Source organism: Trichomycterus rosablanca, chromosome 8, assembly GCF_030014385.1.
Source record: "Trichomycterus rosablanca isolate fTriRos1 chromosome 8, fTriRos1.hap1, whole genome shotgun sequence".
Taxonomy (NCBI): Eukaryota; Metazoa; Chordata; class Actinopteri; order Siluriformes; family Trichomycteridae; genus Trichomycterus; species Trichomycterus rosablanca.
In genome coordinates this window covers 21796591-21863623 of record NC_085995.1, presented here as the reverse complement: position 1 = coordinate 21863623, position 67033 = coordinate 21796591, and the positions used below count along the sequence as shown (strand labels likewise).

At 36.4% G+C, this 67033-nt stretch overlaps 3 protein-coding genes and 2 long non-coding RNA genes across 7 annotated transcripts; all 5 read left to right on the top strand.

Moving 5' to 3' along the window:
- The first annotated feature begins 14644 nt into the window (after positions 1-14644).
- LOC134318696 (uncharacterized) lies at positions 14645-19800 on the top strand. Its single transcript, XM_062999632.1, has 6 exons — positions 14645-14690; positions 14932-15279; positions 16653-16976; positions 18443-18559; positions 19105-19139; positions 19675-19800. Exons 1-6 carry the CDS (start codon positions 14645-14647, stop codon positions 19798-19800), a joined length of 996 nt encoding a protein of 331 aa, XP_062855702.1.
- Positions 19801-26386: 6586 nt separating this feature from the next.
- Positions 26387-29930, top strand: LOC134318695 (uncharacterized). Its single transcript, XM_062999631.1, has 6 exons — positions 26387-26432; positions 26526-26882; positions 28492-28827; positions 28911-29021; positions 29562-29596; positions 29805-29930. The coding sequence occupies exons 1-6, from the start codon at positions 26387-26389 to the stop codon at positions 29928-29930; spliced, it is 1011 nt and encodes a 336-aa protein (XP_062855701.1).
- A 5904-nt stretch (positions 29931-35834) lies between these two features.
- LOC134318694 (uncharacterized) lies at positions 35835-39699 on the top strand. Its single transcript, XM_062999630.1, has 6 exons — positions 35835-35880; positions 35981-36334; positions 37931-38266; positions 38352-38462; positions 39333-39367; positions 39574-39699. The coding sequence occupies exons 1-6, from the start codon at positions 35835-35837 to the stop codon at positions 39697-39699; spliced, it is 1008 nt and encodes a 335-aa protein (XP_062855700.1).
- A 5705-nt stretch (positions 39700-45404) lies between these two features.
- LOC134318971 (uncharacterized) lies at positions 45405-47957 on the top strand. Of its 3 annotated transcripts, XR_010013453.1 has the most exons (6): positions 45405-45488; positions 45917-45964; positions 46396-46479; positions 46578-46600; positions 46698-46735; positions 46851-47957. It is a non-coding gene; the product is annotated as an uncharacterized LOC134318971 (long non-coding RNA). The 3 variants fall into 3 exon arrangements; XR_010013452.1 differs by lacking the exon at positions 46698-46735; XR_010013454.1 differs by lacking the exons at positions 46578-46600; positions 46698-46735.
- Positions 47958-56037: 8080 nt separating this feature from the next.
- Positions 56038-57796, top strand: LOC134318970 (uncharacterized). The gene is made up of 3 exons (XR_010013451.1): positions 56038-56093; positions 57400-57443; positions 57749-57796. It is a non-coding gene; the product is annotated as an uncharacterized LOC134318970 (long non-coding RNA).
- Positions 57797-67033: the final 9237 nt, after the last annotated feature.

The following is a 67033-nucleotide window of genomic DNA, read 5'->3' as shown; positions in this document are numbered from 1 at the left end:
ACTGTATTATGCTAAGAAGAAACCACATTAATTTCACACAGTAACACCAGCGAGTTCTCTGGGCCCAAAGTCATCTGAGATGGACCAAAAGAGGTGGAAATGTATTCTGTGGTCAGACGAGTCCACGTCTCAGCTTGTTGTTGGGACCAATAATCATTTACAGTGTTAAATAACTCAAGGTTTGTGTATAATGTAAAATTATTAGTTTCTACACATATGGTGTATTTTTCCTACACACACCATTAAAGTGGATATGAAACATTCTAATTTTAGAATTCATTAATGTTAGAATTAGTTAATTAATTCAGTATATCACTGAATGTTTTACCAATGCTTTATCCAATTCAAGGTCACAGTGGGTGCAATTTACTGGCCAAAAGGAAAGGAAAAACCCTGCACAGATCACAAGTCCATCACAGGGCAAACACACACACACACACACACACACACACACACACATTTATACCTAAAGCAATTTTATACCTACAATTAACCTAAACATGTTTTAAGGAGATTCAAAGAAACCCAATGGCTTTTGCCTTCGAACCAGTCAAGAAGAGAGTAACTATGAACTCAGGTTTGTGCAGAGAAGCAGCCATCAATTCCCTGAGGTGTGGAGAGGGTGTGCAACACAAGCTGGTGCAAGTATGGTAACTGCACTGAAATGCCAACCGCAAGTGAGTCAATCTGCTGTCAGGAGTCATTTTAGTTACCAGATGCTCTGCTGTGAGCGGACGGTCTTGTAGGTGTCCTTGGTGGTGGTTGCTATTTAGCATATAAACGGGCACAGTGTAATGTTTAAAACATCAATGTGAATTAAACCTTTGTCTGCTTCACTAGTCACTAAGTTAAGTTGACATTAATCTCCATTGTTGTTGTTTGGCTAGTAAAAGTAGTTCATAAGTTTGTTAGTTCATGATATCCACATTTGCTTGTGGGCAGATAAGGGTTAAAACAAGGGTTACACACCAGAGTTAAAACAATGTAACTTTAGTGAAACATACAGTTTGAACCATTATTAGGATTTTAACGTCATGTTTTACACACTTTAGTTACATTCATGACTGAAACGGTAGTTACTCATTACACAAGATTCATCAGTTTACAAGGTTATATCGAACACAGTCATGGACAATTTTGTATATCCAATTTACCTCACTTGCATGACTTTGGACTGTGGGAGAAAACTGGAGCACCCGGAGGAAACCAACGCAGACACGGGGAGAACATGCAAACTCCACACAGAAAGGACCCGGACCGCCCCACCTGGGGATCAAACCCAGGACCTTCTTGCTGTGAGGCGACAGTGCTACCCCTTCAGTTTAAAATGGCATAATATAAGAGCCATTAGAACATAGACACCAAAGCTACTTTTTCAGTCTGTTCAGGTTAACTGCATACAGACAATTTACATATACATCATATAGTCCGCATGTACATGTGCTTGCTACAAACCCTAGCATTGTGGCTAAGTTGGTGATTCTAACATTTCAGCACAGCTAGTTAACGACAAAGCACTGTTTGCTATTTAAAATAGCAAAAATATTAAAGTGACCTACACCCACCTCTGTATCAATTTTTGGTTTGGCTTTTCTTATTTTCCATTGAGCTAACTAATGAGAGCTTGTAGTTAACATTAGAAGGACAGGCTACAGTCAGTAATAGAACTAAATCCTATGATTAATCAGTAGTCGACCTACGTGCTAACTGCACCCACATAGCAAGTGCATGACAGTGCATGATACATGCTTGTCTGACAGTACATATATAATTATTCTGTTGCTATATTGCAGCATAGAGTGCTTGGTCTCATGAGAAGCTTGTTACCACACAGTTTCACTAGTTGCAGAGTGCATAGAGTGGCCTGGAAAGTTAAACCGAGGTGTTAAGAGTGGAACATTCAGTGTGGTTTTTTGCAAACTGCCCCTTACCTTCCTGTTCAAACAATGTTCACTGAGATACACAAACAATCAAAAACCCACACTTACAGTAAACGGTAATACTGTAAGTAATACACAGCTAAAAATAAATAATAAAATATGATGCAAATAATGCGAATGCAAATAAAACAGCACAGTGTTTCTTACATTTATTTTTACCTTTTATTGCAATTTGAACACAAGATACAGTATTTCATGTTTAGTCTGGTCAGCTTCAGTTAAATTGTTATTATGCATCCATTCCTGCTTTTCAGGACTCAGGACTTCCAAAAAATGTTGGAATGGTACCACTTTATAATGGTGTCATTTCTTCTCACTACACATAAAAGACATTTTGGTACAGAAGATGCAGAAGATGTGATGAAATGTTTCAGGTTTTATTTTGTCCCTTTCTTTCTGCAAACACATCTTAAGAACAGTATTGGGTTGTCATTGTCACATTTTTCATTTCAAAACTCTCCACACATTCTCTACTGGGGACAGGTCAGGACTGCAGGCAAGCCAATCTAGTACCTGTACCCTAATCTTCCACAGCCATGCCTTTGTAATGTGTCTTTTTGAAAAATGCATCAAAGATGTCATCTTAAAGGCAGCATATGGTGCTCTAAAATCTCAACTTACATATCTGCATTAATGCTGCCATCACAGAGGTGTAAATCACCTTTGCCAAAGGCACTGAAGCCTATAGCATGACAGACCCTGACAAGAAAGACAAGAAATACTTTTTGTTTGACCACAATACATGTTTCCACGATGTGATGGTCCTTCCCAGATGCCTCTGAGCCCAGAGGACTTGATGCTGCTTCTAGACATGGTTAACATAAGGCTTCTTAGTTTAAAGTGGCATTTGTGCATGTAACTCGGTATTGTAGTGCTTGACAAAGGTTTGCCAAAGTAAGCCCTTACGGTACATAATGCAGTGTAGTGGCGCAGCAGCAGGGTATGCTAGACCACCACCACTGAGATCCAAATTCGAATCTCAGCTACGTTATTGACCGTTCGTGCTTCTACATGGACACACAATTGACTGAATGTCTGTAAGCGGGAGGGACAATGGTTGAGCAGGGATTCCTCATGGCTGCTACAATTATAGCCTCTGATGGCAAGTCAAGGCACCTGCACAACAAGTTGTTGTTTGTGGATGGCAGTGCATGACTCTCTGTACATGATAGTGTAGCCTGTGAGACCACACCTGTAGCAAGTGACAAGAAGTGGTCGCTGCCGGCAAGAGTGTCGGAGCATGACAGCGTACAGCCCTCCTTGGGTTGGGTGGGTTATTCACCACCAGCTCAGACTGAAGAAGTAACTTGGATGAGTAACGAAATGTATTTCCACACCAAACTTGTGTCCAGATGAACGGATACAACTTTGTTGATTTGTGTAGCTGGATTTCTGAGCATGCATCAAGATATAGAATGGTTAGGAAAAAAACTTTAATTCACTTTAACTTTAATCCAAAAAGACCCCCTAAAACACTTCCAAAACACATGCAGATTGGCTACTATAAATTTGCTTCTAAAAACAGGCTAGTAAGTGAATGGCTGAGTGTGTGGTGCCCTGCAATGAAAAAACCCACAGTGATCATAATCGGTCACTGTGGTACTGAAGATGAATGATAATGTACAAATAATTGAACAAAGGGACCACACAGAATGCACAGTAACCACTCCTGCAATGCAGTGATTCAGGGTGGATGTACTGTTAATTAGGAAATTAGTTATCAGTATTTTTGTGGCACCACAAAAATAATTCTGACAGTGCAAAGTCACATAGGTATTCTCAGTGTGCAGTCTCAGTCATGTTCTAGAGCATAAATGAATGTGGATTTACAGTTTTTGTCTTTCTTCTACACTTGGTTTATATAAAATATCTGATCATTTAAAATAGAAACACTGCTTTATCTATTTCAGGATAATGGTAAATACAAACTGTGGGTGAAATACAGGAAAAACCCTGGACAGGTTACCAGTCCATCTCAGGGTAAACACACACACACACACACACACACTAGGGCAATTAGAATGTCTTTGGACTGTAGGAGGAAACCCACGCAGACATGTGGAGAACTGAGCACAGAAAGGACCCAGACTGTTCCACCTGGGTTTGATTGAACCCAGGACCTTCTTGCTGTGAGGCGACAGTGTTACTCACCGATTGTACTGCCCTTATATAGATTAAGTAAAATTCAGCTGCAAGGTAAAAATGTGAATTAGTATTCTGCAATATAAAATAAATAATGTACAAGAAATGTATTGGCTCTGAAATATTAAACTGTAATGCAGTAATTCTGGGACCAAGACATACTTTGTTTTTATTGGTTAAATTACAGGGACACTAAACAGATACATAATTATTCTTTTTTTAACTGTAGTAGTTTTAAACAGTATAATAATAAACCAGTCTCTCAAATATGGTTGATAAAAAAACCAATTACCCAGACTGCTGAAAAGCAAATTAAATTGGGATTCACTAATCGTGCATGAGCTCCTGCTTACCTACAGTCCAATAATGGTATTGTAGTCACACTATACTACATCAGTTACATCAGATAAGCTGTTCTTAACTTTGTTAGTCCAGTTGAGTATTCATATTCATATAAGTATTCATATATATTTGAGATTTCATATCAACATTAGGGAATCTATATCACTTTTGCACAACTGGTTCACTTTACTTCTATTTCACTTTAAACTGCTTCTATTTTTTTAAATTATATTTTTAAGTTCTTTTCTTAGTTTCAATTTTAAATTTTTCTAATTTTCTACACTTTTTACATTAAAAAAAAAAACATTTCTATTTTTTGTATAAATATATATTTTGTCTATTTTGTAATTACTGTGGCCGAGCAGTCACTAAAGCATTTCACTGCCGGTTGTACTGTGTATGACTATGTACAGTGTATCACAAAAGTGAGTACACCCCTCACATTTCTGCAGATATTTAAGTATATCTTTTCATGGGACAACACTGACAAAATGACACTTTGACACAATGAAAAGTAGTCTGTGTGCAGCTTATATAACAGTGTAAATTTATTCTTCCCTCAAAATAACTCAATATACAGCCATTAATGTCTAAACCACCGGCAACAAAAGTGAGTACACCCCTAAGAGACTACACCCCTAAATGTCCAAATTGAGCACTGCTTGTCATTTTCCCTCCAAAATGTCATGTGACTCGCTAGTGTTACTAGGTCTCGGGTGTGCATAGGGAGCAGGTGTGTTCAATTTAGTAGTACAGCTCTCACACTCTCTCATACTGGTCACTGAAAGTTCCAACATGGCACCTCATGGCAAAGAACTCTCTGAGGATCTTAAAAGACGAATTGTTGCGCTACATGAAGATGGCCAAGGCTACAAGAAGATTGCCAACACCCTGAAACTGAGCTGCAGCACAGTGGCCAAGATCATCCAGCGTTTTAAAAGAGCAGGGTCCACTCAGAACAGACCTCGCGTTGGTCGTCCAAAGAAGCTGAGTGCACGTGCTCAGCGTCACATCCAACTGCTGTCTTTGAAAGATAGGCGCAGGAGTGCTGTCAGCATTGCTGCAGAGATTGAAAAGGTGGGTGGTCAGCCTGTCAGTGCTCAGACCATACGCCGCACACTACATCAAATTGGTCTGCATGGCTGTCACCCCAGAAGGAAGCCTCTTCTGAAGTCTCTACACAAGAAAGCCCGCAAACAGTTTGCTGAAGACATGTCAACAAAGGACATGGATTACTGGAACCATGTCCTATGGTCTGATGAGACCAAGATTAATTTGTTTGGTTCAGATGGTCTCAAGCATGTGTGGCGGCAATCAGGTGAGGAGTACAAAGATAAGTGTGTCATGCCTACAGTCAAGCATGGTGGTGGGAATGCCATGGTCTGGGGCTGCATGAGTGCAGCAGGTGTTGGGGAGTTACATTTCATTGAGGGACACATGAACTCCAATATGTACTGTGAAATACTGAAGCAGAGCATGATCCCCTCCCTCCGGAAACTGGGTCGCAGGGCAGTGTTCCAGCATGATAATGACCCCAAACACACCTCTAAGACGACCACTGCTTTATTGAAGAGGCTGAGGGTAAAGGTGATGGACTGGCCAAGCATGTCTCCAGACCTAAACCCAATAGAACATCTTTGGGGCATCCTCAAGCGGAAGGTGGAGGAGCGCAAAGTCTCGAATCCGCCAGCTCCGTGATGTCGTCATGGAGGAGTGGAAAAGCATTCCAGTGGCAACCTGTGAAGCTCTGGTAAACTCCATGCCCAGGAGAGTTAAGGCAGCTCTGGGAAATAATGGTGGCCACACAAAATATTGACACTTCAGGAACTTTCACTAAGGGGTGTACTCACTTTTGTTGCCGGTGGTTTAGACATTAATGGCTGTATATTGAGTTATTTTGAAGGAAGAATAAATTTACACTGTTATATAAGCTGCACACAGACTACTTTTCATTGTGTCAAAGTGTCATTTTGTCAGTGTTGTCCCATGAAAAGATATACTTAAATATCTGCAGAAATGTGAGGGGTGTACTCACTTTTGTGATACACTGTATGTGACAAATAAACCTTGATTTGATTTGAATAACAAGTAATCCCAAGATCTGTCTTTAGGTAATTTAGTTTAATGCAGCACCAATACCAATAAACCCTCAAGTTATAAAATCATTGTTTTAAACCATTACTTAACATAACAAAATCACAACCCCCAGTATGCTGTTAAGGTTTAATTTTAGCAGCGTAGAATTACATAAAGCACCTCTCCCACCACTGCTTAAATTAAAACTGACGTGTGGTGAGAGATAATTTTTTATCTGTTAAATAATAATAGATCTATAGGATCCCATTTACATGCTACAAAATACAAGCTAAATGTAATTTATTCAGGACTCACAAACTGTGCAAATAGTACAGAAGGTACATGAAAGCAAGATACAGTGCTGAATACATAATACACACACTAAATAAACATATTGGCATGGGAGGTACTAGACTAAAGGACATGTGATTTTGATCAGACTATTTACAATATTGCAGTTGTGTAAGTGGTCGTTAGATATTTTTATCTGTGCATGTTGGAAAAAAAAACCCTGACACCTTTAGACAAACAAAATAGCCTCATATCCTGTGGAAACTTTAAGAGGTGTGAACTTGAGGTGGTGTTCTGAGAAGCGCAACCTTGTGCGGTCAAAGTGGCCTGCAGAGACGAAGGTGTAAAAAAAAAAAAAAAAACGTCCATGTCAAAGCCTGTCACACATATGCACACACACACACACACACACACACACACACACACACACACACGCACACACACACACACACACACACACACACACACACACTCAAACTCAAAAGAAGCTTTATTGGCATGACAAATAAGGACATGGATATTGCCTCTCTCTCTCTCTCTCTCTCTCTCTCTCTCTCTCTCTCTCTCTCTCTCTCTCACACACACACACACACACACATTTACACCATATGGCCAAGGATACAGTCAAGCCGGAAAGTCTGCACACCCCTTTCACCTTCTCCACGTTTTGTTACGTTACAGACTCATTCTATAATAGGATGATAATAAACAGACTCATTACGTTTTTTTTTTGCCACACAATCGCCAATAATTACGAAGTGAAAACAGGGTTTAGAAAATATGCAATTTTATTTTACTGACAAAAATGGTTTATTTAGGGGTTACATATCTGTACACACCCCACCTGGCAGCAGTTACAGCTTCAAGGCATGGCACACTTGATTCTGGAAATTTTTGCCCATTCCTCTTGGCATATCCTTGCAAGCTCCGTCAGGTTGGATGGGGAGCGTTGGTACACAACCATTTTCAGCTCCTTCCACAGATGTTCGGTTGGATTCAGGTCTGGACTTTGGCTGGGCCACTCAAGGACATTCATAGACTTTCTCTGAAGCCACTCCTTTGTTCTCTTGGCTGTGTGCTTCGGGTCGTTGACATGTTGAAAGGTAAACCTTCACCCCAGTCTGAGGTCCAGAGCGCTCTGAAGCAGGTTTTCTTCAAGGATCTCTGTGTACTTAGCTGCATTCATCTTTCCCTCTACCAGGACTAGTCACCCTGGTCCCGCTACTGAAAAACATTCCCACATCATGATGCTGCCACCGCCATGCTTCACTGTAGGGATGGTTTTAGCCAGGTGATGAGCGACGCCTGGTTTTCTTCAGACGTGACGCTTGGTATTCAGGCCAAAAAGTTAAATTTTGGTTTCATCAGACCAGAGAATCTTGTTTCTCATGGTTTGAGAGTCCTCTAGGTGCCTTTTGACAAGGAGTGGCTTCTGTCTGGCCACTCTATCATAAAGGCGTGATTTGTGGAGTGCTGTTTGGATGGTTAATCTTCTGATAGGTTCTCCCATCTCCACAAGAATACACTGGAGCTCTGTCAGAGTGACCCTCGGGTTCCTGCTCATCTCTCTGGCCAAGACCCGGCCAGCTCTAAGAAGATTTTTGGTGGTCCCAAACTTCTTCCGTTTACAAATGATGGTGGCCACTGTGCTCTTTGGGACCTGTACAGCTACAGCAATTTTTCTGTAGCCTTTTCCAGATCTTTACCTTGACACAATCCTGTTTTTGAGGTCTTCATATAATTCCTTTCACCCCATGGCTTGGAGTGCTCTGATATGCACGATTAACTGTGGGACCTTATATAGGCAGGTGTTAGCAATCCTCAATCATGTCCAATCAATTGAATTTACCACAGGTGGACTCCAATTAAATTGTAGAAACATCTCAAGCAGTATCAGTGAAAACAAAATGCACCTCAGTAATACCTCTGTGAGAGCATTGACAGCATTACACAAGCATACACATAACATTCAGAGCACTCCAAGCCCCCAATATAACAGACTTACAAGAGATGGTAAGTTTCCAAGATGCACTGTAGTTATTTACATACCAGGTTCTTCTGCCCAATCGTGTCTGCCCGTCAACATCACATATTAATAATAATAATAATAATGATGATGGTCACTTGGGTGGCGCAGCAGCAAATTGTGCTAGCCAGCTACTGCTTGGATACAGGGTCTGAATTGGGGGCTATTGGCCAGTCCGGCATCCACAAACAGACACGATTGTCTCTGTCTGGGTGGGGGGCCTGTGATAAATTGGCATCCTCTCCGGGGTCTGTACTGCAGTTATTATTATTGTTATTATTTCTTTTTTATTTCTCGTGCATTATATATACAGTACATATATCCACACACACATATACACCGATCAGGCCTAATATTGTGTTGGTCCCCCTTCTGCTGCCAAAACAGCCCTGGCCCATCGAGGCATGGACTGAAGGTGTGCTGTGGTATCTGGCACCAAGATGTTAGCAGCAGATCCTTTAACTCCTGTAAGTTGCGAGGTGGGGCCTCCATGGATCGGACTTGTTTGTCCAGCACATCCCACAGATGCTCGATTGGATTGAGATCTGGGGAATTTGGACAACATCAAGTCAACACCTCAAACTCGTTGTTGTGCTCCTCAAACCATTCCTGAACCATTTTTGCTTTGTGGCAGGGTGCATTATCCTGCTGAATGAGGCCACAGCCATCAGGGAATACCGTTTCCATGAAAGGGTGTACATGGTCTGCAACAATGCTTAGGTAGGTGGTAGGTGTCAAAGTAACATCCACATTTCCCAGCAGAAAATTGTCCAAAGCATCACACTGCCTCCGCCGGCTTGCCCTGTTCCCCAGGTAAGCGACGCACACACACCCGGCCATCCACGTGATGTAAAAGAAAACGTGATTCATCAGACCAGGCCACCTTCTTCCATTACTCCGTGGTCCAGTTCCGATGCTCACGTGCCCATTGTTGGCGCTTTCGGTGGTGGACAGTGGTCAGCATGGGCACCCTGACTGGTCTGTGGCTATGCAGCCCCATGTTGTTGATCGGAGAGGCAAGTGTCAAGTGTTGTGATGGGTATCGCAGCAATGATGTGCCACATTGGAAGAGCTCACCCACCAGTAAAACAGTGGGCAAGCGCAACCATGACCTGCATCAACTCGGGTACAACAGCCATAGACCAACACGTGTGTCGCTGTTGACCACCTGTCATCGCAAGCAGTGCCTCGCATGGGCCAAGGTAATACATCAACGGACTTTGGACACATGGTATATGATTAACTGGAGTGATGAGTCCCATTTCCGGTTGACATGCCGATGGATGGGTCAGCATCTGGCAGGAACCACATAAAGGTGCATCTACTGATTGCAACGTTGAAGTGCTACATACTGGTGGTGGTGGTTTAATGGTCTGGGGAGCATTCTCTTGGTATGTCCTAGAACCATCATCATACATCAATCCTTGAATAGCGAACGCACCCATATCTTACTGATGTCTTTGCCGACAACAGCTCAGTTTTGCAACCAGTGCCCCAGGCTTTGTGCTGGGGGCTTGGATCACGCAGGAATGGTTGGAGAAACATGACAATTAATTCTCCACACTGCCTTCGCCCCCCAAACTTGTCTGACCTCAACCACATTGAACATGTTTGGGATATGCTGGAACGAGCTGTTAAATTTACTCCCACTCGCCTAGAAAATGTGCACCAACTAATGGAGCTGCTCCAGTGGGCATGGGTCGAGCTGCGTATGGAGGATGTTTGCCACCTTGTAGAGTCGGTTTCCCGATATCTGAACCAACCAGCCAGATGTTCCTAATCCAGTGATTGCTCAGTGAATAGTGCTTTTATTTGTTTATTTAATTATTCATTCATTATTCATTACTACTACTACTACTACTACTACTACTACTACTACTGGCAGCCCTAAGGTACATATAACTTTAAACAATAAAGATATTTTATATTTTTGTTTTTGCTTTACTTTAATGCATTGTACTTAACTGTGTATACTAAATTCCCCTTCTGCTTGTTGCACACCATCTTCCCAGGTAAGTGAGGCTAGCTTCCGTGGACACACGTGACTTGATTTTTAATGAGATCCTCAGCATGTAAAAGGACTACACAATTCATTTTGTAATCCTCCACCACCTCGACCACACAATAGATGTCACTGTTGCAGTGGCAAAAGTGTGAACACACACACACACACACACACACACACACACACAAATAAATAAATAAATTAATTAATTAATACATTTGAAGGAAAACAAGAATACACAATTGAATACATGATTGTTACACTTTGTACAGTTTGATTAATTAGAAATTAGACTCACTTGTCCCCACCGTGTCAGTGCTCACATGACTTTAATTAGCCTGTAAATGGTGGCTTTGATGTTTAGAAAAGCCAGTTTTATTCTCTGTTCATTGGTCACAGTGGCAAAGAAAATGGGCCTGTCTGAACATACCAGAAATGCTGTAATGTAACAGTCAAGAACCTTTAAGGACAAGGTCAAAGGAGAAAAACTGATGTGAGAACCCTATGACAGTTGGTTTGAAATAAGGCAAATAAACCACAATATCCAAAGAACTTTAGACTGAGCTGGAGTCAACCTGTACCTTACAGTGCAAAACAGGGTTCTATGGGTGAAGGCCAAGGAGGATCCCATGGCTTAAAGAAAGGCATACAAATTGACTGAACTTGCCGAATCGTACATGGACAAATCATAATCCTTATGAGAAAACATTCTATAAACAAATGAAACTTAACTAGAATGGAAATGCATAGCAACAGTAGGAAACATGACTGAGGACCCATAATGTTGTGTGGTTGTTTTGCTGCCACTGTGACTGGATGCCTTGAATGTGTTACAGGAACAATAAAATCAGAGAATTATCAGAGCATTTTAGAGCAAAATGTACTCCTAAATGTAAGAAAACTAGCTTTGAGCCAAACAACAATATAGCTGCTACTGTTGGATCAATCCATCTTAAAATCTGATCTGAAAACTGCTATTAAGAAAAGGAACCATACACACACTCATAAGCCTGAGAGAATGTCAGTGGAAGAAACTACCAGTAGACAGGGGCAATAAGTTCAGCGATGGCTAAAAAATTTTTGGAGGCTGCCATTGTTGCCAAAGGAAGTGCAACCAAGTATTAGGGAAGGGCATCTATGTAATATACTATGTCAAATGTATTTGGACATGTTATTCAAATAAAAGGAAGTTGGTAAACATTTAATAATAAACAATCAAGAGTCCAGTAATATTGACCACAACTGTATGTAAAGCAACACTTTACTGTGTGTGTGCATGTATGTTTGATGATATTTGTTGAGTTCTGTACACTCAACGAAAAACATAAACACACATTACAAGATGTTTTATGTGCAACATGTTTCTTGCTAGCTACCAGTACGGTAGCTGACACTTTGCTAGATTTGACTAGATTTACTTGAGACCCCCAGAAATGTAATGAAGCACTTACTGACAGAATGCACACAAACTGTGACAGAGAAAGCAACTTTTTTATTTTCACCAAATCAACCAATCACCTTCACAATGTCTAATGGGGATGAGGACATAAGACAGCTCTGGGACCTTGTGTGATACTGAGATTTTGGTGATGTGTTGCTGAAATTGCTACAAGCAGTACAATCACTTGCTGAGAATTCTTTGACATATATTATTATATTATTATATTATTATAATGCCACTAATTAACACTAATCACTAATCAGCAATGTCTTGTTTCTTTGGTTGGACCTTCCTTGTATCCAGATGTGTCAAGAGATAAGTTCTTAAGGTCAGCTAATCACATAGCCTGTCTACAAAGAAAACAGGTCCACCAGTACTCACAATACAAATCAATTAACCAGTCTGGGAGTAATTTTTGAGGTAAGTCATTTTTCCTACTCTACATTTTAGGTTTCCCCCACCTGCTTTACTTAACTACTTTAACCTCTGTAATTGTATACATTGTACAATTCTATAAACATTTAACGCATATATTGTTGTACATTTTACAGTAATACCTGTTATTCATATTACATTACACTCTTTTATACATCTTGCAGTAGGATCAGAGGATTTCCAGTTTGTCAACAAATGCGTGAGAAAATGATTAAAATGTTTACAAACAATGAACCTCAAAGAAATATTGGAAGGGATTTGCATATTTCTCCCTTTACAGTGCATAATATCATTAAAACCATTCAAGGAATCAGGAAGAATTTTAGTGCGTAAAGGCCAAGGGCACAAGCATAAGCTGAACACCTGTGATCTTCGATCCCTCAGACGGTACTGCATCAATAACCGCCACTCAACAATAGCTGATATAACCACATGGACAAAGGATTACTTTGGCAAAACTTTGTTAAGCACTACAGTACAGAGTTACATGCAAATACCACTTAAAACTTTACTGTGCAAAAAAGAAGCCTTATGTTAACCATGTCCAGAATGACGTTGACTTCTCTGGGCTCTGAGGCATCTAGGATGGACCATGACACAGTGGAAACATGTATTGTGGTCAGATGAATCAGCATTCCAGGGCTTTTTTTTTTTTTTTTTTTAAAAAAGGATGCTCTGGACCACAGACGAAAAGGACTATCCAGACTGTTATCAGCAATAAATCCAAAAGTCAGGGTCTGTTGTGGTATGAGGTCATTTTTGTTATTACACAATTTTTTAAGATGTAATCTACACAACTTTGAACAAATTTAATGAAATGTACCAATCACATTTGAAAATTCAAAAATCTCAAAAACCTTCAAAAACCTGTCTCAATAAAATCCACTGTCGCCTTGCACCAAGAAGAGACCATACATGAACATATGCTGGATGAGTAATGCAAATTATCAAAATGCAACTTTTAATCATATTTAGCATTCTAAATTTCAGATCTTTAAAGTTAAATTCATCTATATCATATTACATATTTTAAAATTAAAATAATTAAACACAACTTCCTAAGCAACATATTTTACAGGGAATTCTACCACAAAAAGCTGAAGTACATAAAATAATATCTAGATAAGACAGATCCATGTTGGAAACAAGTGCTGTTGAGAAATGAAACTCTGTGGCCTTATTTACAAAAGGTATGTGTAACGTAAAATATATTCATCCCCATGCTTGGCAAAGTGTCGTTTCCTAACAACATTTTTTTCTTTATAGTTGTGTGGCATCCAGTGATACAGGGAACATTGTTATAGGCAGATGGAGTAATGGACTTCACATAATATTAGCACATTTTTGAAGCCATGTGACCCATGTAGTTAAGAAACTAATGCAAGTCTTGAACAACAGAGCAGTGATTGAGAACAACATAAAATAAAAACTACCAGCATAAACTTATTTAAAAAAAGTTTTCAAATGGTCCTCACAGTTTGCTGATAATCTGTGGGTAGATCCTAAATATGCTTTTTAAGCAAGTTTGTCCAACAATAAATCGCAACTCATGTGTATTGTACAGGAATATTTTAGAAGTGGGTAAAAAACTCTGGCAGCTATTTGTATCTAGGCATTTTTCATAGTCAAAGGGAGTGTAACTCATTTAGTAAGATGTCAGAACAGTTGCAATGATTGTGTACCTGTGCACTGACATTTGCAAAACAATCTATTGACAAATAAATCAAAAGTGCTGGAGAAAATGTGTGTTAGAGAAGTTTGTTTTATATAAATTGAGATTATTTACCTTTAGTCATCCATTACCACTTTCATTGCCATGACTTTTTGGGAGGAAAAAATACACAGGAAGTCTGTGATGTCAGTGGTTCACATCAGACATTACTAAATAATGTCAGTTGTGCTCAGTTTGATCATTGGTCGCTTAACAAGAGGACCTCAGACTCAATATGTTGATGCTGATGTGGATTACAGTGGTGCTTTTTTACAAAACTGGTAAGTTTGTATGTTTCTAATTATATTAGTTTATCATTATGATATAAAACTAATAACAATTAATGTGATTGTGTTGTTTATTTAAACTGTATTTACAAAACTATCTTAATGTGGACTTATATTTTAATAGAAACATGTTAATAAAAAAGATGTACATCAATCTAATGCAAATACTAGATAACTACATTATTTATTATATTTAGTATGATTCAACATTATCTTGTTCTTTTTCTCTAAACAGTAGATCCAGCACAGACAAATGCTGTTAATCAGCCAGACTCAGTGATCACTGCTACTGTTGGTGATAATGTTACTCTGCTTTGCTTTCTGCTGAATAAGGATCGCACTGATCCCATCGTTTGGTACAAGCAAACAGCAGGACAAGAACTTTCTTTAATTGCCACAGTTCAAAATGATCCCAGCTATGAAAAAGATTTTAAATCTTCCAGGTTCAATATAACAAAAAAAGAAAAAGAGAGCTGCCATTTAAGTATTGCCAATGTTAAAATATCAGATGAAGCCAATTATTACTGTGGCTCTATTAACTATTTGACATATTTTGGAAAAGGAACATTTTTATCAGTGAGAGGTAAGCACTAATTCAATTATTTTATTAATATTTTGTTTTTCTATATCATTAAGTCAATTTAAAGCATGAATAGATAAACCTGATATACAGTAGTACATTGCATTATAAAATTGTCACCAAATACACTTTTTTAAATCTTGCTCTTATGCTCTATATTGTTAAACCCTCAAATTTATTACACATAAAAACTCCATACCGCTTAATCTGTTTTGGTGTTCGTAGAAAAATGTTGTACAAAATTAATTCGCAGACAAAAAAAAAGTATGTTGATGTCTAAACATTTCTGGGCATATAACAGCACCACCATAACTTTGAAATAACTTTGAACTGATTTTAATGGTAAGAAATAGAAATGTATGCATAAATATAGGGCTTAATATGTACAACCATATATATTTACATTTCTGATTAACATTCTCCCGGTCACCCAGGCACTTCCACAGCATCATACTACCACCAACATGTTTGACTGCTGGTATGATGTTCTTATTGTAAAAGTGTTTGCTTTACATTAGACATGTCTTTCAAAATGTCACACTTTTGACTCATCATTCACAGAACATTATCACAAATTGTGATAATTTTATTATGGAAGCAGAAAGCCATACATGAACCCTATGCAGACATGCCAACAAGTTCTCTGGGCCTAAACTCATATTAGACAGACTAAAAGACAGAGGAAACATGTGCTGTATTCAGATGAGTACATGATTTAGCTTGTTTCAGAAAAAAAGAAAGTTATCTGTGCAATAGACAAAAAGAGCCATCCAGAGTTATCAGCAAACGATGTAAAAGCCAACATTTTTCATGATATGGTGGTGCATTAGTGCCCACAGCATGGACTTGCCAATGTTTGAAAGTACTATTGATGCAGAGGGGTATATTAGGATTTTAAAGAGATATGCTGCCATCAAGGTGAATGATTTTAACAACAATCATTATTTTAACAAGACAATGCCAGGCCTTATTTTTTGTGCTCTACAGCAGTAAATAGGAGAGTTGTCTAGGCAAATGTAAGACAAGCCTTTAGGTTCCTTTTGGGTGTTAGTGATTTTTAATAGTAAATGGATAATGTTTTAGTCCGTCTGTAAAACAACTCTTGGGAAAATTTGCCACTGCTCCTACAAATGAAGACAGCAACTTCAAAAATGCTTTGTAATTCTGTCTAGGCTGTTTTATTTTCCGATAATATACTATAAATAATTTTTTTTTCTAAATTATAACTTTTTTCTATATTTTAATGACTTACTGTATGTTAATGACTGCATGTTTAGTATAGATTTAGGTATAGACAATATAGATGAGTATAAATTTTTTAGGTTGAAAAAATTAAAACATAAACAAAGATCTTACTTTTTTATTTTATTGACTAGATGTGCATGAGTTAAAAGTCTCAGTATCTCAGAATGCTGTAACTGCTGGAGAGTTGGTAAATCTGCAATGTTCGGTTATTTCTGAGAGCAGAACATCAGAACTTCGAGTGCTCTGGTTCAGATCTGCTGCACCACAATCACGTCCTCAAATCATTTACACTAATCACAACAGCAGCGACCAGTGTAAGAACAGCTCTTCTACATACACCTGTGTGTACAACTTCTCCAAGAACATCCTCACCCTCAGTGATACTGGTACCTACTACTGTGCTGCGGTCATGTGTGGAAAAATGATTATTGGGAATGGAACAACAGTACAGCTGGGTAAAAACAGATTCATTTATAAACATTTGACTAAGCAGTGTTTGATTATTTTTGTGCATTGAGTAATTAAGGAAATGTTTTGTATGTTTTTAAATTAGAATGTTTGCACCAAACCAATCTTTCAGACTTGCTCTAATTTTCCCCAGTTATCCAGAATTTCTGGGTGGTGATGGACCAACTGCAAACTATATATGAGTGAATAAATAAATAGAGTAAATTATATTGTTTAAGCTGGGAGCCAATAAACCAAAATTAAAAACAAAAAAATACAAAAACAAAAGTTAGAATTTACAAACCTCATTTCCTTAAATGTAAAAAAATAAAAAGAAATATGTGTTTATTATCATGAACCTTTATTTACTTGACAAATACTAAGAAATAACAGATTTTTTAGCTGAAGAACTTGACTATATTTTGTAAGTAAAAACAAATTCTGGATTTGATGCCTGCAAGACACTTTAAGATATGGGGGGAAATAGTGAAAGGTATAGAATATTGAAGTATATCATAGAATAGAATCATAGAATATATCATAGAAGTATCAATATCATAGAATATTAAAGTTTCCAGAGACATCTAGTCTTGTAGAGATTATTACACAAAGCCATACATGAATTAGTGCAGAAATGCCACCAAGTTCTCTGGCACAAAATTATCTAAGACAGAGGAAACATGTTCTGTGGTCAGATGAGTCCATGATTTAGCTTGTTTTAGGAAAAAACGTGTGCAGCAGATGAAAAGAATCATATAGAGTGTTATCATACCAGAACCATATAGAGTGTTATCAGCAAAAGATGCAAAAGCCAACATCTGTTTGGGGTGCATTAATGCCCACAGTATGGGTAACTAAGTGTGAAGGTACCATTAATACCACTGAAAGTGTGTATTGGCATTTAATACATTTTATTGGGATAAATACAAGTTAAGCAATTAAAGGTTAAGGTCCTTGATCAGGGGTCCAACATTATCAACTTGGCAGTGGTGGTGGAATCTGAATTGACAACTGTCTAATTACTAGTCTAGTACTTTAACCACTGAGCTACCACTGACAATGGTGACCCTCAGACTGTTGAGCAGCTTAAGGTTTAGTATCAAGCAAGAACAATTAGTGTCATCAGTTCCCAAACCATTAAAAACTGTACAGTATTTAATTAGGAGTGGCAATCTAGCACAGTTTCCACCCTGGAAACATGGAGAAATTTTTTATATTTATAAAATATAATTTTGTTGGTCCGAAATCTTTTTGCTTTTGGTAGTTAAATGAAGGTTCAAGAGAATGAACAAATAACAGATTATTGCATTTATGTTATGTCCCAACTTTTCTGCACTTGAGGTTTGTAAAATACATTCAGATAGTCCATATATATTTGTAAAATATTAATTCATTTTATATATAATTTATATATTATTTATATTTTAAATTCTGTCCACACACACATTAATAGTAAAAACTAATCTTCCCACAGAAAAATCGGTTGATCCCTTAATGATCTGCCTTGCTGTAGCACTGGGAGTATGTGTATGTGTGATTGCTGTTCAAGTTGTTTTAAACTGTAAAAGAAGAAACTATGAACAATGCAGGGGTAAGTTCACACTGGGGACAAGTAGCTTAATATACTGGATTACACTCCATTTCAGTTTACTCTTAAAGCAACTACTATTGAGTGGGGTGTTTTACTATATACATGAGACACAGATTATTTGTTCCATTCCAAGGCTACTTATTAGCTCAGTTGTATCCTGGGTGCTTTTATTTAGAGATGTCTTGCTTCTTTACATTTTTTTTTTGCAAAATTTTCCTTAAAAATTTGACACATCGATGTGTGGTGCATAGCTTTTGTGCTCCATGTTAAGACATTTTAATGGCAGCTACTATTGTATTTTATGTTGATTGTTTAAATAATGTGTGAGTTCTGATGATGGCTTGAAGATGTGTTTATTTTTAATGTTTATATATTTTTTTAAATACCTGTAAGAAAACATAGGCTAGGATAAATGTACATGCACACTATTTTCTTAAAAACTAAACAAACTGTTTCTAAACCTAAATAGGAGAAAAATAAAATAAAACTCAACATAGACTAAATGTATCCTGATTAAATAGTTAAAGTGTTTTATCTTTCTACAGAAACAATAACTGTGACAGAGAAGACATCTGATCAGGTAAACTGCATTTTTTGTTTTTGAACAATTGCATTAACAGGCCCTGAAATACTTAATAATTACAATAAAAAGGACCAATTTGTGATTGCACTGCATCTCATCAATATGCATTTAATTCCCTTTTATATATTTCTTCACCCTTGTTTTTGGGTGGTCACAGTTACCCTAAACCTTTGGGCCCTTGAGCAAGGCCCTTATTTCATGCCACAATACTTCAGCCATAGTGCATAACACAACAGAATGTGCATCAAACCAGTACTTGCCCTTTGATTGCATTATTCAACATCTTGAATTTCTTATATATAATTAAGAAATATATATAATTAAGTAATATATAAATAAGAAATTCAAATTTCCTTAATACACAAATTCTAAAAATGCCACGGTAGTAAATCATTTTACATTTTGTAAAATGGGTATTATGAAGTTAAAATGTTTTAATAACAAACTGCTAATAAATAAATTTGTGCTTTAATGTAATATTTTACACAGTTGTCATGTCATTGATGTTGAATGTTTATGTTCATTTTCACAGGGTCACAATGCTGCGGGGCTGAATTATGCTGCTTTACATTTTAGTAAAGCAAAAAACAAAAGTCAAAGAGTAAATCAACAGAAAGATACTGTGTATTCTGAAGTTAAACATTCCACTACTCCTTAAATATTATCTGAAAGCTGCTGTGTATATTATAAAAAAGAATTGGTTTTAATATTTTGAAGTAAAGATTTGCCAAATGTCATGAGGTATAATATCAATTGAATGTAAAGTAAGCTTTTCCAAACAGGCCTGTCATAATTTCATCTAATGTCTGTTTTACCACCACCTTTTCCTGGTCATGGTTGCGGTAGGTTCCATTTACAACCCCTGGCAAAAATTATGGAATCACCACTCTTGGAAGATGTTCTTTCAATTGTTTAATTTTGTAGAAAAAAAATAAATCACAGACATGCCACAAAACTATCATTTCTCAAACTGTCAACCCTCTGGCATTAAGAAACAATAAAAAAAGAAACAAATATAGTAGTTGCGGTCAGACACAATTGCTTTTTTTTAGATCAAGTAGAGGAAAAAAATATGGAATCACTCAAATCTGAGGAAAAAATTATGGAATCATTAGAAAACACTGCACCATTATTACTTTGTTGCACCACCTCTGGCTTTTATAATGGTTTAAACTCTCTGAGGCATGGAGTTAACTAATGACAAACAGTATTCTTCATCAATCTGCCTTCAACTGTCTCTTGCTGTTGCCAGATCAGCTTTGCAGGTTGGAACCTTGTCATTGACCATTTTCTTCAATTTCCACCAGAGATTTTCAAATGGATTGAGATCCGGACTATTTGCAGGCCATGGCATTGACAATATATGTTTTCTTGAAGGAAAGTTTTCACGTCCTTTGCCCTATGGCAAGATGCATTATCATCTTGAAAAATGAAGTCATCATCACCAAACATCCTTTCAACTGATGGAATAAGAAAAGCGCCCAAAATTTCAATGTGGACTTTGGCATTTATTGAAGACCATCTCCCCTGTGCCTTTACCCGACATGCAGGCCCATATCATCAACAACTGTGGAAATTAACATGTTTTCTTTAGGCAGTTATCTTCATAAATTTCATTGGACAGACACCAAACAAAAGTTCCAGCATCATCACCTTGCCCAATGCAGATTCGCGATTCATCACTGAAGATCACTTTTATCCAGTCACCCACAGTCCACGATTGCTTTTCTTTAGCCTACTTTAACCTTGTTCTTTTCTTTTTAGGTGTTAATGATGGCTTTTGTTTGGCTTCTCTGTATGTAAATCCCATTTCTTTTAGGTGATTTCTTACAGTTCAGTCACAGACATTGACTCCACTTTCCGGCCACTTGTTTCTCATTTGTTTTGTTGTGCATTTTCTGTTTTCAAGACATATTGCTTTAAGTTTTCTATCTTGATGCTTTGATGTCTTACTTGGTCTACCAGTATGCTTCCCTTTTACAACCTTCCCATTTTGTTTGTACTTGGTCCAGATTTTAAACACATCTTACTGGGAACAACCAACATCTTTTGCGACATTCCACAATGATTTATCTTCTTGAAGGAGTTTTATAATCCTCTCATTTGTTTCAACTGACATATCTTGTGTTGGAACCATGATTCATGACAATCTGCTTTGTGCAACAGCTCTCCGAGGTGTAAGCACTCTTTTTAAACTGAAAAATAATTAGCAAATCTAATCTGCTGCAGATGTTTTGTTTTTAAACTGCAAATTACAGAGTGATTTCATAATTTTTTCCTCAGATTTGAGTGATTCCATATTTTTTTCCTCTACTTGATCTAAAAAAAGCAATTGTGACTGACCACAACTATTATATTTGTTTCTTTTTTTATTGTTTCTTAATGCCAGAAGGTTGACATTTTGAAAAATGATAGTTTTGTGGCATGTCTGTGATTTATTTTTTTTCTACAAAATTAAACAATTGACAGAACATCTTCCAAGAGTGGTGATTCCATAATTTTTGCCAGGGGTTGTATATGCTGAAAGGCAGGAAAGTGGTTGCAGGTCCATTACAGGGCATACACACACAAAGCAATTTTCAGTAGCTTCAGTTGGCCTGACTACATGTTATTGGACTTGTGGGAGGAAACCAGTGCACCCAGAGACACAGACACAGAGAGAACCTGCAAAACTCCACACAGAAAGGACCCTGGCCATTTGGCCGGGGAATCGAGCCCATGCCCTTCTTCCTGGGAAACACCATGTCTCCTTGAATGTGATTTTAACAAATATTACTATTTAGCCTTTTTTCTGATGACTTTTAAAAAGTTAAATGAATAATATAAATTAATTAGCTCATAGCTCACTTTGTGTTTAGACACTAGATTTGTACTGAAAGCTGAATAACTTTCAAGTTATGAGATTCATGTACATAATGTATCAAATAAACTAACATCTATTTCATGTATTATGCTGTAACTGCTTCATCCTGATTATACAGTGGTGCTTAAAAGTTTGTGAACCCTTTAGAATTTTCTATATTTCTGCATAAATATGACCTAAAACATCATCAGATTTTCATACAAGTTTTAAAAGTAGATAAAGAGAACCCAGTTAAACAAATGAGACAAAAATATTATACTTGGTCATTTATTTATTGAGGAAAATGATCCAATATTACATATTTGTGAGTTGCAAAAGGAGTGGAGTTTACAAATGGAGGAAATTCAAGACCATTGTTACCCTCCCCAGGAGTGGTCGACCAACAAAGATCACTCCAAGAGCAAGGCGTGTAATAGTTGGCGAGGTCACAAAGGACTCGAGGGTAACTTTTAAGCAACTGAAGGCCTCTCTCACATTGGCTAATGTCAATGTTCATGAGTCCACCATCAGGAGAACACTGAACAACAATGGTGTGCATGGCAGGGTTGCAAGGAGAAAGCCACTGCTCTCCAAAAAGAACATTGCTGCCTGTCTGCAGTTTGCTACAGATCACGTGGACAAGCCAGAAGGCTACTAGAAGAATGTTTTGTGGATGGATGAGACCAAAATAGAACTTTTTGGTTTAAATGAAAAGCGTTATGTTTGGAGAAAGGAAAACACTGCATTCCAGCATAAGAACCTTATCCCATCTGTGAAACATGGTGGTGGTAGTATCATGGTTTGGGCCTGTTTTGCTGCATCTGGACCAGGACGGCTTGCCATCATTGACGGAACAATGAATTCTGAATTATATCAGAGAATTCTTAAGGAAAATGTTAGGACATCTGTCCATGAACTGAATCTCAAGAGACGGTGGGTCATGCAGCAAGACAACAACCCTAAGCACACAAGTCGTTCTACAAAGAATGGTTAAAGAAGAATAAAGTTAATGTTTTGGAATGGCCAAGTCAAAGTCCTGACCTTAATCCAATCAAAATGTTGTGGAAGGACCTGTATATATATTTGCGCTTCAGAGTGTGTTTATTCTTATTCTTATTCTATTTTATATTCTTTTATTCTAGGTTTATTGTTAATTAATGTTTAATGTTGCACCATGGGTCAGAGAGTAACGCAATTTCAATCCTCTGTATGTCCTGTACATATTGCACTTTTGACAATAAAGCAACTTTGACTTTTTGACTTTTTTTTAAGCGAGCAGTTAATGTGAGGAAACCCACCAACATCGCAGAGTTGAAGCTGTTCTGTACAGAGGAATGGTCTAAAATTCCTCCAAGCCGGTGTGCAGGACTGATCAACAGTTACCAGAAACGTTTAGTTGCAGTTATTGCTGCAAAGGGGGGTCACACCAGATACTGAAACCAAAGGTTCACATACTTTTGCCACTCACAAATATGTAATATTGGATCATTTTCCTCAATAAATAAATGACCAAGTACAATATTTTTGTCTCATTTGTTTAACTGGGTTCTCTTTATCTACTTTTAGTACTTTAGTAATCTGATGATGTTTTAGGTCATATTTATGCAGAAATATAGAAAATTCTAAATGCATTCTAGACAAAGCTACAATAAATACACACATTTACTTAAACTTACATGAAAGGGGAGTTCAGATCAGCCAATCTACCTTCTGTATGTTTTGTGTGTGGGGGGTGGGGGTGCAAACCAGAGTACCTAGGAACATGGGAGGACCATGCAAGTCTTTTTACAGTCAACTGAGGTAAGGAAACCCAGGTTCCCAGGGCCCATGCTATTGTGCGGCATCCACTCTAACGCAAGCATCACTGTATAGTGTTATAAATGTCAAAACATGTTCTGTAAATATGTGAAAAGCACTTAATAAAATCAGTTCAGTTGAAATATCAAACCTAACAACAGGTAGAGTACAATCCTGGACAAGAACATTTAAATGCTATAAATAAAGAAGCTAATGCATCTTTACTGATTTGTAGATTAAAGCAGTGTCAACTGGACAACAACTTATGTGACTTTTTATATTTAATGTAGTCAGTTTAAAAAAAATTTTGTTAAAACAACAAGGATTATTATGGGTGATTAATACATAATTTTAGGAATTATACAGTAGTTTTAGATCCTCCTAGAATATAATACTCTTGTAATCTAAAAAGAAGAACACACAGTTATGGTCAACATTCCTGGCACCTTTGATTATTGAACTGAGTATTGATGATTGACAGTGAATATCTTTAGAAATAAGTGGATATGTATAAATTTTGTATCAGGGCTGGCCTGTTTAAAGCAGTCCATTTTTCCTTCTTAACCATTCTTGTGTACTTTTGAATTTGAGCTTCACAGCTTAATCAACATATCCTACTGAAGTCTATTAAGGTCAAAACTAACATGGGGTTTATAGTAGATGGCCGGCGTTCTGCCATCAAACATAGAGCCCTTGCCTAGTTTTGTTCAGTGTGCTGCATATAATATGAGTTAAAAACATCACTCCAGATGTCTCCAGCTCAGCCTGAAGGTCAGTGGATGTTGTAAATGATTTCTGTGGCACATTTCTGACCACCTTGTGCTTGGAATCATTTTTGGCCATTTTAAGATGAGCCTTTATGTTGCATTTGATAGGCAGTGTTATTCTCTGCATCTTTTTAATAGATTACATTATTATTACATTTTTAATGTATTACATTATTTATTTTCAGTTGCTTTTTAATGGTGGAATAACAAACACTGACCTTATCTAAGGTGGACAAGGCCTGCATCTATTTCCTCATCCAAGTGTTCTTCTGTGATTTTCTGAAGTTCTGGATGGGTCGCTCTTGGAGGAACTTTGGTAGGGTGGCCACTTTTATTTGGACTGTTTATAGTATTCTTCAGTCAAAGATAATGGCTTATACTGTGGTTTGCTGTAGTCCCAGCCATGCAGCTAAAAGACAATTGTACTAAATACAAAATGCAAAAAGCATGGGAGTGATGTGGTCCTAACAGACCTAGCTGTGGCATTTCTTACATATGGCAACCTAATGAGGTTTAATAGGGAGCTGAGATAGAACATTACAGTAGTCTAACACAGCCTTAACTTTTTTATTTCTTAGCACAGATACATACATATGTACCTTACCCTACTACAAGCTTACTGCTATACAAGCTGTAGTAACTTGTAGTTTCTTATGATAAATTAGAAGGTATAGCAATGCAGTCAAATGCAATTTTAGAACTTTCTACATCACCTGACCTGTACTGTACACTACTGGTAAAAAAGGCCAAAATTGCAATAATCTCAATAATATCACTTCAGTTTATCCAATGCATGATTCTCTACTTTTGTTTAGTTCGATTACTTTTATATTTTCATTTTATTCCATTTTTATTACTTAAATGTTGTTATTGTACTGTCTATTTATGTTTAAATAAATGTCTATGTCTATATTATATACCTCTTTCTATATTATTTTACCACATCTAAATATGTTTACACCTGCACCAAGAGAAATTCCTTGTACACCGGATACTTGGTAAATAAATAAAGATCTAAGATGACTTTAAATGTATGCTTTGAGTCATTGTCCTACTAGAACATCCAACTGTGTTGGATTTTATTTAGATGTAATCCTCTCCTTTATATCTTTATCAACTTTCTGCAATGCACAGTGCTCAAATAGTGCAGTGATCCATTATGCTAACCCACCACCACTGAAATCTGGGTTTCAATCTTAGCAGTGTTATCGGCTGGTCAGGTGTCTACACATAGATATGACGGGCTATGTTAGGGTGGTCAAAGCCCTGGGATAGATTGGCTACCCGCTCATGGTATTTAAACCCTGCACACAGTGTTTCCTGGTGGACCCTGACCAGAAAAAACAATTGATGAAAATGAAATCATGAATTGAATGATTCTCCTAATAAATATACACAAATGTCTCAGTCAAGAGTTTTTTTTCCTTTTATTTCGTGATCTGCAACAAACTTTATTTAAGCTTTAAGATTTTGGCGCATTAACTTTTTTATTATTATTTTTAGTTAGTGTTCCAGTAATTTGGTCACAGGAAAATAACAGCTGCAATTATCATTAAAGCTTTAAGATTTCCATGACATACATGTTCCTGCAAGTGAATGTTAACTGTTGATCTTAGCTGTAACTTACAGATGTTTCTTATTTTTAACATCATCAAAAGAAATGACAAAGAAAGTATACATTTTGTTCTAAAAAAGATCTGAAAAAAGAAAGAGTGAGGATGCCTCAGTACTGCAAACAAAAATCTGAGGGCTGAGCCCAAAATGTATTTAGCTCTTAGAAACGCCCCAGTGCTCATTTTTAAACATGTGACTAACTGTACAAAGAGCTCAAAGTAATGATGGCAGTGCTGATGTGGACAGTGCTGGTGCTTTTAACTGAGATTGGTGAGTGGCAATTTTTATACATTGTTTATACATTACATATATTTATATATTTAATGACACTAGGGCTAACAAGGTTTATCTGACCCTTAACAGTGAATACTGAACACCACACAAACAAAGTCAATCAACCGGACCGACTGATCACTGCTACTTCTGGTGCAAATGTGACTCTCCATTGCTTTTTGATGGAACAGGAAACTTCTGACCCTGTGGTTTGGTACAAGCAAATAGTGGGACATGAGCCTCATGTTATGGCAACAGTTCAGAAAGTATTACAGGATCCCATTTATGAAGAGGAATTCAAATCATCACGGTTTACCATTGAAAAAGGAGAAAAAATCTGCCATCTGAAAATTGCCAATATCGTACCATCAGATGAAGCCATTTATTATTGTGGCTTAAAAACGTTTACAATAGCGTTTGGTAAAGGAACATTTTTATCTGTGAAAGGTAAGAATTCCTTTATGGTTTTATTATTTTTATTTGTAACATAATTTATTTTTAGCACAGTGTTTCAATATTTTAACCACTATGTTTATTAATATATAAAATGCGTTTTAAAACTGTGACATTTATTATTTTGGAAATTATCCAAAGTGACTTTGGACAATTGTGGCCTAAGACAATCCATGTAGTTGAGGTTTAAGGAACTTGTTTAAGGCTTAACAGTAGAAACATGGCAGTGTAGAGCTAGAATCAGCAACCTTTTATAAATTCTGGTCTTATTCTTAACAGCTAAACTATTACTGCTGTAGGCAATAGGTGGATTGGCTTCTCTAAATTGCCACTAAGTGTAAGAAAGTGAGTAAATGGATCTGTGTGTAAATATGTAAATTCATTCATTAATGCCTTGTGGCCGATGTTTGTGGACAGGTTCCAGGCTCCACTGTAACTTTTTGTAGGCTTTAAATTGACGCACACTTCACTTTTGATGAACTGATGTTAATTTACACATTAGACTACAATAACTAATAACCAATAAGAATGCAATACTTGTCTGTACATTTCTAAATAAGTTAGGGTGTTCTGCAAAATGCAACAGAACTTGCAGATCTTTCCTGAATCTTTTAATATTATAATAATAATGTTATGAACAGTTGATGGTGATTATTTGCACTCTTGCATTGAGGAATGTTCTTTTTTTACTTATTGGCACAAATTTGTGAGACATGGTTTATCATTGCTTGTAAAGACTAATCTTTTGGTGGATTCTCCTTTTATACCCAATCATGATTTTCTTACCTGTTACCAATTCACTGTAACTTAAATATTCTATAAATGTTTTACTCTTATTTTGCCTTCGTCACAACTTTTTGGAGTGTGTTGCAGGCATCAAATTGTAAATGCACTTCAGTTTACAAATTACAATGAAGTTAATCAGTAAAAACAGTGATATCTTTTCTTTTTTCAATAAAAGAGAATTAGCACATCACAGATTTATCTTTTTATTGCGTTTTGCAAAACATCCTAACATTTGAAAATGGTTGTGTATTTAAAAGGATTATTCCATATTGTTTTATATTTAACAATTTTGTGTGTAGTAAGCAATTATGTTGGTATGTTTTTGTGTTAAACAGTGTGCTGTTAACATTTATATTCATATTCAACAAATAAAACTAATAACTAATATTTTTTTCCAGTCTTTGAACAACTTTTCTGTAAAAACTCAATTGACTCATTGAGCCTAACTTAATTTATTGGACAGGTTGATAATTTAAACTAGTACTCAGCTGAGCTTTGTCTAACTTTGTGTTACTACCTAAAAACCACCGGTTTCTGTAAAAAGCTTAGTTAGAATCTTAAAATGAAAGTAACTGATTCCTAAAATGTAGGTAACCGCTATTAAACTATACAAACAGCATTAATGCTTTCAGCAATGCTTATCAGAAAAAAGCCTTAATACATCTGAAACATCACCCTGATATTTTAGCTCTATTTTTACTTTTTAGATTATTCTGCAGTAGCTTTAACAGCAATGAAAATCTGTGGGCTACAAGGTACTTTTCTGATTCTGATTATTCAAACATAATAAAATGTGATACTGTATTATCCTTAACAGGTAATGCAGATGTGGAGGTCTCGGTGCTACAGAATGCCATGTTGGACTCAGTTGCTGCAGGAGAATCAGTAAACCTGCAGTGCAATGTTTTGTCTGAGAGCAGAACAGCAGAACCTCAAGTGCTCTGGTTCAGATCTGCTGCACCACAATCCCTTCCTCAAATCATTTACACTCATCACAACAGCAGCCATCAGTGTAAGAATAGCTCTTCTACATACACCTGTGTGTACAACTTCTCCAAGAGCATCCTCACCATCAGTGATACTGGTACCTACTACTGTGCTGTGTTCATGTGTGGGAAGATAATTTTTGGCAATGGAACAACTGTACATTTAAGTAAGAACAAATTCCTTTATATTTAATATTTATGTATTATTTAAAAGTATTAACTAGGCTATTTTTTATATGTTTTTCTACAGAAGAATCGGTGGACCCTGTTGTGATCTGCCTTGCATTAGCTGTGGCGGTGTGTGTTATTGTGATCGCTGTTCAAGCTGTAAGGGCTAAAAAAAAAGTTAAACAGTGCCAAGGTGAGTTTACATTACATTACTATATTGTACCAAAAAAAAAAGATACAAGTAAACAAAAATGCAGCTTTTTAATAATCATTTAATTTACTGACGATTTGAAGATTTATTGAATAAAACCTATATCACTCATGTAAAAAAGTATTTGCCAGTCTAAACGGTTTTATCTTCCTGGCAGTAACAATTGCAATCGAATGTTCAAACCTTTGCAGTAACTTTTGATGATTTTTGTATTGCTGTGGAGAAATTTTGGGCCACTTTTCTATGCATAATTGTTTTAATTCGGCTCCACTGGAGGGGTTTTGAGCATGAACTGTGTGTTTAGGGTCTTGCCACAGCATCTCAATGGGATTCAAGTCAGGATCACAAAACCTTATAATTTTCTTTCGAGCTATATACTGGACTTGCTTGTGTGCTTTGTACCATTGTCTTGCTGCATAAACCAGGTGCAATTCTAGAAAGGCTTAAAATATGAAGTAAAATTTGACCAAAGTAAAAAAAAGTGCATCCTGATGATAGTTAAAGTCTTTTATCTCTCTACAGAAACAATAACTGTGATAGAGAAGACATCTGATCAGGTAAGTTACATTTTTAATTATACATGTTTTGAACAGCTAATACACAAATTATAAGTGCCATGGTAGTAAATTGTTTTACATTTTGTAAAATTGGTATTATGAAGTTAAAATGTTTTAATAACAAACTGCTTATAAATTTGTGCTTTAATTTAATATTTCACACAGTTGTCATGTCATTGATGTTGAATGTTTTTGTTCATTTCCACAGGGTCACAATGCTGCGGGGCTGAATTACGCAGCTTTACATTTTAGTAAAGCTAAAAACAAAAGTCAAAGAGTAAATCAACGGAAAGATACTGTGTATTCTGAAGTTATATATTCCACTACTCCTTAAATATTATCTGAAAGCTGCTGTGTATATTATAAAAGATATCAAAGTTAATCTTTGTAGTAACAAGGTCATTAGGTATTATACCAATGGAATGTAAAGTAAGCACACACACACATACACAAATCAGGGAATCAAACCAGGCCTTTATTGCTGTGAGGTTACACCACTACCCACTGCGCCACCACGTCTTCTTGAATGTACAATTTGCATTTTTAAAAATGTTTTACTATTCAGCCTTTTTCTAAACACTTGAAACACTGAAAAATAATATACAGTAAATAATTTAATGTTTCCAAGACATCATATTTCTTTTAAAAAAATTTATCTTTACATTTAGTTGTTTAGACACTGGTTTTGTACTTGAACAGCTTCTAAGTTATTATATTCATGTATATACTGTACCAAATAAACTAGCATATATTTCATTTATTATACTGTAACTACCTAATCCTGGTTGGAGTTGCAGTGGGCTCAGTGAAAGAACACACTCTAGACAGGGCTCACATGAAAGGGCAGTTCAGAACAGCCAATCTACCTTCTGCATGTTTGTGTGTGTGTGTGTGGGGTACACTAAGGTAAGGTCCCCATCTCTGTATGGTGTTATAAATGTCAAAACATGTTCTGTAAATATGTGAAAAGCATTTAATAAAATCAGTTCCAGGGGCGTAACTACCACTCACCTCACTGCCCCCCCATTGACTGCACTCACCAGGTCTTTATTATTATATTACAATATTTTCGTTAAGTAAAATTCAAATAACTAAAACTGTGCATAAAAAATACCTGAAGTCTACAATACTTGAAGTCTATTGTAGATGATTTTGCTTAGCGCAAGGCAGACCGCATGAGCTTCTGAGTAAGTACCTTTAATTCATTTTGATCAGCTATCAGCATACAGTATATATACGTAAATATATATATATATATATATATATATATATATACAGTATATATATATATATATATATATATATACATACACACACACACACACACACACATAAACTGATCAGCCATAAAATTAAAACCACCTCCTTGTTTCTACACTCAATGTCCATTTTATCAGCTCCACTTACCATATAAAAGCACTGTGAAGTTCTACAGTTACTGACTGTGGTCCATATATTTTTCTGCATGCTTTGTTAGCCCCCTTACATGCTGTTCTTCAATGCTTCAATGGTCAGGACTCTCCCAGGACCACTACAGAGTAGGTATTATTTAGGTGGTGGATGATTCTCAGCACTGCAGTGACACTGACATGGTGGTGGTGTGTTAGTGTGTGATGTGCTGGTATAAGTGGATAAGAGTTTTTAAACACCTCACTGTCACTGCTGGACTGAGAATAGTCCACCAACCAAAAATATCCAGCCAACAGCGCCCCATGGACAGCGTCCTGTGACCACTGATGAAGGTCTAGAAGATGACCAACTCAAACAGCAGCAATAGATCAGTGATTGTCTCTGACTTTACATCTACAAGATGGAGCAACTAAGTAGGAGGGTCTAATAGAGTGGACAGAGAGTGGACACAGTATTTAAAAACTCCATCAGAGCTGCTGTATCTGATCCACTCATACCAGCACAACACACACTAACACGCCACCACCATGTCATTATAACTGCAATGCTGAGAATCATCCACCACCTAAATAATACCTGCTTTTTGGTGGTCCTGACCATTGAAGAGCAGGGTAAAAACAGGCTAAAAAAGTTTGTAGAGAAACAGATGGACTACAGCCAGTAATTGTAGAACTACAAAGTGCTTCTATAAGATAAGTTGAGCTGATAAAATGGACAGTGAGTGTAGAAACAACGAGGTGGTTTTAATATTATTGCTGATCAGTATATAGTATATATTTATATATATATACTGGTGCTGGTCATAAAATTAGAATATCATGAAAAAGTTGATTTATTTCAATAATTCCATTCAAAAAGTTAAACTTGTATATTATATTCATTTATTACACAAAGACTGATATATTTCAAATGTTTATTTCTTTTAATGTTGATGATTATAACTGACAACTAATGAAAACCCCAAATTCAGTATCTCAGAAAATTAGAATATTGTGACAAGGTACAATATTGAAGACATCTTGCCTGACCTTAACCCCATATAAAATCTATGGGGTATTGTAAAGAGGTAGATGCAATACGCCAGACCCAACAATTCAGAAGAGCTGAAGGCCACTATCAGAGCAACCTGGGCTCTCATAACACCTGAGCAGTGCCACAGACTGATGGACTCCTTGCCACGCCGCATTGCTGCAGTAATCCAGGCAAAAGGAGCCCCAACTAAGTATTGAGTGCTGTACATGCTCATACTTTTCATGTTCATACTTTTCAGTTGGCCAACATTTCTAAAAATCCTTTTTTTGTTTTGGTCTTAAGTAATATTCTAATTTTCTGAGATACTGAATTTGGGGTTTTCATTAGTTGTCGGTTATAATCATCAACATTAAAATAAATAAACATTTGAAATATATCAGTCTGTGTAATGAATGAATATAATATACAAGTTTCACTTTTTGAATGGAATTACTGAAATAAATCAACTTTTTCATGATATTCTAATTTTATGACCAGCACCTGTATATACAGTGTATCACAAAAGTGAGTACACCCCTCACATTTCTGCAGATATTTAAGTGTATCTTTTCATGGGACAACACTGACAAAATGACACTTTGACACAATGAAAAGTAGTCTGTGTGCAGCTTATATAACAGTGTAAATTTATTCTTCCCTCAAAATAACTCAATATACAGCCATTAATGTCTAAACCACCAGCAGCAAAAGTGAGTACACCCCTAAGAGACTACACCCCTAAATGTCCAAATTGAGAACTGCTTGTCATTTTTTCCTCCAAAATGTCATGTGACTTGTTAGTGTTACTAGGTCTCAGGTGTGCATAGGGAGCAGGCGTGTTCAATTTAGTAGTACAGCTCTCACACTCTCTCATACTGGTCACTGAAAGTTCCAACATGGCACCTCATGGCAAAGAACTCTCTGAGGATCTTAAAAGATGAATTGTTGCGCTACATGAAGATGGCCAAGGCTACAAGAAGATTGCCAACACCCTGAAACTGGCCAAGATCATCCAGCGTTTTAAAAGAGCAGGGTCCACTCAGAATAGACCTCGCGTTGGTCGTCCAAAGAAGCTGAGTGCACGTGCTCAGCGTCACATCCAACTGCTGTCTTTGAAAGATAGGCGCAGGAGTGCTGTCAGCATTGCTGCAGAGATTGAAAAGGACCATACGCCGCACACTACATCAAATTGGTCTGCATGGCTGTCACCCCAGAAGGAAGCCTCTTCTGAAGTCTCTACACAAGAAAGCCCGCAAACAGTTTGCTGAAGACATGTCAACAAAGGACATGGATTACTGGAACCATGTCCTATGGTCTGATGAGACCAAGATTAATTTGTTTGGTTCAGATGGTCTCAAGCATGTGTGGCGGCAATGTGGAGGAGTACAAAGATAAGTGTGTCATGCCTACAGTCAAGCATGGTGGTGGGAATGCCATGGTCTGGGGCTGCATGAGTGCAGCAGGTGTTGGGGAGTTACATTTTATTGAGGGACACATGAACTCCAATATGTACTGTGAAATACTGAAGCAGAGCATGATCCCCTCCCTCCAGAAACTGGGTCGCAGGGCAGTGTTCCAGCATGATAATGACCCCAAACACACCTCTAAGACGACCACTGCTTTATTGAAGAGGCTGAGGGTAAAGGTGATGGACTGGCCAAGCATGTCTCCAGACCTAAACCCAATAGAACATCTTTGGGGCATTTTCAAGCGGAAGGTGGAGGAGCGCAAAGTCTCCAATATCCGCCAGCTCCGTGATGTCGTCATGGAGGAGTGGAAAAGCATTCCAGTTGCAACCTGTGAAGCTCTGGTAAACTCCATGCCCAGGAGAGTTAAGGCAGTTCTGGGAAATAATGGTGGCCACACAAAATATTGACACTTCAGGAACTTTCACTAAGGGGTGTACTCACTTTTGTTGCTGGTGATTTAGACATTAATGGCTGTATATTGAGTTATTTTGAGGGAAGAATAAATTTACACTGTTATATAAGCTGCACACAGACTACTTTTCATTGTGTCAAAGTGTCATTTTGTCAGTGTTGTCCCATGAAAAGATATACTTAAATATCTGCAGAAATGTGAGGGGTGTACTCACTTTTGTGATACACTGTATATATATATATGAGTGATACATAATGTAAGTGATTATACAGTAGTTTTAGATGGTCAACATTATTGGCACCTTTGATTATTGAACTGATTATTACTGAAAGTGAAGTAAAATCTATCAGTATTGTTCAGGGCTCATTTTGTATCAGGGCTGGCCTCAAAGCAGTTCATTTTTCAACCATTCTTTTGTACTTTTGAGTTTGAGCTTTACAGCTCATTTAACATATCCTACTGCGGTCTATTGAGGTCAAAACTAACATGGGGTTTATAATAGGTGACCGACGTTCACAGTGCATCTGGTCATAGGCAGTGGGGTCCTCGATTGCTTTCAAACATAGAGCCCTGTTTTGTTCAGTGTGCTGCATATAATACGAGTTAAAAACAACACTCCAGGTGTCTTCAGGTCACTGGATGTTGTAAATGATTTTTGTGGCACATTTCAAACAACCTTGGGCTTGGGATAATTTTTTGGCCTTTTTTAGATGAGCCTTTATGTTGTATTTAATAATCATTTTTTTCTCTGCATCTTTTTAATGGATGAAATTTATTTTCAGTTGCGTTAAAATGGTGGAATAATGAACACTGATTTTCTATAGTAATAATCTGAATAATAATGACTTCAATTTCTCCAAGGCAAAATCTACTTTTGTTTTGTTGGTTTACTTTTAAATTTTCATTCTATTTATTTTTTATTACTTAATCTTTGTTATTGTACTGTCCATTTATGTTTAGATAAATGTCTATGTATACCTTTTTCTATATTATGGTACCACATCTAAATATGTTGACACCTGCACCATTAAAAAATTCCTTGTACACCTCATGCTTGGCAAATAAATAAAAAGCTAAGACCAGTTTAAATGTGTGCTTAGAGTCATTGTCCTACTGGAACAGCCAACTGTGTTGTATTTTATTAACATGTAATCCTCTCCTTTTTATCTTTATGCACTTTCAGTGCAGTGCTCGAGTGGTGCAGTAATCCATTACGCTAACCCACCACCACTGAAATCTGGGTTTCAATCTTAGCAGTGTTATCGGTTGGCCAGGTGTCTACGTATGACGGGCTATGTCAGGGTGGCCAAATCCCTGCTATGTACTGGCCCCCTGCTCATGGTATTTAAGCCCTGCACACAGTGTTTCCCGGTGGATCCTAACCAGAAAAAATGCGGTTGATGAAAATGAAATCATGAATTGAATGATTCTTCTAAGAAATATACACAAATGTCTCAGCCAACAGTTTTTTCCCTTCTATCTCTGTGATCTGCAACAAACTTTATTTGAGCTTTAAGGTTTTGTAGCATTAACTTTTTTCTTATTATTTTTATTGTTAATGAGTTAGTGTTCCAGTAATTTGGTCACAGGAAAATAACAGCTGCAATTATCTTTAAAGCCCAAGATTACCATGACATACATGTCCCCTACAAGTGAATGTAAACTGTTAATCTCAGTTGTAACTTACAGATGTTTCTTATTTTTAACATTATCAAAAGAAAAAAAAGGAATAACACATTTGTTATGTGATACGTTTTGTTTTTATAAATTTTTTGTAATTTTTGGAGTAAGATAAAAAAAAAAAAAAAGAGTGAGGATGCCTCAGGACTGCATACAAAAGTCAGAGGGCTGAGCCCAACATGTATTTAGCTCTTAGAAACGCCCCAGTGCTCATATTTAAACATGTGACTTACTGTACAAAGAGCTCAAAGTAATGATGGCAGTGCTAATGTGGACAGTGCTGGTGCTTTTAACTGAGATCGGTGAGTGGCAATTTCTTATACAATTTGTATACATTATATATATATACATATATTTTTATAATGACACTTGGGCTAACCTGTCTTCTCTGACCCTTATCAGTGAATACTGAACACACAAACAAAGTTAATCAACCGGACCGGCTGATCACTGCTACTTCTGGTGCAAATGTGACTCTCCATTGCTTTTTGATGGAACAGGAAACTTCTGACCCTGTGGTTTGGTACAAGCAAATAGTGGGACATGAGCCTCATGTTATAGCAAAAGTTTATAAAATATTACAGGATCCCATTTATGAAGAGGAATTTAAACCATCACGGTTTACCTTTGAGAAAGAAAGAGAAGGCTGCCATCTAAAAATTGCCAATGTGGTCCCATCAGATGAAGCCATTTATTATTGTGGCTTAAAAACGTTTACAATAATGTTTGGTAAAGGAACATTTTTATCTGTGAAAGGTAAGAATTCCTTTATGGTTTTATTATTTTTATTTGTAACATAATTTATTTTAGCACAGCGTTTCAATGTTTCAACCACTATGTTTATTAACATGTGTTAGTGTAAGTTTCAAAATTATGACATTTAATTTGGAATTTATCCAAAGTGACTTTGGACAATTGTGGCCTAAGGGCTTAACAGTAGAAACATGGCAATGGTAGAGCTAGAATCAGCAACCTTTTTTAAATTCTGGTCTTATTCTTAACAGCTAAACTACAGTATTACTGCTGTAGGCAATAGGTGGATTGGCTTCTCTAAATTGCCACTAAGTGTAAGAAAGTGAGTAAATGGATCTGTATGTAAAGATGTAAATTCACAGAGTTCATTAATGCCTTGTGGCCGATGTTTGTGGACAGGTTCCAGGCTCCACTGTAACTTTTTGTAGGCTTTAAATTGGCGCACACTTCACTTTTGATGAACTGATGTTAATTAATTTACACATTAGACTACAATAACTTATAACTAATAAGACTACAATACTTGACTGTACATTTCTAAATAGGTTGGGGTGTTGTGCAAAATGCAACAGAACTTGCAGATCTTTCCTGAATCTTTTAATATTATAATAATAATATTATGAATAATATTATGAACAGTAGATGGTGATTATTTGCACTCTTGCATTGAGGAATGTTCTTTTTTTACTTATTGGCACAAATTGGTGAGACATGGTTCATCACTGCATGTAAAGACTAACCCTTTGGTGGATTCTCCTTTTATACACAATCATGATTTTTTTACCTGTTACCAATTCACTGTAACTTGAATATTCTATAAATGTTTTACTCTTATTGCTCTAGTTGCCTCTGTCACAACTCTTTGGAGTGTTTTGCAGGCGCCAAATTCTAAATGCGCTTCAGTTTACAAATTACAGTGAAGTTAATCAGTGAAAACAGTGATATCTTTTCTTTCTTCATTAAAAGACAATTAGCACATCACAGATTTATCTTTTTATTGTGTTTTACAAAACATCCTAACTTATTTGAAAATAGGTGTGCATTTAAAAGGATTATACCATATTGTTTTATATTTAACAATGTTGTGTGTAGTAAGCAATTTAGTTATGTTCTTGTGTTAAACAGTGTGCTGTTAATATGTATCTTTATATTTAACAAATAAAACAGCAGTGACAGCAGTGACACTAAATTGAACAGCAATTTAGTAAAACCTCAATTGACTCATTGAGCCTCACGTAATTTATTGGACAAGTTGAGAATTTAAACTAGTATTTGTCAGCTGAGGACAACTGTAGAGTGTAAAAAATGGTCTAACTTTTGTCTAACCTTGTGGTACTACCTAACAACCACCGGCTTCTGTAAAAAGCTTAGTAAGAATCTAAAAACGCTATTAAACTATATAAACATTAATGCATTCAGCAATGCTTTATCAGAAAAAAGCCTTAATACATCCGAAACATCACCCTGATGAGCCAAACTATTTTAGCTCTATTTTTACTTTTTAGATTATTCTGCAGTAGTTTTAACAGCAATGAAAATCAAGGCACTGTTCTGATTATTCAAACATAATAAAATGTGATACTGTATTATCCTTAACAGGTAATGCAGATGTAAGTGTCTCAGTGCTACAGAATGCCATGTTGGACTCAGTTGCTGCAGGAGAATCAGTAAACCTGCAGTGCAATGTTTTGTCTGAGAGCAGAACAGCAGAACCTCAAGTGCTCTGGTTCAGATCTGCTGCACCACAATCCCTTCCTCAAATCACTTACACTCAGCACAACAGCAGCCATCAGTGTAAGAACAGCTCTTCTACATACACTTGTGTGTACAACTTCTCCAAGAGCATCCTCACCATCAGTGATACTGGTACCTACTACTGTGCTGTGTTCATGTGTGGGAAGATCATTTTTGGCAATGGAACAACTGTACATTTAAGTAAGAACAAATTCCTTTATATTTAATATTTATGTATTATTGTGTAAGTACTAACTAGGCTATTTTTTTATATGTTTTTCTCCAGAAGGATCTGTGGACCCTGTAGTGATCTGCCTTGCATTAGCTGTGGCAGTGTGTGTTATTGTGATCGCTGTTCAAGCTGTAAGTGCTAAAAAAAAAGGTAAACAGTGCCAAGGTGAGTTTACATTACATTACTATATTGTACCAAAAAAAAGATACAAGTAAACAAAAATGCAGCTTTTTAATAATCATTTAATTTGCTAACAATTTGAAGATTTATTGAATAAAACCTATATCACTCATGTAAAAAGTAATTGCCAGTCTAAACGGTTTTATCTTCCTGACAGTAACAATTGCAATCGAATGTTCAAACCTTTGCAGTAACTTTTGATGATTTTTTTATTGCTGTGGAGAAATTTTGGGCCACTTATCTATGCATAATTGTTTTAATTCGGCTCCACTGGAGGGGTTTTGTTTGTTTGTTTGTTTATTAGGATTTTAACGTCATGTTTTTACACTTTGGTTACATTCATGACAGGAACGGTAGTTATTCACCACACAAGGCCCATCAGTTCACAAGTTTATATCAAGCACAGTCTTGGACAATTTAATATCTTCAATTCACCTCACTTGCATGTCTTTGGACTGTGGGATGAAACCGGAGCACCCAGAGTAAACCCACACAGACACGGGGAGAACATGCAAACTCCACACAGAAAGGACCCGGACCGCCCCACCTGGGGTTCGAACCCAGGACCTTCTTGCTGTGAGGCGACATACCCACTAAGCCACCGTGCCGCCAAGAGGGGTTTTGAGCATGTGTGTTTAGGGTCTTGCTGCAGCATCTCAATGGGATTCAAGTCAGGACCACAAAACCTTATCATTTTCTTTTGAGCCATATAGAGCTGGACTTGTTTGTGTGCTTTGTACCATTGTCTTGCTGCATAAACCAGGTACAATTCTAGAAAGGCTTAAAATAGGAAGTAAAATTAAAGTAAAAAAAAGTGCATCGTGATGGTAGTTAAAGTCTTTTATCTCTTTACAGAAACAATAACTGTGACAGAGAAGACATCTGATCAGGTAAGTTACATTTTTTATTACACATGCTTTGAACAGCTAATACACAAATTACAAGTGCCATGGTAGTAAATTGTTTTATATTTTGTAAAATGGGTATTATAAAGTTAACATTTTAATAACAAACTGCTTATAAATTTGTGCTTTAATGTAATATTTTACACAGTTGTCATGTCATTGATGTTGAATGTGTTTGTTCATTTCCACAGGGTCACAATGCTGCGGGGATGAATTACGCAGCTTTACATTTTAGTAAAGCAAAAAACAAAAGTCAAAGAGTAAATCAACGGAAAGATACTGTGTATTCTGAAGATAAACATTCCACTACTCCTTAAATATTATCTTAAAGCTGCTGTGTATATTATAAAAGATTTTAAAGTTAATCTTTTGAAGTAACAAGGTCATTAGGTATTATACCAATTGAATGTAAAGTAAGCACACACACACACACACATAAACAAATAAGGGAATCAAACCAGGCCTTTCTTTCTGTGAGGTTACACCACTACCCACTGCGCCACTGCAAATAGTAAATTTTTTTTTTTACTATTTAGCCTTGACACATGAAGACTTGAAACACTGAAAAAGTTAACTGAATAATATAAATAATTAAAAAATTACAGTTTCCAGAACATCATATTTCTTGTAAAAAAAATGTATCTTTACATTTAGTTGTTTAGACACTGGTTTTGTACTTGAACAACTTCTAAGTTATTATATTCATGTATATACTGTACCAAATAAACTAGCATATATTTTATTTATTATACTGTAACTACCTAATCCTGGTTGGAGTTGCAGTGGGCTCAGTGAAAGAACACACTCTAGACAGGGCTCACATGAAAGGGCAGTTCAGAACAGCCAGTCTACCTTCTGTATGTTTTTGTGTGTGTGTTCTGTAAATATGTGAAAAGCATTTAAAAAAAATTGTTCCAGGGGCGTAACTACCGTGGTGTGTGTGTGTGTGTGTGTGGGGGGGGGGATTCCACGACATGAACTCAACCACTCACCTCACTGCACCCCCACTGACTGCACTCACCAGGTCATTATTATTATATTACAATATTTTCGTTAATTAATTAAAATAACTAAAACTGTGCATAAAAAAAAATACCAGGACTTGAAGTCTATTGTAGATGATTTTGCTTAGTGCAAGGAAGGCCGCATGAGCCTGTGAGTGAGTACCTTTAATTAATTTTGATCAGCTATCAGCATATATAGATCAGCCGTAAAATTAAAACCACCTCCTTGTTTCTACACTCACTGTCCATTTTATCAGCTCCACTTACCATATAAAAGCACTGTGAAGTTCTACAGTTACTGACTGTGGTCTATATATTTCTCTGCATGCTTTGTTAGCCCCCTTCCATGCTGTTCTTCAATGCTTCAATGCTTCAATGGTCAGGACTCTCTCAGGACCACCACAGAGCAGGTATTATTTAGGTGGTGGATCATTCTCAGCACTGCAGTGACACTGACATGATGGTGGTGTGTTAGTGTGTGATGTGCTGGTATAAGTGGATAAGAGTTTTTAAACACATCACTGTCACTGCTGGACTGAGAATAGTCCACCAACCAAAAATATCCAGCCAACAGTGCCCCGTGGGCAGCGTCCTGTGACCACTGATGAAGGTCAAGAAGATGACCAACTCAAACAGCAGCAATAGCTCAGCGATCGTCTCTGACTTTACATCTACAAGATGGAGCAACTAAGTAGGAGTGTCTAATAGAGTGGACAGTGAGTGGACACAGTATTTAAAAACTCCATCAGAGCTGCTGTATCTGATCCACTCATACCAGCACAACACACGCTAACACACCACCACCATGTCATTATAACTGCAATGCTGAGAATCATCCACCACCTAAATAATACCTGCTCTGTGGTGGTCCTGACCATTGAAGAACCGGGTGAAAACAGGCTAAAAAAGTTTATAGAGAAACAGATAGACTACAGTCAGTAATTGTAGAACTACAAAGTGCTTCTATAAGGTAAGTTGAGCTGACAAAATGGACAGTGAGTGAGTGTAGAAACAACGAGGTGGTTTTAATATTATTGCTGATCAGTATACAATATACATATACATATATATATATATATATATATATATATATATATATATATATATATATATATATATATATATATATATATACACAGTGGGGATTTTGTAAGTTTACCCCCTTACAAAGACTTTAACAGTCTATAATTTTTATGGAAGGTTTATTTTAACAGAGAGAGGCAGAATATCAACAAAAAATACAGAAAAAAAAACATTAAATAAAAGTTATAAATTAATTTGTATTTAATTAAGGGAAATAAGTATTTGATCCCCTACCAACCAGCAATAATTCTGACCCCCACAGACCGGTTATGTGCACAAAAGGCACACAAATTAGTCCTGTCCTGGTATAAAAGACACCTGTCACAGAATCAGTTTCTTTTGTTCAAATCTCTCGACCACCATGGGCAAGACCAAAGAGCTATCAAAGGACGTCAGGGACAAGATTGTAGACCTGCACTAGGCTGGAATGGGCTACAAGACCATCAGCAAGAAGCTTGGTGAGAAAGAGACCACTGTTGGCACGATCATTCGAAAATGGAAGAAATACAAGATCACAGTCAATCACCCTCACTCTGGAGCTCCATGCAAGATCTCACCTCGTGGAATAAGAATGATTCTGAGAAAGGTGAGGTCAGTCCAGAATTACATGGGAGGAGCTTGTCAATGATCTCAAGGGAGTTGAGAGCACAGTCACCAAGAAAACCATTAGTAACACACTTCGCCGTAATGGATTGAGATCCTGCAGTGCCCGCAAAGTCCCTCTGCTCAAGAAGGCTCATGTACAGGCCTGTCTGAAGTTTGCCAATGAACACCTGAATGATTCAGAGAAAGCTTGGGAGAATGAGATATGGTCAGATGAGACCAAAATTGAGCTCTTTGGCATCAACTCCACTCGCCGTGTTTGGAGGCAGAGAAATGCCCAGAGGGGATGGTGTTCTTGGGGTCATATCCAGCATTTCTCTGCTCCCAGCTCCCTTGAGATAATTGACAAGCTCCTCCCATGTAATTCTGGGCTGACCTCACCTTTCTCAGAATCATTCTTACCCCACGAGGTGAGATCTTGCATGAAGCTCCAGAGCGAGGGCAATTGACTGTGATCTTGTATTTCTTCCATTTTCGAATGATCGCACCAACAGTGGTCTCTTTCTCACCAAGCTTCTTGCTGATGGTCTTGTAGCCCATTCCAGCCTTGTGCAGGGCTACAATCTTGTCCCTGACGTCCTTTGATAGCTCTTTGGTCTTGCCCATGGTGGTCGAGAGATTTGAACAAAAGAAACTGATTCTGTGGCAGGAGTCTTTTATACAGGGACAGGACTAATGTGTGTGCCTCATATGTTATGTGCACATAACCGGTCTGTGGGGGTCAGAATTCTTGCTGGTTGGTAGGGGATCAAATACTTATTTCCCTTAATTAAATACAAATTAATTTATAACTTTTATTTAATGTTTTTTTTCTGGATTTTTTTGTTGATATTCTGTCTCTCTCTGTTAAAATAAACCTTCCATAAAAATTATAGACTGTTCAAGTCTTTGTAAGGGGGTAAACTTACAAAATCAGCAGGGGATCAAATACTTATTTTCCCCACTGTATGTGTGTGTGTGTGTGTGTGTATGTGTTGTTGAGGGGGTCCAAAATTACTGGGGCCCATGAGCTCCTAGTTACGCCACTGATCAGTTTAGTACAAAATCAAACCTAACAACAGGCAGAGTACAATCCTGGACAAGAACATTTACCTTTACTGTTTCATAGATTAAAGCAATGTCAACTGGACAATAACTAATTACTTTTTTATTATATGTAGTCAGTATAAAAAAATGTAAAAAAACAAGAATGATTATTATGAGTGATTAATACACTGCTCAAAAAAAAAAAAAAGGGAACACTTAAACAATGCAATGTAACTCCAAGTCAATCACACTTCTGTGAAATCAACCTGTCCAGTTAGGAAGCAACACTGGAACAGACAACAGGTAGAAATGAGAGGCAATTAGCAAGACAACCCCTATAAAGGAGTGGTTCTGCAGGTGGTGACCACAGACCATTTCTCTCTTCTCTTCCTTTCTGGCTGATGTTTTGGTCACTTTTGCATTTTGTCAGTGCTCTCACCCCTAGAGGTAGCATGAGGCGGTGTCTACAACCCACACAAGTTGCTCAGGTAGTGCAGCTCATCCAGGATGGCACATCAATGCGAGCTGTGGCAAAAAGGTTTGCTTTGTCTGTCAGCTCAGTGTCCAGAGCATGGAGCAGATACCAGGAGAGAGGCCAGGACACCAGGAGATGTGGAGGAGGGCCACAACCCAGCAGCAGGACCGCTACCTCCTCCTTTGTGCCAGGAGGAACAGGAGGAGCAGTGCCAGAGCCCTGCAAAATGACCTCCAGCAGGCCACTAATATCCATGTTTCTGCTCAAACTGTCAGAAACAGACTCCATAAGGCTGGTATGAGGGCTCGACGTCCACAAGTGGGGCTTGTACTTACAGCCCAACACCTTGCAGGGTGATTGGCATTTGCCAGAGAACACCAAGATTGTCAGATTCACCATTGGCGCCCTGTGCTTTTCATGGATGAGAGCAGGTTCACAGTGAGCACGTGTGACAGACGTGACAGAGTCTGGAGAAGCCGTGGAGAACGTTCTGCTGCCTGCAACATCCTCCAGCATGACCAGTTTGGCAGTGGCTCAGTAATGGTGTGGGGAGGCATTTCTTTGGAGGGCCGCACAGCCCTCCATGTGCTAGCCAGAGGTACCCTGACTGCTATTAGGTACCGGGATGAGATCCTTGGACCCATTGTGAGACCATATGCTGGTGCAGTGGGCCCTGGGTTCCTTCTGATGCATGACAATGCTAGGCCTCATGTGGCTGAAGTGTGTCAGCAGTTCCTGCACAATGAAGGCCTTGATGCTACTGACTGGCCTGCTCGTTCACCAGACCTGAATCCAATCGAGCACATCTGGGACATCATCCACCAATGCCACGTTGCACCACAGACTGTCCAGGAGTTGACTGATGCTTTAATCTAGGTCTGGGAGGAGATCCCTCAGGAGAACATCCGCCGCCTCATCAGGAGCATGCCCAGGCATTGTAGGGAGGTCATACAGGCACGTGGAGGCCACACACACTACACTGAAAAAAATGATTTAAGGCTGTTGTTGATTTTACTCATGTTTCTTTCATTACAGTTACTTAACATATTCGTGTAAGTGCGTAAAACTTGATTTAATTAAGTTGAGTTAATGAAATACAGCTGAATCACCGATTTACTTAATTAATTCATTTTCGGTCAATGCAATATTTCTGAGTTATCTCAACGTGCGTCCACTTTCTTCATCCGGGACATTCGAGGCTGTCTGAACTTTTTCCACTTCAGCAGCGCCATTTTTCCTCTTCAGAAATCATACCGGTGAGTATTTAGTTTTATCATTTTGTTACATTTTGAGCTGTAATAGCTGTTTTATTCAAAATATTTTCATGTGTATTTTCAAAATATATTATATTTTTAAAATTTAGTTTCATGTGATGTCGGTCTTTTTGGTAAGTGATTCTGGTCATTTTAAATGAATAACAGCATTACGTTTTTAGTTTGGACTTAGTATTCGATATAAAACTTCATTTTAAACCATTTCAGTCGCGTCTTAAGTCCTGTTGTAACATTGTGTAATTTAAATTTAAACCGTAGGTCCAGTTATAACTGAAAAAGAGAAGGTTTTTAAATTTAAAATAATAAAACACGTACATGCAACAATTAGATAATATTCCGTTTGGTGAACATGATTTAATCACATAGACTACATATTATGGTGAATACTAAATGTAGACATTTATTTCACGATGGTTTAAATAATTACATTGAAAAGTGAAATCAATTTATTTGCGTTTGGACACAACCGGAACTAAATATGTTTGAAGACGCCGGTCAGTGTCATTCTGCACTCCGGAGCAGAAAGTGGCGGTATTGCACAAATTAACTGGATTTTAACTTTCGTCAAATAACAAGTCGTTTACCGCCAGAACTGTGAATGATTAGGTGGCGACACGTTGTCATCAACACTAATCGAAAAAGTAAGTCAAATTAATTTATGTTCGTGTTCGAGTAGGCAACATTCCCACTAGTATAACCAACATTAACATTCGCTGGTTAAATATGAACGTTTCTTAGATGAGAACAGTGCTTCAGTGTAGGCCTACTCACAGCTAAACCGTCAATCAGCATTATAACGGGAAAAAATCCCATATTTTATAAACGGCTGTATGGTAATATTGTGGCTCTGTACTTTATGCATCGTTTAGAGGATTTTGCTTACAAAAATATTACACAATTAGCCTATAATATAAGTTGAGTCTAAGTTTTGTTTAAATATTGCCGTTATGTCTAACATTGTAAGCTATTACAGAAAATAAGTCTGTTGCATCTTTATTTGTTTGTGGTCTTTTAATTAACTGAGGGCATGTACTGAGTTTACCTTATTGATTAAAATATCTTTTCTTAGGTTCCTCATTCTTTTCGCAACGCACACGCACTAAAAGGCATTGTTCTGGTAAGTGCTGTCTTTGTCCTGCCTCTAAATTCATAAAGCTGTGTTTTGTGAGGCTTTAAGATCCACCCATAAGTTTTATATATATATATATATATATATATATATATATATTTGCACACTGCCATTCCAAACAAGACTTTAACAAACACCTGAAATCAATAATAATAATAACTCATTTAGTTGTTTTGAGTTAGTCTAGTTAGTGTTACTTTTTAGGGACAGTTGATGTGGAGGTTATAGCAGATTTCCATAATATATTATGAGGTGCAGTCATTTTGTGTATATTTTTATATGTTGTGTGTGTTTGGGGCACATTGGAGGTTTAATTATGTGCCTACTGATTATTTTGGTGTTTGTTACAGGGTTTAGTGGTGGGAATGTGGCGTTGCAAGGGGTGCACAGAAACTGTTTCAAATAGGTCTCTCTTATAGGGCTGGTGAACTCCTTGATACTTATCCACTACAAGATTGGATCAGCTTGCATGTTGACTTTGAAAAGGCACATTGATATAAAAGGTGAGCTAAGAAAGTAAATGTGCTGTTTATCTCAGATAATTAGTTATACATTAAAATACTTATGCTAACCTACTCTTTCATTATTCTATTTCATGGAGTCTGCAGGTCATTAACATTATAGGTATGTATTAGGACTTGTCGTTATGTCTAATTTATAAGTTATTATAATTTATTAATTTAATTTTAAAAAATTGACACTGATCTATGCTATTCACCAGATGCTGACCTTTTCACTTGTGGTTTAATTTGGGAAAAGGTGATTTGGCCAAATATCAGCCTGAAATGTAGTTAACATTTTGTATTAATGTTTTTTAAGGGATTTAAATATTATTTTTGTTTTCCTGAATTTATTTTTTTTTGTTTTTGTGCAGAGTAAACAGCTTTGAAGATGGTGACTTCTTTAATCCCTAAGGTTATCTTGCCTGATGCCAGCGCTCAGAGGTTAACTCTCTCCCAAGGACTCCCTGCATCTATTGATCTTATGGTGTGGACTTGCTGAAAGGTTTAGACTTTAGTACCTGGATTCCATGTTTGGAAATGAGTTTTTTCAGAAGTAGAGGACTATGCAGTAAGATTATGAAAGTTCTGTAGTTAGTGGTCCAGTCTTAAATCCCCAAGCTTTCAGTCTTTCCTCTGTAAGTGACTCTTCTTCCCTGTCAGCTGGTTCTGATACAGATATGTCATCAAGTGACTGTTCAAGTGCACTATCTACTTGACCTGCTTTTTTTCATGTGCCTAAATTGTCATAAACTATCTAACTACCATACAAAGCTGAGAAAACTGTTTTTTTTTATTAGCATTCTCCACAACTTTATCTGATTTGGGGTTGTATATGCAGACTTGCATGCACCTTCTTGTTTCTAGACTCATTGTCTATTTTATCAGCTCCACTTACCATATAGAAGCACTTTGTAGTTTTACAATTACTGACTGTAGTCCATCTGTTCTCTTCATGCTTTGTTAGCCCCCTTTCACACTGTTCTTCAATGGTCAGGACCCCCACAGAGCAGGTATTATTTGGGTGGGGGATCATTCTCAGCACTTCAGTGACTGACATGGTGGTGGTTGTGCTGGTATGAGTGAATCAGACACAGCAGCACTAATGGGGTTTTTAAACAATTCACTGTCACTGCTGGACTGATAATTGTCCACCAACCAAAAACATCCAGACAACAGTGCCCTGTGGGCAGCATCCTGTGACCACTGATGAAGGTCTAGAAGATGAGCGACTCAAACAGCAGCAATAGATGAGCGATTGTCTCTGACTTTACATCTACAAGGTGGACCGACTAGGTAGGAGTGTCTAATAAGAGTGGACAGTAAGTGGACACTGTGTTTAAAAACTCCAGCAGCACTGCTGTATCTGATACACTCATACCAACACAACACACAATAACACACCACCACCATGTCGGTGTCACTGCAGTGCTGAGAATGATCCACCACCTAAATAATACCTGCTCTGTGGGGGTCCTGACTTGCAGAATAGGGTGAAAGGAGGCTAAAAAGGCATGTAGTGAAACAGATGGACTACAGTCAGTAATTGTAGAACTACAAAGTGCTTCTATATGTTAAGTGGAGCTGATAAAATGGACAGTGAGTGTAGAAACAAGGTGGGTGGGTTTAATGGTATGTCTGATCAGTGTATAGAAGTACATATATAGTTTATACTGTTAAAATGTTTTCAGCACTTTGAGGTTGGATGTACACTCTAGCTCTAATTAAAAATGCATAAAAAATGCACTTGGATTATGTATGAGTACCATGTATTGCATTTATTTAGTGTGAAAATAGTCAGTGCAAGTCTTGTGTATTGTGAATACATTGCACTTTTTTTTTAAAACCACTATGGTGGTTTGCATGTGTTTGAATAATCTGTTGCTTAAACAGGGTTTACAGTATTAAATAGTATTTTTATAGTATAGTATATATTTAAAAGTTAAATCAGTTTATAGGAACTAAAATGAGTCTGTTGGCAAAATTTTGTTCTCTGTGAAGCTTAAAAAAAATAAAACAACTCACTAAAGCAATTTTAGTACAGAATTCTGACTCTGCCTTTTCTTTGTCATATGTTTCCATTCATGGTTTTGTATTTGCATACAACTAACATATGGATGTTTGTGATTTATTTAAATGAAGCAATTTCAATAGGTCCTTAGTACCACTGTAAGATCTGAACAGTTAACTTGCTTAATTAAAATTAACTCAAATTCCACAATAAAAATATAGCTGCCGTTACAGTTAAAATCATGTACCCTTAACATGATGAAATTGATTTAATGTTATTTGATGAAATTGATTAACATTACATTATTAAATTGATTTAAAATTACCTGATGAAATTGATTAACATTACATGATTAAATTGATTTAACATTACCTGAATAAATTGATTAACATTACATTATTAAATTGATTTAACATTACCTGATGAAATTGATTAACATTACATGATTAAATTGATTTAACATTACATGAATAAATTGATTAACATTACATGATTAAATTGATTTAACATAACACAATACATTTATTTAACAGTAATGAGAATTTCTGTTTTGTATCAACATGATTCAATTTACTAGTTTGAATGTGAATTAAATATTTTACCTTGACAAGAAAAAATAATATCAGTTGGCCACAATTTGATCATGTGGGACCGATGTACACATTAAAATTAAGTAAATTCAATGGATTTTTTTTTTCAGTGTACTGAGCCTCATTTTAACTTGAATTTACACTGAAGTTGGATCAGCCTGTAATTTGATTTTTCACTTTGATTTTGAGTATGATTCCAAATCCAGACCTCAATGGGATAATAATTTTGATTTACATTGATCATTTTTTATGTTATTTTGTTCTCAACGCATTCCATCCACTATGTGATGAATAAAGATTTTCAACTGGAATATTTTATTAATTGAGATCTAGGATGTGTTATTTTAGTGTTCCCTTTATTTTTTTGAGCAGTGTACATAATGTTAGTGATTATACAGTAGTTTTAGATGGTCAACATTATTGGCACCTTTGATTATTGAACTGATTATTATTGAAAGTGAAGTAAAATCTATCAGTATTGTTCAGGGCTCATTTTGTATCAGGCCTGGTTAAAGCAGTTCATTTTTCAACCATTCTTGTGTACTTTTGAGTTTGAGCTTTACAGCTTAATTAACATATCCTACTGAGGTCTATTGAGGTCAAAACTAACATGGGGTTTATAATAGGTGACCGACGTTCACAGTGCATCTGGTCATAGGCAGTGGGGTCCTCGATTGCTTTCAAACATAGAGCCCTGTTTTGTTCAGTGTGCTGCATATAATACGAGTTAAAAACAACACTCCAGGTGTCTTCAGGTCACTGGATGTTGTAAATGATTTTTGTGGCACATTTCAAACAACCTTGGGCTTGGGATAATTTTTTGGCCTTTTTTAGATGAGCCTTTATGTTGTATTTGATAGGCAGTTTTTTCTCTGCATCTTTTTAATGGATGAAATTTATTTTCAGTTGCTTTAAAATGGTGGAATAATGAACACTGATTTCCTAATTAATAATCTCAATAATAATCACTTCAATTTCTCCAAGGCACAATTCTCTACTTTTGTTTTGTTGGTTTACTTTTATATTTTCATTTTATTGAATTTTTATTACTTAATCTTTGTTATTGTACTGTCCATTTATGTTTAGATAAATGTCTATGTATACCGTTTTCTATATTATGGTACCACATCTAAATATGTTGACACCTGCACCATGAGAAATTCCTTGTACACCTCATACTTGGCAAATAATTAAAGAGCTAAGACCAGTTAAAATGTGTGCTTAGAATCATTGTTACATCTTTATTAAGATGTAATCCTCTCCTTTATCTTTATCCAGTTTCAATGCAAAGTGCTGGAGTGGTGCAGTAATCCATTACGCTAACCCATCACCACTGAGATCTGGGTTTCAGTCTTAGCAGTGTTATCGGCTGGCCAGGTGTCTACACATAGATATGACTGGCTATGTCAGGGTGGCCAAAACCCTGCTATGTACTGGCCCCCTGCTCATGGTATTTAAGCCCTGCACACAGTGTTTCCTGATGGATCCTAACCAGAAAAAAAACAGTTGAACTGATGAAAATGAAATCATGAATTGAATGATTCTTCTAAGAAATATACACAAATGTCTCAGCCAACAGGTTTTTTTCCTTCTATCTCTGTGATCTGCAACAAACTTTATTTAAGCTTTAAGGTTTTGGAGCATTAACTTTTTTATTATTATTATTATTATTGTTAATGAGTTAGTGTTCCAGTAATTTGGTCACAGGAAAATAACAACTGCAATTATCATTAAAGCCCCAAAATTACCATGACATACATGTCCCCTCCAAGTGAATGTAAACTGTTGATCTCAGTTGTAACTTACAGATAATTCTTATTTTTAACATCATCAAAAGAAAAAAAAGGAATGACACAAAATGTTATATGATACTTTTTGTTTTTATACATTTTTTTTTATTTTTGGAGTAAGAGTAAAAAAAAAAAAAAGAAAGAGTGAGGATGCCTCAGGACTGCATACAAAAGTCAGAGGGCTGAGCCCAACATGTATTTAGCTCTTAGAAACGCCCCAGTGCTCATATTTAAACATGTGACTTACTGTACAAAGAGCTCAAAGTAATGATGGCAGTGCTAATGTGGACAGTGCTGGTGCTTTTAACTGAGATCGGTGAGTGGCAATTTCTTATACAATTTTTATACCTTATATATACAGTACCAGTCAAAAGTTTGGACACACTTTCTCATTTCTGTGGTTTTTCTTGATTTTTTTTTTAAATTTTCAACATTGTAGATTAATAATGAAGACATCCAAACTATGAAGGAACACATATGGAATTATGTAGTAAACAAAAAAGTGTTAAACAAACCAGAATATGTTTTATATTTTATATTCTTTAAAGTAGCCATATTTTGCTTTGATGACAGCTTTGCACACCTTTTGGCATTTTCTCAATCAGCTTCATGAGGTAGCCACCTGGAATGGTTTTCAATTAATGTTTGTGCTTTGTCTAGAGTTAATTTCTGGAATTTCTTGCTTTTTTTTTAATGTGTATGAGACCATCAGTTGTGCTGTGAAGAGGTAGAGTTGGTAAAATATAAAACATTTTCTGATTTGTTTAACATTTTTTTGTTCACTACATAATTCCATGTGTTCCTTCATAGTTTGGATGCCTTCAGTATTAATCTACAATGTAGAAAATAAAAATAATCAAGAAAAACCACTGAAGAGAAGGTGTGTCCAAACTTTTGACTGGTACTGTATATGTAATGACACTTGGGCTAACCTGTCTTCTCTGACCCTTAACAGTGAATACTGAACACACAAACAAAGTTAATCAACCGGACCGACTGATCACTGCTACTTCTGGTACAAATGTGACTCTCCATTGCTTTTTGATGAAACAGGAAACTTCTGACCCTGTGGTTTGGTACAAGCAAATAGTGGGACATGAGCCTCATGTTATCGCAAAAGTTTATAAACTTTTACAGGATCCCATTTATGAAGAGGGATTCAAATCATCACGGTTTACCTTTGAGAAAGAAAGAGAAAGCTGCCATCTAAAAATTGCCAATGTGGTACCATCAGATGAAGCCATTTATTATTGTGGCTTACAAATGTTTACAATAGTGTTTGGAAAAGGAACATTTTTATCTGTGAAAGGTAAGAATTCCTTTATGGTTTTATTATTTTTATTTGTAACATAATTTATTTTAGCCCAGCGTTTCAATGTTTCAACCACTATGTTTATTAACATGTGTTAGTGTAAGTTTCAAAACTATGACATTTGGAATTTATCCAAAGTGACTTTGGACAATTGTGGCCTAAAACAATCCTAGCAGTTGAGGTTTAAAGAACTTGTTTAAGGGCTTAACAGTAGAAACATGGCAGTGTAGAGCTAGAATCAGCAACCTTTTTTAAAATTCTGGTCTTATTCTTAACAGCTAAACTATCACTGCTGCAGGCAATAGGTGGATTGGCTTCTCTAAATTGCCACTAAGTGTAAGAAAGTGAGTAAATAGTTCTGTATGTAAAGCTGTATGTCAATTCACAGAGTTTATTAATGCCTTGTGACCAGTGTTTGTGGACCGGTTCCAGGCTTCACTATAACTTTCTGTAAACTTTAAATTGATGCACAATCTTTACTTTTGATGAACTTATGTTAATTTACACATTACACTACAATAACTTTTTTTTTTTTTTGACTTGTCTTTATCTGACTGTTAACACCTAGTTTCAAAAAGTACAACACCCCAACTTATTTAGAAATGAGGTTTGTGCAAAATACAACAAAAAGAGAAATCTATACTTCATCCTTATGCTGCACCATGCATTTTAAATAGGAGACAGAAATGGACTTACAACCCCTGGCAAAAATTATGGAATCACCACTCTTGGAAGATGTTCTTTAAATTGTTTAATTTTGTAGAAAAAAAATAAATCACAGACATGCCACAAAACTATCATTTCTCAAACTGTCAACCCTCTGGCATTAAGAAACAATAAAAAAAGAAACAAATATAATAGTTGTGGTCAGTCACAATTGCTTTTTTTTAGATCAAGTAGAGGAAAAAAATATGGAATCACTCAAATCTGAGGAAAAAATTATGGAATCATTAGAAAACACTGCACCATTATTACTTTGTTGCACCACCTCTGGCTTTTATAATGGTTTAAACTCTCTGAGGCATGGAGTTAACTAATGACAAACAGTATTCTTCATCAATCTGCCTTCAACTGTCTCTTGCTGTTGCCAGATCAGCTTTGCAGGTTGAAACCTTGTCATTGACCATTTTCTTCAATTTCCACCAGAGATTTTCAAATGGATTGAGATCCGGACTATTTGCAGGCCATGCCATTGACATTATATGTTTGCTAGAAGGAAAGTTTTCACGTCCTTTGCCCTATGGCAAGATGCATTATCATCTTGAAAAATGAAGTCATCATCACCAAACATCCTTTCAACTGATGGAATAAGAAAAGCGTCCAAAATTTCAATGTGGACTTTGGCATTTATTGAAGACCATCTCCCCTGTGCCTTTACCCGACATGCAGGCCCATATCATCAACAACTGTGGAAATTAACATGTTTTCTTTAGGCAGTTATCTTCATAAATTTCATTGGACAGACACCAAACAAAAGTTCCAGCATCATCACCTTGCCCAATGCAGATTCGCGATTCATCACTGAAGATCACTTTTATCCAGTCACCCACAGTCCATGATTGCTTTTCTTTAGCCTACTTTAACCTTGTTCTTTTCTTTTTAGGTGTTAATGATGGCTTTTGTTTGGCTTTTCTGTATGTAAATCCCATTTCTTTTAGGTGATTTCTTACAGTTCAGTCACAGACATTGACTCCACTTTCCGGCCACTTGTTTCTCATTTGTTTTGTTGTGCATTTTCTGTTTTCAAGACATATTGCTTTAAGTTTTCTATCTTGATGCTTTGATGTCTTACTTGGTCTACCAGTATGCTTCCCTTTTACAACCTTCCCATTTTGTTTGTACTTGGTCCAGATTTTAAACACAGCTTACTGGGAACAACCAACATCTTTTGCGACATTCCACAATGATTTATCTTCTTGAAGGAGTTTTATAATCCTCTCATTTGTTTCAACTGACATATCTTGTGTTGGAACCATGATTCATGACAATCTGCTTTGTGCAACAGCTCTCCGAGGTGTAAGCACTCTTTTTAAACTGAAGAATAATTAGCAAATCTAATCTGCTGCAGATGTTTTGTTTTTAATCTGCAAATTACAGTGATTCCATAATTCTTTCCTCAGATTTGAGTGATTCCATATTTTTTTCCTCTACTTGATCTAAAAAAAGCAATTGTGACTGACCACAACTATTATATTTGTTTCTTTTTTTTATTGTTTCTTAATGCCAGAAGGTTGACATTTTGAAAAATGATAGTTTTGTGGCATGTCTGTGATTTATTTTTTTTCTACAAAATTAAACAATTGACAGAACATCTTCCAAGAGTGGTGATTCCATAATTTTTGCCAGGGGTTGTACATATAAACTGTAGATTGTGAAAGACTCATATTTTTGCAATCTTGCATTGAAGAATGTTTGGCACAAATTGGTGAGACATGGTTCATCATTGCTTGTAAAGACTAATCCTTTGGTGGATCCTCCTTTTATACCCATTAATGATTTTCTTACATGTTACCAATTCACTGTAACTTGAATATTCTATAAATGTTTTACTTTTATTTTGCCGGTGTCGCAACTTTTTTGGAGTGTTTTGCAGGCATCAAATTCTAAATGTGTTTAAGTTTACAAATTACAGTGAAGTTAATCAGTAAAAACAGTGATATCTTTTCTTTCTTCATTAAAAGACAATTAGCACATCACAGATTTATCTTTTTATTGCATTTTACAAAACATCCTTACTTATTTGAAAATGGGTGTGTATTTAAAAGGATTATGTCATATTGTTTTACATTTAAAATTTGTGTGTAGTAAGCAATTTTGTTGGTATGTTCTTCTGTTAAATGGTGTGCTGTTAATATTTATCTTTATATTCAACAAATAAAACAGCAGAAAAAACTTTTTTTCCAGTCTTTGAACAACATTTTTAGTAAAATCTCAATTGACTCATTGAACCTCACTTAATTTACTGGACAGGTTTAGTAATTGTCAGCTGAGGAAAACTTCAGAGTGTAAAAAATTGTCTAACTTTTGTCTAACCTTGTGTTACTACCTAAAAACCACCGGCTTCTGGAAAAAGCTTAGTGAGAATCTAAAAAATTAAAGAGAATCTGAAGTTAACTGATACCTAAAATGTAGGTAACCGCTATTAAACTATATAAACAGCATTAATGCTTTCAGCAATGCTGCATTAGAAGAAAGCCTTAATACATCCGAAACATCACCCTGATGAGCCATTTTAGCTCTATTTTTACTTTTTAGATTGTTGTGCCTGTTCAGTAGCCTAATCAGCAATGAAAATCTGTGGGTGGCTGCAAAGTCTACAAAGCACATTTTTTGATTATTCAAAGATAAAACGTGACACTGTGATACCTTATCATCCTAAACAGGTAATGCAGATGTAAGTGTCTCAGTGCTACAGAATGCCATGTTGGACTCAGTTCCTGCAGGAGAATCAGTAAATCTTCAGTGCTCGGTTTTGTCTGAGAGCAGCACAGCAGAACTTAAAGTGCTCTGGTTCAGATCTGCTGCACCACAATCCTCTCCTCAAATCATTTACACTCATCACAACAGCAGCCATCAGTGTAAGAACAGCTCTTCTACATACACTTGTGTGTACAACTTCTCCAAGAGCATCCTCACCATCAGTGATACTGGTACCTACTACTGTGCTGTGGCTATGTGTGGGAGGATCATTTTTGGGAATGGAACAACTGTACATTTAAGTAAGAACAAATTCCTTTATATTTAATATTTATGTATTATTTAAAAGTACTAACTAGGTTATTTTTATATGTACTTTTCTACAGAAGAATCTGTGGACCCTGTAGTGCTCTGCCTTGCATTAGCTGTGGTGGTGTGTGTTATTGTGATCGCTGTTCAAGCTGTAAGTGCTAAAAAAAGAGGTAGACAGTGCCAGGGTAGGTGAATATTGTGTTACTATATTGTACCAGAAAAAGATCTTCTAACAACTAATTTCAACATAAAGGCAATACAAGTAAACACAAAATGAAGCATTTAAATAAACATTACATTTATTGAAGATGATTTATTGAATAAAACCTATATCACTCATGTAAAAAAAAGGATTGACCACCCTAGACATAATGGATCTTGGCAGTAACAATTGAATTTTAAAATTATTGTAACTTGTGATGACTTTTTTATTGCTGTGGAGAAATTTTGGGCCACTGTTCTATGCAGAATTGTTTTAATTCGGTTCCACTGGAGGGGTTTTGAGCATGAACAGCCTGTTTAAGGTCTTGCCACAGCATCTCTATGGGATTCAAGTCAGAACACCCAACACCTTATTTTCCCTTGAGCCATTCAGAGGTGGACTTGTGCTTCGTGCCATTGTCCTGCTGCATAACCCAACCGTAATTGAACTTTAGGTATAAACTGATAGGCAGGTATTCTCTTTCAGGATTTTCTGATAGAGAGTAGAATTCATGGTTCCATTTACTATGACAAGTCTAGCAGATCTTGCAGAAGCAAAGCAGCCCTAGATTGTCAGACCACCACTACCATGCATTGTTAACTTTACGCCAGATTTAATGGGACCCACTTTTGACCTAAGTTTCAACTTTGACTCATCAGTTTACAGAAAATTATCCCATTTGTCCTGGGGATCATCTAGATATTTTTAGCAAAGGTGAGATGAGCCTTTGTATTATCTTGATCAGCAATGGTTTGCATACTACAACTTTCCTATGGAAATCATAAGTACCATGGGTATTATTGTGGAATTGTGTACATTGACCTTTACTGAGGCAAGTGAGGCCTTCAGTTCTATAGATGTTCATCTAAAATTTGGGTAGGCTGCCCCTCTTTGGTAGGTTTAAAATTTTTCCAAGTTTTCTCTATTTATGGATACTGGCTTTCATTGCGAGTTCCAGAGCTTTAGCATTGGCTTTGTAACACTTTCCAGGCTGGTTGATTTCAATGACTTTGTTTCACATCTTTATTTAAATTAAAGAACATTGCATCATGTGTTGTGTTATTGCCAGACAGGTTCTGTTTATGTGACGTTTGGTTTATGTGACAAACCAAACGGTTTGCCTTCAATAAATAAAATCATTAAAATTGTTTACTTGTGTTATCTTTGTCTTATTTTAAAAGTAGTTCGATATTATCATTTAAGTGTGACAAATGTGCAATAATAGAAGAAATTGGAGATGCTCAAGTAGGCAGCAGTCTATAACACTAACCCACTGTTTTTCCCTACAGTGAAACCTCAAGAGAGTTTCATGTTGAAGAACCCACCCAGTCAGGTAACCAGGAACTTGACATACTGTACACATTTTTATAATCAGTCACTATATTTAAATGGACACTAACCAGTCACATGTTAATGTAATACAGGCAATGCAAATCTTTCTTAAATGTGAAAATTGTCAACCATGTTCCAGCAGCCTTTAGAAGACCTGTTATTAGTGCTTCTTTATTGACTAATGTCAAAACCGGAAATACTGTATGTTTTGTTGAAAATTACACATGCTTTCAAGGCATGCTTCTTTGTTGAAATTCTTGACTGTGAACACTTGTTAACATCCAATTCTTGTGTCTATTTTTGCAGGGCCTTGGTCCTGTGGAGCTAAATTATGCCGCTTTAAAATTCAGTGGGAAGAAAAACCAACAAGGAAGACAAAAGAGAAAACAAAGTCAGGATCAATGTGTATATTCTGACGTGCTTAACCATCATGTTTCATAAACAGACAGATTGACTTATTGCACACCTTATTGTGTTGATCTAATTAAAAATTAATGCCATTTTTGTCTATAAATCTACACCTAATTACCCTAATGATGCAATGCAAACAATTATTTAATTAAAGAAAAATGATGCATCCTTTTCCCCTTAACTATCACTCAATTGGATTCCATCTGATTCACCTGTTGCAATTTGAATTTATTAGACATGGTTTGAAAAGGCACAAATGTGAGTCTATAAAGGCATAGTCAGGATAAAAACCAAGCCATGAAGTTCAAGGCACTCTCTTTAATCAAATTGTGTCAAGATATAGAATAGGGCAGAGATATAAAAAAAAGTATACAAGCCTTTCAGTTGTCTTTAGACCACAGTGGGCTTATTAATCATGAAATGCTTGGCACCACCTTGACCTTAGGCATCTGGGCAGAAAGTAGGAAAGACCGGTCACTATAACAGAGCTACAACCATTTCTGCAGGACTGCATAAACCAGGCCTTTATGACAGAATGGCAAGACAGAAGCCACTGTTAAGTAAAAGGCAAATGACGGTATGTAAAGAAATCTGGCAACATGAGGAAAAAGATGATCTGGTCTGATGAGACAGAAGTTAAACTCTTAAGCAGAAAAGCAAGCACTATGTCTAAATAGGCAGTCCACATCATCTGGCTACTACCATTCCTACAGTGAAACATGGTAGTGGCATTATACTATAAGGGTTTCTTTCAGTGGCGGAGACAAAAAGACTGAGAAGAATAAAGGACAGATGAATGCAGCCAAATACATGAGCATCCTTAAATAAAATCTCATCCCAGGCACACACAAACTTACACTGATGCCAGAGTTCATCTTTCAACATAACATGACTTTTTATTAAGTACTTTATTGTTAATTGTTATGTGGACAGTTGTTACCATAAGATTAACCTATGTACAATTTGTTACTGTTAACCAAGACAAAATTACATGCTCATCTGTTAATGTTTAAGGTTATATGGATGTTGTGTAATTTTGTCTAGCACAAAATAATAATAATAATAATAATAATAAACATGTATGTTCCTGTTGACACAGACATTGTACTCTAAGATCCGATATTCTTGCTCAAGAATTTATGCTTTCACAAGCATATGTTACACACCCTATATGGATACTAGGGATGTAGGGTCAGTAACAGTAGTGGTTACAGAGGTGGGGCAATAGGAAATAAAACTGTAGACTGAGGACATAGGAAAAAAGAAACACAAACTGGATGCAGTTGGTAAAGCCAGAGTTTACTTTGGCTGGCACACATACAGTGAGTTATTTACATACAGTGGGTTATTTACAATGTACCAAAAATATTCACATCAAACAAAGACAAAAGGGCCAGGACGAAAGCGGTGCTAAAGGAAAGAATACAATGAAACCAAACCCATACTTCCTATGCTTAAATTCACATGAACTACAAACTAAATTCTATGAACTACAAACAAAATGCTAAACAAAATAACTAACTTCACTAATCTTTCCTACCCAAACATAAATACAATGGATGGCACATGTTTCTTGTGTCTATACGTAGGTTTGCTACATGATGAAAATGTATGAGCGCGCCCTTTCTTACATGTCCAGGCCCCAACACACAAACTGTAACAACTGGTCAAAAGGACTATACACAAAGAGACTAATCTCAGACTTCAAAGCATGTGCCACTGAGCCAAACACCAGCCAGTCACACCAAACACACTAGCCCGACATGCTAGGTCACTAAATTGCTAGCCGGGCGTCGTCTTCTGCTTCCTCTTTATACCAGGGGTCTGGCTCCACCCATGCTTCAGTCTTTCCTGCTGAACCACACGCTGCAATAAAAGTCTCAGCAGCAAAAAACAAAACAGTAAGATAGCAGCATATTTACAAACTAATAATAATAATAATAATAATAATAATAATAATAATACGTGCCTTTGCACATAACATATATGAGTACATGGAAAAAATAAGATTAGGATGTTATATGACACTATACATAAAATTTAAATATTCTATTAGCTACTAAGATACAAACATTATAACGGATATTAGAAAAAAAAATTTATGATAAGGTAAGAAAACACTGGACATAGTCCAGTGATGGCACAACACAGCATACCAGCATAAGCATGCTATTTATTACATCTTTTGTTAGGCAAAATTATTAACTTGGCCCATACAGTATAATTTACCTTATTTTTATGATACAAGTAGCATGGAATAAACAACTATGGTCACAATTATAATTTATGCCCAAAATAACCAAGTATATCAATGTATAACCAATATCAGTGCAGAGGTAATACAGAACATGTATCCATGTATGTACTTATGCACTATATACATTCATGCACAGCATTTTAGTTTGTTTTTTTTCAGGTGCAAAATCACATAAAGCGTAAATCTTACAGTACATGAGTAAGTAATGTGCATGTGTTAAATATTCAGTGGCAAAAAAAGTATTAAGGACAATACTTTCAGAAATGAGACAACTGGGTATGTTTTTAGATGTTAAATAATGTCTACAAAATAGGTGAAACCCATAAAATTCTATAAAATAACTTTCAGCTTGCAATATCCACTGTCAAAAATGTCAATAAAAATGAAAGAGAAGTATTGTAATTTGTAAATTGTAACCTGTAACCCTTTGACCACAATTACCCAAAGGTATGTTTGGAGAATAAATAATATTAAGCAACAAATCACCACGTTAAGCAAATGTTACCATGTGGAAGTGAGTTTAAACTCGAAGACGTTTTAAATTGCCCTGATATGTAATCGCCTCTCCTGTTTACAATGGCAGAACCTGTCTGCTCTACTGAGCTGCTCGAAGCAGTCTGCTTGTTTTATATGATTTAAAGAGCCAATCAAAAATAAGCAAAGAAATAACTTCACACTGAACAGCAAAACGCATTTTTGTGATTGGTTCAGAGGTGATTTGCGCTTGGGGGGCAGCGAGACAATCTCATGGGGCAATGGCCAACCAACCCCCAAACACCCCTCCCCCCTTCAGCGCCGGCCCTGCCTACAGTATTTGCATAATTTTATGTCCTCATATTGTCAAAGTTAAAACAGGTAGAAAAGTGATGTTTAAAAATATATGGTTTTAATTGGATTTCTTAATTTCCAACAGTTTTAATGGTTCTACATATAGGTTGTAACACGCTTTTTTCATTTTTGTGCACCTGAACTTGGTAGGTTATGTTTATTAAGCTGTAAAACTGATCTCTTCTATATTGCAATCTCTGTACTAAACGTGCTAACAGCATTACCTCGTTCAGCACGTCACAAAGGGGTACCAAAAAAAGGGTTTGGACATGAACTACAACTTTCAGTGTAGATAGCGCGACCAAGCTTTTTTAAAGTGCATATGGAGTGACCGCGGTATCCATTTAGCTAGAGCATCACTGCAAGATGATGCTAACTAGAGTGCAAGAAAGTGCACATTTGATCTGGTGCCCACCTGATAGTATGTAGTGCTCACCACATAGTATCTGGTGTGTACGGGACAGTATCTGGTGTGCATCTGATTGTATTTGGTGCTCACAATATAGTATCTGGTGTGCATCATATTGTATTTGGTGCTCACAACATAGTATCTGGTGCTTAACAGATAATTTCTGGTGCGTACCACTTTTTTACCTAAAAAGAAAAAAAAAAACCAAAAAACACCACAATATTTACAATATACTAAGAGCTATTTTTGTTATACATTTTTATACATTACAATACATCTGGTAGCTTTTTACACATGATTATAATTATTATTATTACTATTATTTTTATTATTTTATTTAAACAATGTGAAATTATAAATGTATACCAATCAATAGTGTCCAATTGTTTGGTATATTGGTTCTGGGTGAAAGTCTTCTGGAAAAAGTGTCAATCAAATGCAGGGTAGCACACACTCAGCCATTAACTCACTTCCCTTAGTCACTGGGTAAATTAGAGTAGCAAATGCCCAAATACCAAATTTTCCTAGAAAATTGAGCTTAGCTAAATTGAGCATTTAAAGAATGTTAACAAAGTAATAAAATGCCAATGTTGGCAAAATTGGTAAAAAAAAAAAAAGGCAAAACTTCCCGGAGGTGCATACATAGTTCAGATCTTAAAATGTTGACTGAAATTGAAAAACAGTTTTGGTTATAACAGTTGAATTTCTACCACTATTTTATTTGATTTGCCAATGATGGAAAACAAATACAGGAAATGATGTCAAAGCCTCAGGTCCTACATTTGTAACATGAAAGGTTGTTCTCAGTTTAACCCAAAGGGACCTCAGGGTGAAGATGCTCATGCTGATGTGGTTTGTGGTGGCACTTTTTAGTAAAACTGGTAAGTTTTTATGCATCCTTGTGTTGTTGTTGTGTACATGCTCTTGTGATTATCATTTAGCAGGAATAACACTGTATTAACTGCTGACTTAGTTGCAATAATACATAGACAGGACTAGTAAATTATTTAAGTAAAAATCTCAGTCCTTAAATAGTTTTATAGCTTTACATTTGTATCTATCAATGCTGTTTCTAATTAATCAAAACAAATGTCAAGCAGGACACCTGTATTTTATTAAAATGTTTAAAATAAAATTTTTGTGCAGTCTCTTTGCAAATTCCTCACCAAAAAGTTAACATGTATTGGCACATGAAATGATTTTGCTTTTGGTTTCTAATTGCAGATCCAGCACAAGCTCAAGAAATTCATCAGCCGAACCCAGTAATCACAGCTGCTATTGGTGATAATGTGACTCTGCATTGCTTTGTGCCAGAAGCGTTTCATGCTGATCTTTTTGTTTGGTACAAGCAAAAAGCAGGACGCGAGCCATTTTTGGTGGTTCAGGTTCGTAAAGGAAGTGATCCCTTTTACAATGGTAAACTCCAACCTCCAAAGGTTATTATTAATACAGAAAAAGGGAGCTGCAATGTAACCATCATTACTGTGGAAAAAGAAGATGAGGCGATGTATTACTGTGGCTTAACAACATTTTGCACAGTGTTTGGAAAAGGAACATTTTTATCTTTGAAAGGTAAGAATTCATTTCTATAACCTTTTGCTTAATACAACCTCATAAATTAGTAGTTCATCATAAATGTAGCTTGTATGAGATGCCTCTGTCTTAACGTTTTTGAAATTCTAAATGTGTTTCTATTTACAAAATACAAAAATCATGCCAAAATACCATAAAAACACAAATCACACAGACATTAGGAAACAGTTTAACCAAAACTGTTTGTTAGTTTAATTTCAGATTGTCCTAAAATTTACTGAAATTTGTCACATTTAAATGTTTTAGATCTTTCAAAAATAATTTAAGATAAATACTACACAAGTGAACATGTAGCTTTACTATTAAGATTTATTTTATTGAACGTAAAAATTTATTCAAAACCTCTATCACCCATGTGAATACATGACCACCTAATCTTAATAACTGTCTGTGCCACCCTTGTCAGTAACAACTGCAATGAAACTAATTCCTAACTGCAAATTAAAACATTTTAGCAGTGGAATCATAAAGAGAGCCTAAATCTTACATTTCTGATTATAATCAACAGATAGTGATGAATTAAAAAGCTCAGAGGACACGAGTAAGGAAATTACGTTTGTAAATAGGACAACATTACACCAGGGTAAGTTTTTAGTTCTATGTTTGTTATACTTAAATATCTTATGTGCATATTATTTTTGTTTAATACAAATAGGAAATAAACTTAACTAAAAATTTATTATTGGTACATGTGATATATCATCTTCACATGATTTATTTTTTATAAGTTACATTGTGTATCATTTGTTTGCAAGTGGTAAATTGTAATAAAATTTTACTACAGCCAAGTTGTCTGTTTTGCTGACTTTTTAAATGAAAATAAGTACATCCTCTGCAACAAACTATGAAGAAATGGTTATTATTCTGAAAATGGTAAAGCACAGTGTTTTTTATACACTGCCTGGCCAAAAACAGGTCACCACCTGGATTTAACTAAGCAAATAGGTAAGAGCCTCCCATCGGATAATTACTGCATGGGTGATTATGTTTCAGCTGGCAACAAGTTATTTAACTCTAACTGATGCAGTGAGTAGCTTCTCATTTGTTAAACAACCATGTCAAAAGACACATCCTGTGGTCGTGGAAAAGATGTTCATCTGTTTCAGAAGGGTCAAATTATTGGCATGCATCAAGCAGAGAAAGCATCTAAGGAGATTGTTGAAACTACTAAAATCGGGTTAAGAACTGTCCAACGCATTATTAAAAAGTGGAAGGACAGTGGGGAAACATCATCTTCGAGGAAGGAATGTGGTTGGAAAAAATCTTGAATGATCGTGATCGGCGATCACTTAAACGTTTGGTGAAATCAAATCGTAGAAAAACTCCAGTAGAACTCAGGGATATGTTTAATAGTGAAAGTAAGAGCATTTCCACACGCACAATGTGAAGGGAACTCAAGGGATTGGGACTAAACAGCTGTGTAGCCTTAAGAAAACCACTTGTCAGTGAGCCTAACCGGCAAAAACGGCTTCAATTTGCTAGGGAGCATAAAGATTGGAGCAATGGAAGAAGGTCATGTGGTCTGATGAGTCCAGATTTACCCTGTTCCAGAGTGATGGGTGCATCAGGGTAAGAACGCGGCTGAAGTGATGCACCCATCATGCCTAGTGCCTACAGTACAAGCCTGTGGGGGCAGTGCTATGATCTGGGGTTGCTGCAGTTGGTCAGGTCTAGGTTCAGCAAAGTTATGTGTCCAAAGAATGAGGTCAGCTGACTACCTGAATATACTGAATGACCAACTTATTCCATCAATGGATTTTTTTCTTCCCTGATGGCACGGGCATATTCCAAGATGACAATGCCAGGATTCATGGATATATGTCTTCTATATTTAATAACTTAAATGTAATGTGTAATATATTTAATATAATTCTACATAAGTCACTGTTGTTGTTAGAAGTCATTGAGTTTACTCAATGCCAAGAACCAGATTCTCTAAGCAGCTGAATAAGGATGTAAATATACAGCAATGTCTACACACTGTAAGCCTTCAGCTTACAATTTCCGCTGAACAAAATGCAAAATGTATTTACAAAAAAACATTACAAAAAACTTTAAAAGGCAAGGCAATATTTCCAAGCCAATAACAAACCCTTTGATACAGAAATAAAAATGCTTATACTGTATGCTGGGCATAATTTATATGACAGCAAAGAACCTGCAGGAAGAATCAGCTGCCACAGAAGTGGTGATGCATTGTTCAACTTTGCATAAAAAATGAAACGAAGGAGCAGGATTTGATATGTGTGGGTGGTTGGTGTGGCAGCCATTGCATGAAAACATTCTTTGAAATCCACAATCAACTACTTGCAAGCTGAAGCTTCTGGCAAGCCAGTTTGCATACACAATATTCTGCAAGTAAGGGTAAATGATGGAAAGACACTTAAAAGACTCATATCATGCTACAGAAAACTTTTGCATGTACCACCTTTTTAAATGTATTAAACACAGACTAACTGTGGATTCACTTGCTATGCTTGTTAAGTCTATATTTATATTTGGGACAGTGGTAGCCAGGTGGATAGAGCTTTGGACTATCAACCAGAAGATTAGCGGTTCAAATCCAGGCTCTGTTATGCAGCTGCTGTTGGGTCCTTGAGCAAGGCCCTTAACCCTGTCTGCTCCAGGGGCGCTGTATGATGGCTGACCCTGCGCTCTGACCCCAGCTTCCAAACAAGCTGGGATATGCGAAGAAAGAATTTCATTCTACTGTACAACTGTATCTGTATATATGACAAATACAGTATATATATACTGTATATACTTATACTTATAACCAATCAATAAAACTTAATGTCTAGGGGTGCCTAAGTTTTGCATACAATTGTAAATAATTTAATAATTTATGTCCCAAAGCAAAGGCTTCGGATGCTGAAATGATAATCCTGGGAGCAGCTTTAGGAGTGTGTGGGGTTATAATCTCTGCTCAAGCCATTTTCATTTGGAAATGGAAAAACAGTGAAGAGCACACAGGTACGTGTTAGCATGTTTACCATAAAATTACCTGCAATTTTAATTCTTGCTCATAGTACTGATATAGTGACAGGAAAACTGATAGTAGTGTGCAGATGTTTCAATGTTTAAGGAGCTGAGGTGGCGCAGCAGTAAATTATACCCGCCCACTTGGGGGACAGGCCAATAGATTGGTGTTCTCTATAGTGTTTTACTGCATTGCACCCAGTGATTTTAAAGGGACAAGACTATCCCTAACCAGGGTTAACACAAACATAAAATGAAATAAATTATTGTTTTTCTTTTTAGCACAAAGGACACAGCAAAGTGTTATAATAAGCACAGGGAAAACAACCTCTCAGGTATTTGTTCAGATAATGAACACTCTTACTATAATCAGCTTTGTTTCCATTGTTGGGTTCTGAGGAGTATGTTCTATTTAATGTTGTTTTCTACAGAGTCGTGAATCTCTGGAGCTAAATTATGCTGCTCTACAATTCAATGGGAGAAAAACCAAAAAGGCAAGAACAAAGCATGATCGACCTCAAGACAGTGTGTACTCTGAAGTTAGAGTGCAAAATACTTAGATAATTTTTTTAATATTGGTCATATTTCTATACTTTGATTTTCTGTTTATGGGTTCAGTTTTGAGGTCTGGGTAAATAATTATTTTAATTTGAGTGCTCAAACATTGTTTCATGTAAATTTGTTTTTAAATTAAACTTAATTTGAAATGAATTAAGTTAAAATTATAGTTCTATCTACACATAATAGTAAAAAAATGTTTTTTTTGTTTGTTTGTGTTGATTAAAAGATTTTGATTAAGACGAATTTGACAGTCCAGTTTGACAGTTCCAAATTTAAATCTGTGTAACACAATAAATGTTAATAAACATTTGCTTAATAAAATGATATGTTTTGTGTTTGTGTTTTATCAATATAATAATATAAAAAAAAGATTGTTATGAACTTTCATTTAAAAATATATAAGTTGCACTGTGCTTGATTTATGCCCAGGCCAGTATGTATCCAGATCTACTGCATCCCTAATCAGGATGAAGCAGTGACTAAAGATGAATAAACACATAACCAAATAAATGTATGTTGTGTTGGATGTTTTCTCTTCTCTGCTTTAACTTGT

Bases quoted from the DNA above. Each gene is read 5' to 3' on its own strand.
- LOC134318695 (XM_062999631.1), top strand. From the start codon at position 26,387: ATGGCAGTGCTGATGTGGACAGTGCTGGTGCTTTTAACTGAGATTG. The intron at 28,828-28,910 runs GTAAGAACAAAT...GTTTTTCTACAG, and splicing joins TGGAACAACTGTACATTTAA to AAGAATCGGTGGACCCTGTT. The intron at 29,597-29,804 runs GTAAGTTACATT...TCATTTCCACAG, and splicing joins TAGAGAAGACATCTGATCAG to GGTCACAATGCTGCGGGGCT.
- LOC134318696 (XM_062999632.1), top strand. From the start codon at position 14,645: ATGTTGATGCTGATGTGGATTACAGTGGTGCTTTTTTACAAAACTG. The intron at 14,691-14,931 runs GTAAGTTTGTAT...TTCTCTAAACAG, and splicing joins GGTGCTTTTTTACAAAACTG to TAGATCCAGCACAGACAAAT. The intron at 18,560-19,104 runs GTAAGTTCACAC...ATCTTTCTACAG, and splicing joins AAACTATGAACAATGCAGGG to AAACAATAACTGTGACAGAG.
- LOC134318694 (XM_062999630.1), top strand. From the start codon at position 35,835: ATGGCAGTGCTAATGTGGACAGTGCTGGTGCTTTTAACTGAGATCG. The intron at 35,881-35,980 runs GTGAGTGGCAAT...GACCCTTATCAG, and splicing joins GGTGCTTTTAACTGAGATCG to TGAATACTGAACACACAAAC. The intron at 36,335-37,930 runs GTAAGAATTCCT...TATCCTTAACAG, and splicing joins AACATTTTTATCTGTGAAAG to GTAATGCAGATGTAAGTGTC.